General features: G+C 35.6%; 3 protein-coding genes across 8 annotated transcripts in view; 1 reads left to right on the plus strand and 2 right to left on the minus strand.

Annotated features, from left to right (window-relative positions):
- Positions 1–3,921, minus strand: part of LOC136221025 (uncharacterized) — a 10,841-nt gene extending 6,920 nt beyond the window's left edge. For 4 of the 6 annotated variants that reach the window (XM_066008868.1, XM_066008866.1, XM_066008867.1 and 1 more), the window contains exons 1-5: positions 3,470–3,921; positions 3,290–3,352; positions 3,030–3,174; positions 2,779–2,924; positions 1–2,378 (exon numbers count right to left, since the gene is read on the minus strand). The exon at positions 1–2,378 is cut by the window's left edge. In XM_066008868.1, the coding sequence (XP_065864940.1) occupies positions 1–2,138 (2,138 nt within the window). In that variant the 5' untranslated portion in view covers positions 2,139–2,378; positions 2,779–2,924; positions 3,030–3,174; positions 3,290–3,352; positions 3,470–3,921. The remainder of the gene's footprint in view (positions 2,379–2,778; positions 2,925–3,029; positions 3,175–3,289; positions 3,353–3,469) is intronic. The other 2 variants (XM_066008863.1, XM_066008865.1) reach the window with 2 other exon arrangements.
- Positions 3,922–23,591: 19,670 nt separating this feature from the next.
- On the minus strand, positions 23,592–33,804 carry LOC136221092 (uncharacterized). The gene is made up of 9 exons (XM_066008870.1): positions 33,540–33,804; positions 29,171–32,103; positions 29,008–29,088; positions 27,854–28,006; positions 27,446–27,609; positions 26,594–26,741; positions 26,385–26,507; positions 25,377–25,464; positions 23,592–24,107 (listed from the first exon to the last, which is right to left on the minus strand). The coding sequence occupies exons 2-9, from the start codon at positions 31,853–31,855 to the stop codon at positions 23,917–23,919; spliced, it is 3,633 nt and encodes a 1,210-aa protein (XP_065864942.1). The 5' UTR covers positions 31,856–32,103; positions 33,540–33,804; the 3' UTR covers positions 23,592–23,916.
- Positions 33,805–46,814: 13,010 nt separating this feature from the next.
- LOC136216782 (UDP-glycosyltransferase 92A1-like) lies at positions 46,815–48,311 on the plus strand. Its single transcript, XM_066003345.1, has one exon. It carries the CDS (start codon positions 46,815–46,817, stop codon positions 48,309–48,311), a length of 1,497 nt encoding a protein of 498 aa, XP_065859417.1.
- The last annotated feature ends 23,778 nt before the right edge of the window (positions 48,312–72,089 follow it).

Genomic DNA, 72,089 nt, shown 5'->3' on the forward strand with positions numbered 1-72,089 from the left:
GGATCCATATGGTGCATGTGAAAAGGCGCTTGGGATACAGCAGAATTTCCAGAACTAGTTTCACCCATTTCTTCCATCTGGAGTTTCTTATGGCCACCCGTATTGTAATCATGCCCAGCCTTAAGAACAGCATCTCGGCTTGCAGAGCTATTGGAACCATTTGGAACTGCAAGCTTGAATCCACTCTGCAGAACATCTTGAGAATCAGGAAGTGTCTTATTCATCTGAGAAACTACATCTGCGAAATCTTTATTCTTCTGGATGATGGGTTGAGGGTCTACATGCAATGGTTTTGCAGTTTGCACTGCATGTTCAGTATTAGGTGCAAGATTAGTTTGACTAACTTTTACAACTGATTCTGTAATTGACTTCTGTTCAGAAACATCAGAGTGCGAATGAGAAATAAGAAACTGGACACCATGCGAATCATCAGACTTTGATGACCTATTCATCAGCTCTACTTGATCCCTAGGTATTCTTTCGGAGTAATAAATTCTCTGAGGTACAGATGGTTCAAGATAGCTCAGGTCTATCAAATTAGAAACAGAATCACCAGAATCCAGGTCCAATGTACTGCTTGAAATGGAAAATTTATCATCTTCACAACATTTTGGAACCTGTAACAGATTAATAGCATCTACAGAGGAAGAGACATCTTCTGATTCCTGGCACTTCTCCCCGTTTTTTGAGGGCAGGGAATGAAGATCTTCATGAGCAGCAGTTGCAATGGGTACTTCATCAACTGAAATATCATAAGCCTTATCCAAGGGATGAGATTTCACAAAGTGAATCTCATGCTGAAATGAACCATCAGGCTTTGGTTTCAACTCATTTATCAATATCTGCTTATTCTGCACTTGAATACCTGACTGTTCCTTTAGACCTCCTTTTTGATGCCCATTAAGAGAGGTTGGGTAAGGAATTTCTTCAGATGGGGAATAATTAGAAGAATCATGGTGATACTGTGGCTGAAATTGCTGATTTCCCATATCCTCCATCATCTGCCCATGATAAAGCTGTGAATTGGAAGAATTTGGAGCAATTGGCTGAGCAGTTTGAAAAGTGCTAGTCAAAGGTGAAGAACTGACTCCAACAGATAAAGTTGCTGGCCTACTTGTCTCCCTGTCAATATTTGGTCCATCTAGCTCATTTAAATTGTTTGCAGAAGAGGTTGCCAGAGCATGTAGCATCGAGTTTCTTCTGGATCCGAAGTCCATGCCATTAACAGCAACAACATACTGAATGTTGGAATCAGATTCCATGCTTCCCATGTTAAATTGAGCATCCTCCAGGTCATCCATGGAGGACAGAAACATTCTAAGTTTTTTTGATCCTCTACTATCATCCTCTTCATTCCATTCCTCCATCATATTCCGCAGATCCTCATCACATGAAACAGAAACCAAGGCATCGAGATCTTCTCCAGGAAGCTGATATTTTATTACATGAGGTTGCCTATAAATTGCTAATGTTCTCTGCTTAAGCTCATTCCATAGAATGTCCCTTGATATACGTATAATGTGGGTCTCACCTCCAACATATCTGAGTTTCCCATCACCAGGACGATGTAGTATTGTGCCACCAAAGCTACAGAGAACCTTCATCTTCGACGACGAGCTACCTGATGCCACTGAGGACATAGAACCACGAACAACTTCTGGATTTTCATGTTGTGTTGAAATTGGTGGTGCTGAATGAACTAAATTGTAATTGCTTGTCTGTTCATACGGAAATAAATTTGTTCTCTCAGCACCTTTTGGATTTTTCGCTGGCTCACCTGCAGACCCAGTACGGACAGCATCCAATGCACCTTTTAGTTCCATATAAACACCAGCTTGAATGGGATCACCTAGAGCATTTGGGATGAGAGGCTTCTTATTACTAACTCGATCACGCATAAATTCAAAAGCAAACTCCTCGCCTGTCTGTATGGAGTAATTATGGACAGGTTTAACTTGTGGTACATTTACGTCAGGAGGTCTCGTATTAGTGTTTCTGCTACTTGTATGGTCCAGAAAAACTGCATGAGGAGCAGGCTGGAATGCTTCACGTCCAGGTTCAGGTTCCCTGGCATTATATTCAAATTGTTTACGCACATCTGACTGTTCCTTTCTAAAACTGTTTGGATTTCTCTCCATTTAACAATTTCTGATTGAGATTAACTCCAACACCAGATATTTACACGAAAAGGACTCACACGGTTGCCAATCCAAGACAGTTCAACTACAAACTCCATCCATATAAAAAGTCAATGACAACAATGAGATATGGAAAAGATGAACTCTCACACCAAGAAGTGAAACAGGAAATGAGATTCAGATGCTTCCCCAATCCCCAGTACAGTTGCTGTTAACTACATCTCCAATATGTTCCAAAACCTAAATTTGTCAAGGGATAACCAGAATCAGAAAACAAAGAATTCAAAATCTTAAAAGAATAATTTGCTGCACACATATCAAAGACGATCAAGAGCACAGAAATATAAGTAAAAAAAACGATCAATTTAAAATGATACAGCAATCTGAATTCATCATATCTCAGGAAAGAAATAAAAAAGGAAGGCTATATCGGAAATATGAGGATTACAATCCCCCACCAACCAAACAACCAAAATCAAGCAAGCAAAGTAGCAAATTATCAAACCAATAAGCTACAACTCCAAACACCATAGTAAAATAAGTGATCATATGGCATATCAAAATTAACTTGTACCAGATTGATACATGGCGACAGAAAACTGAAATTCAACATACATATGATAAGAAATCAATTACATACCACCAAAAGAGAAACGATACTCTTGAACATGGAGACATGGAACATCTGGAAAATCAGTAGCATGAAACTTCACCGGTGCCAAACACATCACTTAACTTATAAGTTACTAAATCTTACAGCGCCATAGTTCGCCCAAATTCGATTTTCTGCACCAAACATGGCAAGGCAAAGTCGAAAATCAGACGCGATCACTCCAAGAAGCAAAGAACTAATCGAATTTCAACGCATACATGAAAAGGACAAACTCAAACCTGAAGAAAGCTGCAAAATCAAATGCGTTGAAGACGGATTCGGCTAGCCGCCAGAAGCAACTACTGCATCTCCGGTGCCAAACACATCACTTAACTTATAAGTTACTAAATCTTACAGCGCCATAGTTCGCCCAATTTCGATTTTCTGCATCAAACATGGCACGGCAAAGACAAAATCAGACGCGATCACTCCAAGAAGCAAAGAACTAATCGAATTTCAACGCATACATCCAATTATCTACAAAAGGACAAACTCAAACCTGAAGAAAGCTGCAAAATCAAATGCGTTGAAGACGGATTCCGTTAGCCGCCAGCAGCAACTACTGCACCAAACATGGCAACGCAAAGACAAAAAATCAGACGCGATCACTCCAAGAAGCAAAGAACCAATCGAATTTCAACGCATACATCCAATTATCTACAAAACGACAAACACAAACCTGAAAAAGCTGCAAAATCAAATGCGTTGAAGACGGATTCGGCTAGCCGCCAGAAGCAACTACTGCATCTCTCAAGCAAAGCCAAGAAGAATTCATTTCTCTACTACTTTCTCTCTTAATTTCTATCATTTTCCCTCACTTTCTATCTAGTTCACAGATTTTGATTCTTCCATGCTTGTTTTCGTCTGTTTGCTGCTTATTTTATTTCAGAATAATAAATTAAAAATAACTGTTGCTCTCCTCACCATTACCGGAGCAGACAATCATCATCATCTGCTACTGCTACTGCTGCTGCCGGCTCTGCTCTGCTACCAATCAAGTGAGAAGGAAACTTCGGCTGCAGATTACGAAATTGTCTACCTTTTTTCAAATCTTATATATTTTTTTTTCCCAATAAGTTAGTAATCATTTTAAGGTAGATTCATACACACTTGCTTCATAAATATCTTGTTTGTCTGCTAATAATAATTTAAGTTTTGTCTAATCAATTTTTTTAGAAGCTCTGTTTATTTTTGTGTATAAATGACAAAAATTCTCGTAGTACATTATTAATATATATATATATTGATAACTTGTGAAAAAAAAAAAAAAAAATATATATATATATATATATATATATATATATTAATATAAAAATTTTTATATTATTTATTTATTTTTAAATTTGTTCTTATTTTATTATTATTTAATATGATATTTTTAAATTAGTATTTTTTTATGAAATTTTTAAATTAGTATTAAACGATTATGAATCTTGAAAGTATTGAAAATAGTTTTTTTTTTCATTTTATTCATATAATTGATTAGATATGGGTGTTGTTATCCCCAGTGTCACATTCCCACCCCTAGCCCCGTGAAATGACGAAAATACCCTTTCAGAGATTGGGATGGGAAAATGCTATTTTTTTTTACCTTCCGGACACGCGGGCGTGTGGCTATCACGCCTCACCGTGTGGTCGGACGTGATAGCCACACGCCTCACCGTGTGGTCACGCGTGACAACCACACGCCTGACCACAAGGTGAGGCGTGTGGCTATCACGCCCGACCACACGGTGAGGCGTGATAGCCACACGCCCGACCACACGGTGAGGCGTGATAGCCACACGCCCGCGTGTCGGGGAGGCAAAAAAAAATAGGCATGTTATTCAATTAAACCCGTAAATACCTGTAAACACTACACAATTTTAATTAAAACCTGTAAATACCATACAATTTTAATTAAAACCCGTAACAATAATATAAGTTCATGAATAAATATTAACTAAAATTAACAAAATAAAAATTTAGTTAAACTAAATTAAACAAAATAAAATTTACAACAACTAAACTTAACTAAAATTTACAACATAAAAATTTATTTAAACTAAATTAAAAATAACAAAAATTTAATTAAATTAAAAAAAAAATAATAATTGTCCTTACACCACACGGGCGTATGGGCATCGCGCCGTCACCATTATGAGGGCGTGAGGATATCACGCCGCACCACAGGTGACGACGTATGAATATCACGTCGTCGCCTGTGGTGAGGCGTGAGGCTATCACGCCGTCACTTGTGGTGCAGCGTGATGTTCATACGCCGCACCAGAGTGACGGCGTGATCTCCACACGCCCCATGTCCCGATTCCGATTTTGAATAACAGCAAAATCCGATGAAAAAACGTCCAAAAAACATCAAAATCAAACGAAAATACATATCATAGGTCCCTTTCCTTTGCCGCCCCTCTGCCGATCCATGTTTTCGTTGATAAATTAGTCCGGATTAGATTAAAGAGAGTTTAGGTTGCTTGAGAGGATTTGAGAATTCTGAAAATTGTCTAAAGGATATTTCGGTCTTTTCACGGGGCTAGGGGTGGGAATTCAAGGCTGGATATAGTAATTCACTTCGATATAAAAGTTGAAACAATTTTATATAATTTTATGCTTAATTTCATAATTTTTGAAATATTTTTCATTCACTTAAACAAGTTGTACACTGTTAGATTAAATTTTGATAATTTTATAAAAATTAATAATCAATTAATATATATTAGAGATATTAATAATATCGAGAAAAAAAGAAAAAAAAATAAATATTTATTATAAAATAGGAGAAAGAATAATTTTATCATTTCAAATTTAATTTGACTATTGATTTTACAAAAATACTAAAAAGTTATAGAAAATAAAATTTTTGAAACAATATAATTATTTTTAAAAATACGATGATTAGTAAATTATTTATTCTAAATATTATAATAAAAATTTAATATTAATAAGTTAATTCAATTTCAAACGTCATTAAAAAAAAATCGAATGTTAATTTTTTTTATAAAAGCATTTATAAAGGAAAAAATACAGTAAGAATAAAATCTCATCCAAATTCAGGCTAGAATCAGTATAAAATTCATAAAGGAAAGATAATTAACAAACCATAAAGGGAAAAAAATCCATGAAAATCAAATCTAAAAGAAAACAAATCACGAATTGAATGAAATACCAATAATTCGCATAAATCCAAATCTACTAAAAGACAACTGCAATTCAAATTTCACTGTTGAAATCCTTAAAAATAAATAGATTTGTATTAATCATACTGAAATCACATAAATCTAACAATTTGTATGGACTTTAAGTTATCGAGATAAAACGGTTATATTTGTGCTAAACTCGAAAAAAAATATAAGTGACAAATGCAAACCAAACAGAATAAAAAAAATCCACTGATATATGAATTTCGGACAAGGTGGAAAGCACAAGAATACAAAAATAAATAAATAGTATTAAGGTAAAATAATAGATGAGAGAACGAAGAAAAAATACAAACTTCTTTATTCCTTTTTAAAATAAAAAGCGGTTAAAATTTTGTAAAGAAATAAATTTTGAACATATAATAAAGATGTTTATATGTTTGAGAAGAAAACTACTATATTTCTACGGTTTTAAAATAAATTTAGAAATGGTCAACCTTAAAAAAAAATATTTGGCCCTAATATGTGGTTCTCTGTTCCCATGCAGTGTCTTCGACGCAGCTAGGGTTTAGGCCGATTGTGGCGCCTCTTTTCTCCGGCGTTAGTCTGGAGCAGTTTTTTCTCTTTTCTTTTGTGTGTGGGTGTATCGATCTCTGATTGCGATGGAAGGATTGGAGAAGAAATGGGGGAAGATGAAATTAACGGATGTAGAGGAGGCTGATTTCGTGGTTGATACTGCAGAGATTAACAACGTGACTGATAATTCCAGGAAGATTGTGGGGCGAATGCTTTCGTCTAAACCCCCGAATATCAAGGCGATGGCTAACGCGTTCAACGTAGTGTGGAAAACGAACAAAGGATTCAAGATCAATGATGGTGGTGATGGTCTTTTTGTTGTTGAATTTCAATCCATTAAGGATAAAGAGAAGGTGCTTGAAGAATCTCCGTGGCACTATGCTCGAAATCTGGTCATTATGGCGGATCTTGAAGGTATTTCTCAATTCTCTCAGCTTAACATGAATCTTTGTGATTTCTGGGTTCGGTTAATTGATGTGCCGCTAAATTGGCGTACAAGTGGGCTAATAAGAAGATTGGTAGGCAGATTGGGTGAAGTTTTAGATGTGGATGAATTTACTTTGGATATTTCATCTAAATATATTAGGGTTCGTACTCGGATTGATGTTACAAAGCCCTTGGTCCGTGGATTGAAAACTAGGTGTGGGACTAGTGATATTGTCTGGATTGCTGCCAAATATGAAAGATTACCAAACTTTTGTTACAATTGTGGAATCATAGGACATGTTCATGAAGACTGTGAAAAAGAGAAGGTGGTGGAAGAGGACTCTTGGCCATATAAACCAAATTTGCGGGCTACCCCAACAAGGATTCAGGTTTATAATTGTGGTTTTCAGGAGCGGAAATATCATCAAAGTTTGCATAGCAATGAAGAGTTATCTAGTATTCGAAGAACTAACCCTGTGAGAAAACTTTTCAATGAGATGCCGGAGGTAGTTAAGACTTTGAGTGCGGCAACGGGTAAGATTGTGGTTGCAAAAATGAGGGAGGAGGCGGAAGCGGCTCGGTTAGCAGCAGAACAAGGGCTGGGTATGAAGCAGATTGTGGATTTGACTGCAGTTGAAGAATTACAACCACAGCTTCAGGTAACTAATATGGATCATGACGGGGACGATGTTGAAGCTGATAGTAGTACTAGGGATGAGCAGGGGGTTAATTTGGAAATTCGTAGCTCTAACAACCTGCCTACGGTTTTGAATGAGCTGCAGTTTGCTATGGGGGCAGGTGGACAGCAGGTCGTGAAGGCAAAAGGAAGGAAAGTTACCATGAAACAGGCGGCTAGGGGGATCTCCAAAAATAAAGAAGGGCGTGGAGGAGGAAAGGAGATGTCTCCGGAGAAAAGGAAAAGAGATGTGGTGGAAAAGGATGGGGAAGAGGTGAGTTCAGTCATTGTGAAGAAATGTAAGAACATTCATACAGACCAAAGGGTGGGCACCGGAGATCGGGCCCATCCTTCGCAATGAAAATATTAAGTTGGAACGTCCAAGGGCTGGGCAATACTTGGACGTTTCGTACTCTTAGGAACCTCATTAAGGACAATTGCCCAGATGTTTTCTTTCTCATGGAAACTCGACTGAGAAAGTGTGATTGTAAGTATTTTTCTTATATGCTTGGGATTTTAATTTATTTTTCATTGATGCTGTAGGTAAGAGTGGGGGCTTAATTATGGGCTGGAATAAATGCATTGATCTTCACATTAATAGATATTCAAAGCATTGTGTCTATTTTTTCGTGTTGGCTGATGGGGTGGTGGACTGGAGGGGTTTAGCTATGTATGGGTGGCCTGAGTCTTCTTTGAAAAAGCTTACTTGGGAACTTATTGAGGGAATTTCTGATTTCGATTCTTATCCGATGCTATGTTTTGGGGACTTTAACGAAATTCTGTATAGCTCTGAGAAGAAAGGGGGCCGTGCCCGAAGTGTGCAGGAGATGGCTTTATTTCATTATTGTATTCTGAAGTGTGATTTGTATGAAGTGGATGCTGGTAGCGTGGAGTTTACGTGGCATAACAATCGTGCTGGAGCTGATGCTATTTGGGAAAAGCTGGATCGCTTTTTAGCAACTACTTCTTGGTTGAATAAGTTTGGGCAGGCTACAGTTACTGGTCTTCCCCGTTTCTCTTCTGATCACTGTCCGATTTTTCTGGACACCCTGGGAACTTCAGTGGCGCGTAGTAGGGGGCGAAAATTCAGATTTGAGCAAATGTGGTTGAAGCATGAAGCGTGTAAAGAGGTAATTTCAGCAGCTTGGAATCACAGAAGGAGGGATAGTTCGAATGTTCAGGACAGTATCTCGAGGGTTAGTGAAAAGCTTATGGAATGGAACAAAGTTAATTTGGGCGATGTTCCGTGTCGGCTTCACAGGAAGAGAAAGGAACTTGATGCTCTCCAACGCCGGACTGATCCTGCTTACAAACCAGAGGTGGATAGGCTGGGTTCTGAGATTAGAGGACTGGAAGATAAAGAAGAGCTAATATGGAAGCAGCGAGCTAAAGCCGACTGGATGAGGTCAGGAGACAGGAATACCACATTTTTCCACGCAAAGGCTAATCAGAGAAGGAGAAATAACACCATCCGGAAATTGAAGAATGACAGTGGGGCTTGGGTTTCTACAGCTGACGATATTGAATGTGTTGTCTCTCAGTATTTCAGTCACCTGTTTCTGACTTCTCACCCACCTAGCTCTTCAATGTTTGTTGAAGCAATTGATTCTATCCTTAGTCCGGACCAACAGGAGTTGTTGTCGGCTCCTTTCAGACGTGAAGATGTTTTCTCTGCCCTTCAGCAGATGCATCCGAATAAGGCCCCTGGGCCTGATGGTATGACTCCTCTCTTTTTCCAGTCTTGTTGGAATATTGTTGGTGATGATGTGGTTTCTCTTATCTTGAATTGTTTAAACTCTGGAATTATGCCTGATAAGTTGAATCATACATATATTGCTCTTATTCCCAAATGCAAAGACCCTTGTGATATGAAACAACTGAGGCCTATAGCTCTTTGCAATGTGCTCTACAAGTTAATTTCTAAAGTGCTGGCCAATAGGTTAAAAACTGTACTCTCTGATCTAATTTGTGATACTCAATCAGCTTTTGTACCTGGTCGCCTCATTACTGATAATGCTATCATTGCTTTTGAAGCTTTCCATAGTATGAAAACCCGTCTGAAAGGTGTCAGGGGTAATTTTGCTCTAAAATTAGATATGAGTAAAGCTTATGATCGCATTGAATGGTGTTTCCTTCGAAGAGTGTTGGAAAAGATGAGATTCCCAGCTCATTTCATTAATTTGATAATGATGTGTGTTTCTACTGTTTCTATGTCCTTCTTAATCAATGGTCAACCTAAAGGGTTCATCCAGCCCTCTAGAGGTCTAAGACAAGGAGATCCTATATCTCCCTATTTGTTCCTTCTTTGTGCTGAAGCCTTATCAGCCCGGATTAGAAGAGCAGAATCAGTAGGCTCTTTACATGGTGTGAAAGTTAGTACCAATGCTCCTAGAGTGTCTCACCTCTTCTTTGCTGATGATTCGCTGATCTTTGGTAGAGCAAATAGAGCTGAAATTGACGTCATTAAATCCTTATTATTTGAGTATGAGCAGGCTTCAGGTCAAATAATCAATTTCACGAAATCTGAGATCTTCTTTAGCAAAGGGGTCCCTGATCAGAGAAAGGCTGAGCTCGCATCCTACTTGGGTGTTGTTGAGACGGGAGCCTTCCCAAAATATCTAGGTCTTCCCACTATCATTGGCAGATCGAAGAAGATGGTCTTTGCCTCAGTCATTGATCGCATCAGGCGTAAGCTTCATGGGTACGGGGAAAGGTTCTTATCTAGTGCTGGTAAGGAGATCCTAATCAAATCAGTTATCCAGGCTATTCCTCAGTACTTTATGTCATGTTTTCTCTTCACTGAGTCGGATTGTGCAGAGATTCATAGTCTGATTAGCAGATACTGGTGGGGAGGATCTGAGAAGAAGCGCCCTATATATTGGTTAGCTTGGGACAAAATGTGTGGGGCAAAGGAGGCGGGGGGCATGGGGTTCAGATGGCTCAGAGATTTTAATTTGGCTCTACTAGCCAAGCAGGGGTGGAGATTGATACAGAATCCTAATTCTTTGACTACCAGAATTCTGAAAGCTAAATACTTCCCGGAATCTGACTTCCACGAGGCTGGTAAGGGGCGAGCTCCTAGTTACTTTTGGAAGGGCGTTTGTGACGCGATGGCGTATCTCAAATTAGGGTTGATATGGAGAGTTGGGAATGGGGAAAAAATTAATATTTGGAGAGACAATTGGATCCCGTCCTTGAACTCAAAAAAGCCTCTTGTCTCTCTTATAGATCCTAAACCAATGATGGTGGCTGATCTTATTAATGATGATGATAGTTCATGGAATAAGCCTCTACTTGATGTCGTTTTTTTCCCAGCCGATGTCCTTGAGATCCTTAAACTGAAATTGCCTAGGGAGGGTGGGGCAGATGAAGTATACTGGAGTGAGACACGGAGAGGGGTCTTCTCGGTAAAGACCTGTTATTTTCTAATTCAGGGTGTTCGTTTTGCAGGTACAATGACGGCATCTTCCTCCACACCTTCCTCCGCACCTTTCAAATCCCTCTGGAAACTTAAAGCCCCACCAAAAGTGCTGCATTTCACTTGGAAATGCCTGAAGAATCTGCTGCCCACTACTGCCGAGCTTCATAACCGTGGCGTCGCTGCTGACCCACGATGTCCCTGCTGCTGGTCGGCCCCGGAGGATTTCCTGCACTGCCTGTTTCGTTGTCCGAGTGTACAGCAGGTCTGGCAACGTGCAGCTCTTCCTTTGCGCCTTGACAAGCTGTGTGCTCGGTCTTTCCTTGATCTATTTGAACTGTTGTTGTCGCGACTTAGTGAAGCTGAAATGGTTCAAGTGCTTGTTATTACTTGGTTCGTTTGGTTTCAGAGAAACACTTGGATTCACGATACACAACGGATGGATCCCACGGTTTTACTGGTTAAGGCTCATATTTTTTTCATGGAATTTCAACATGCTAATGGTCTTAACTCTACTACTTGTCCTTTGTTTGCTCCTAATATTTCTATCCTTGATCCTAAAAAAGTTTGGTGTCCCCCCTCCGTCGGTGTTGTGAAAATCAATTGCGATGCCACATGGAGGGATAATGGCCAGATTTGCAGGGTCGGACTGATTATTAGGGACTCGGAGTGTCAGGTATTAGCGTCTGCAGGTATTCCTATTAATCCTTGTCTCTCTGTGGAAGAAGCGGAGGTTCATGCCATTATACAAGCCTTAGGGTTTGCAATTGATTGCTCTTTCTACTCTGTTATTCTGGAATCAGATTCGAAGATTGCAATTGATACGATTAACTCCAATAGCTTTCCTATATCATCCCTTTTTACTTCTTATCAGGAAGTACGCCGTCTTAGCTCTAATTTCAGTTCGTGTATTTTCAATTTCGTTTCTAGAATTGGTAACAGAGTAGCTCATTCTTTAGCTTCTTGGGCCTTGGATTTAGTAGCCCCAATCTTTCTCATGGAAGATTGCCCTGCAGTTGTTTGGCCTTTAGTTTGTATTGACAACTCTACTCTTTAATCTATTATCCCTTTTCCGATCAAAAAAAAAAAAAAATTTAGAAATGAAATCATTCTAAACTCGATAAAATATTTACACGTATAATAAAAATGCGAACAAAATAGAACTCACACAATATTGTACGTGTATATTTATAAGAAAATTTTCATTAATAATATCTAAAATTAGTTCATTTTATCAACATTAAACTTTTAATTATACTTTTTTTGGACCAACTTTTAATTATACTTAATCTAAAGGCCTGATGCTTCCCCAACCCCCTTAATTTGTTCAAATTGGTCATTTTACCCCCTCAACTCATCGAATGTCCTATTTACCCCCTTAACTCCATAAAAGTGGTATTTCTCACCCCCTCAACTTGTCCATTTATCCCCTCAACTCATAAAATGTTCTATTTACTCCATTAGCTCTATAAAATTGGTATTTTTCACCCCTTACAATCCGTTATCGAAGCCTAAATTGATAACTTTTTTTAAACGTTAAACCTATATTTATGCTATTTTGTAAGTGGAACCTAAATTGATACTTCCCCAAAAATCATAGGCCTATTTTGGTACATTATCCCTACATATAATGTATTTAACTTGTTTATATTAATGTTCTTGTTATTTGTATTTTTTGTTCGTTCTTTCTCTTTTCAACTTTTTTGACTACTATAAAGGGATAAGAAATACCATTTTTATGGAGTTAAAAGGGTAAATAGGATCATAAGTGGTTAGAAATACCACTTTTATGGAGTTAAGGGGGTAAATAGGATATTCGATGAGTTGAGAAGAGGTAAAATAACAAATTTGGATAAGTTAAGGGGGTGAGAAATACCATTTTTATGGAATTAAGGGGGTAAATAGGACATTTGATGAGTTGGAGGGGTAAAATGATCAATTTAGACAAGTTAAGGGGCTGAAGAAGCATTAAGCCTAATCTAAAATTTAACCACTCAGCTCCTTTTCATAAATCAATTGGTTAATCTAACGTAACGTCCTAATTGGGAGAGCTGGTTAAGAAGTAGCTGCCATGCTTGTCTCAGTTTCAACAATATACAACTAAAAAGGTAAATATCACTAACAGTCACTGGACCTCAAAGTCTATTTCATTTCACTTCATTTTTCTAATAAAATTACTAAATTTTATATGTCCTACCAATAAAAAAAATATATATTAAAAAGAAAAATTACAAAATTGGATCAAAAGGGAGACTCATTTATATATTTAGACCAATTACCCAATACATTACCTATCTAGACTATTTTTTTGTTACTTTCCCAAAATACCCTTTATATATATATAACACTTAAAAATTTCTTACTCTTTCTTCTTTCTCTCTTTCGTTTGACTTCGCATTTTTCGCAATTTGCGAAACCTGCGAAGATAATACTATTTAAGAACACGAAAACTCATTTTGCAAAGTAATTTTTAGAAAAAGGTAAAGATGAACAGGTAGACATCTACCTTATTTCCGTCTTTTGCCACTGAAATCGACAATAAACATATGATAAATACAGAAAAACGTCGAATAATCATACATTTGATTCGCACAAGAAGAAAAAAAACCAAGAGACGAACATGAAACAGGAAGATGAAGAACCATCATTCACAAAAACAGAGAGACAAAGAGCGGAAGAAGAGATCGGATGATGAAGAAAATGGAGGTGATTCGCATAATATAAAGGAAAGAGAAGATGAAAAGATAGACAACAAATCAGAAATGAAACCGATAGAAGGAAAGAAGATGAAAGGTTTTGGGTATTTTAGAAAAGTTTCAAATATATAGTCGAGATATGTAGTAGATTGGATAATTAGTCTAAATATGTAAATGAGTCTTTTATTTGATCCAATTTGCAAAGAGATATATGGGGGGCTCAATTTGCAAACATAGATGGGTAAATTACACCCATGATCCCTGAACTTTACTAATTTTCATGTTATAGTCATTGAATTTTACAAGGGAAAATTACAAAATTGGATAAAATGGGAGACCCATTTACATATTTAGACCATTTTTTCAATCCATTACCTATCTAGACTATATTTTGTAACTTTCCAAAAATACCCTTCATGTATATATGACACTTAGAAAATTTTTAGTCTATTTCATTTTTCATTTTCCATTCCGTCTGACTTCGCATATATGACTTTTACTTCGCAAATTCGCAATATGCTAATTAGCAAAATCGATTTTACTTCGCAAATTCGCAATATGCTAATTAGCAGAATGATTTTACTTCGCAAATTCGCAATATGCTTCGCATATTGCACAATATGCGAAGTGAGATGTAACATTCAGATCATAACAATGGTGAAAGCATTACTGCAACTGCTCCGCTTTCTACTTTCTTTCATTTTCAAACTAGAAGCTTTCTACAAGTTCGAGCCTTACGGAATAGACTCCAAGGAAGTATGTTGTTCCTGGTATTGTTCCTTTTCTCTGTTTCGGATCCACTAATCCCGCCTGAAAAATTATCTGCTGTTTTTGCTGACACTGATGTGCAACCTGCTGCGTATAGGAGCGAAATGGGTATCGAGCCGATACTGGCAAAACCGAGATTGAATCGTTAACGGGTCTGGTAGGGGAAGAGAAATCGTGGATTTGGAAGATGAAGGGGAAGGGGAAAATGAAAGATTGGGGTATTTTAGGAAAGTTACAAAATATAGTCTAGATAGGTAATGGATTGGAAAAATGGTCTAAATATGTAAATGGGTCTCACATTTTACCCAATTTTGCAATTTTCCCATTTTACAATAATATAAAACGATTAAAATTTACATTTTGTTACACTCGTAGCTACTCAACACTTTAAAATGAACATTAATAATCTCAAAATGAAATTATTCAAGATTAAAGTTGTTTAGAACGACGTTTACCCTGAAACCACAATTTTTATTTTCCAAAATCGGTATTTTTGGAGCTTTTTCTTTCTAAAAATTAACTCTCTTAACCAAACAATACATGAATAACTTCAAAATGAAATTTTTTAAGAATTAAAGTTGCTTAGAATATCATTAATTCTTAGAATTTTTTATTTTGAGGCGTTGAGTGACCACATGTGTAACAAAATGTAAAGTTCAGTAGCTTTTATGTTACATTTTGAAATTCAGTGGTTATGTATGTAATTTAGCCAACATAGATCAATAGTTTAAAAAGTTAAAAATAGAAATTTGTGGTATGTTTTATTTATAAAATAAAATATTTTAAATTACACTTTTTAGTTTTGATTACAATCGGACGCATTTTTTACTTAAAAAAATTATATTTACATATCGATAAAACACAATCCTCCAAAATAGATCTTTTAAATTGAAACTATAAATTATATGATGAATATTTTATTTTTTTTACTAGTATGATAATTTATGAACTAAATTGATGTTTAAATTTATTTTACACTGTTGCAATTCAATTTAGTACTTATATTTTACCAATATGTAAATATAATTCTTTAAAAAAATAAAAATGTTCTTAATTGTAAGCAGAAGAAACGATAAAATACTTTGTTTTAAATATAAAAAATACGATATATCTTTATTTGTAAACTTTTAAACCATAGATATATATTTGCAAATGGAGCAAAACATATACATTTTATTTTAGTTTTCCCAAAAAAAAAAAAAAAACCAATAGAATGTTGGCATCAGAGCTGGACTAGGCATAAGTTAAGAGTACGGCCGCCTAGAACCCAAAGTCAATAAGAACAATTTGTTTTACTATATACATAGTATTTTTTTTATTATAAATGTAGTTATAATGTTTTATTCCGGCTTAAAAGAGATAAAATAATATAATATATTTTATACATTTTAATCCAAATTTCTATTTTAAATTTTTAAAAAGCCTTTATCTTTTAGTGTGTCCATGACTCATAAAATGTCAAAACCGGCCTTAGTTGCCATGAAACGGAAATACTTCCTCCACCGCCCCCACAAATATGTGCGAAATAACTATTTCACACGTCTCATAAAATATACATGACTCCTCTTTCGTAAATAAAATCACCACTTTTAACTTCTTGAACTTTTTAGTTTTAGAGAGCATATTCTCTTCTCATTCATTCTCCTATAACTGCTTCCTCAACTCGCCTCCACCTGCTGTTGTTGCTGCCATGTCATCTCATTGTTCCTTTCTTTCGGTTTTTATTTTCTTATTCACATTTTCTTATTGGTTTGAAATATGTATTCTTTATTGAAATTCTTTTTTCCGCCAGACCTGCATATGTTAGCTATACTTCTTCTTTTTTATACTTTTTTCGGTCTTAGCAAGAGCAGAAAAAATTCATCTTATCTGTAGATCTATAGATCTGCGTGGTTGCAAACAAAGAAAATATTCAGATCCGAATGTCTGGAAAAAACATACATGATAAAGAATGGATGCAACGGTTTTTCAATGGGATTCAACTTATGAGAATGATATGGTTTATATTCTGTTGTTTTATTTATATATTTTATGGTTTTTATTGCTCTATGTAGTCTTTTTTTCTTGATTGTTGCTTGTATGAGTGCGAGGTTTTATTCCTCATATTTTTCTCGATTTATTTGCACTGTTTCATCTAATGAAATGATAGATGTTATTTTTCTATCAAAAAAAGAAAAGAAATGATAGATGTTATTTTATAACAAAAAAAAAAAATACTAAATATAAATGGAGAAAGTAAACAATTATAGCCCCACAAGAAAAGATGTAATTTAAAAAAATGATTAATCCATATATATGTCTTTGTATTTGTCAGTGTTGTCATATATGTACATATATCAAATAAACAACTAAATATATTCTCATATTTTTCAAATGACACAAAAAATGCTTCCACCTCACTTGTCACCCTACATATATCAAATAAACAACAAATATATCATCGTAATTGTTAACGATGGACAAATATATCATTAGTGGTGTAATGGCTAGACTAACAGAATTATGCCAAATAAGATTACCGTTCAAATAAATGTATATTTATTTGTCGTTAACAATTATGAGAGCATATTTAACTGTTTATTTAATATATGAGCATATGTAATAAAGAAACAAATAGACTTTGGGTTGCTTGGGATTAGACCTGACCACGGGCTCAGGTACCTGCCCGCCCCGCCCAGGCCTGTGTCCCTTGGACCGGGCTTAGACAATGAAAATTGAGCTTAGGTCCAGCCCGGCCCAGACCCACTAAAGCCCACCTATTTTTTTGGGTGGGCTTGGAATTAATAGAAATAGCTCGGACCGACCTAGCCTATTAATATTAATTAATAAATTTATATATTTATATATTTACATATTTATATATTAAATACTTATTTTTTATAATTAAAAAATTATGTATATATATTGAGGTGGGTTTACATGGACTGGGCTTGGGTTTTGATTTTTAAGCCCAAGCCGCCTAAATTAATAGCGGACTGGGCTGAGCTTGGACTGAGGACTTTTATAGAAAAGCTCGTCTGGCCTGGTCCATCCCGGCCCATGGCCAGGTCTACTTGGGATAAAGGGTGCAGACAGGTGGTGGTTGAGTTAGATTCTAGAGTTGTGGTCCAGTTGGTTCGGAAGGGCACTGAGAACCGTCATCATTGTTACTGGCTTGTGAATGAGTGTCGAAGGTTGTGTGCAAATGATTGTGAGATTCGACTAGTGCATGTGTACCGGGAAGATAATTGCGCTGCGGATTGAATGGCTAACTTCGCAGGACGTCTATCTTTGGATTTTCATGAGTGTAAGAAGCCTCCTGCAGGCATTCATCCAAGATATTCTTTTTTTTTTATTATTATTGTGGGATGGATCGTCCGTAGATAATTCAATCCTAGTTTTCTATTTTCTAGGTTTATAGCCATCCAACCCAAAAAAGAAATAACAAAGAAACAAATACAACCAGTATTTTTCACATGGACCATGATGACCACGTGAATTTGATCATTCACTGTTAAATCTATGCTGATTAAATCTAAGCCTTAAGATGCTTTAAATCTCCACCTTAAGATTTTAATCAACCTAGATCTACCTGTAAATGACCAAATTTATCGTGGTCATTAGGGTCCATGTGAATACTACTACAAATACAACAGCATATATATATATATATATATATAAACCCATACAAAAATAGTTTAGAATAAATCATGTGATACAGTGACATTCTAGTTCTAGTGAACTTTTAGACAAATTAATCACCGACTTTATTAAAATAAAATATTTAGACAAATTTAATCACCGACTTTATTAAAATCAAATATAAAATTCATTCATTAATTTTATTAAAAGAAAAGTAAAAGACAAATAAACCTTATATTTTACTGATTACAAAAATAATCATGTATTTTACAAGTTTATAAATAGGAGTTCTATATTTATAGTTAAATGATGTATGAGTTAATTTTTCGATCAAACATAAGGTTGTAAATGAGCTGAACCGCTCATAAACGGCTCGATGTTCAGCTAGATAAAAGCTTGAATGTGTTCGGTTCGATTTGTAAACAAGTTGAGCTCGGCTCGAAAGCTTGCGAACAAACTCAATTGTAGGTTCATGAACAAGCGCATGAGTAAACTCGATTATAATGTTCATGAACATGCTCGTGAGCATACTTGGTTCGATTATTTTTTAAATAATAATATTGCTATAAAAGGGAAAATGTAAAACAACGTAGTTTTGTAGATTTCAAAACTATATAGTTTTGTGTTAAAAAAAATTCGAATCAATATAATTAATTGAACATAATTAATGAGTTATTCACGATAGAAGTTCATAAACTGAACTAAGGGGCTGTTCACAAGCAAAACTCGTGAACAAACTCACGAATAGCTCACGAACAAAATTTTGAGCTCGAACTTGTCAATTTTTTGAAGAGTCAAGCCTGAACAGGTCAAAGCTCTCGACTCAGATCGATTACAGCTCTAATCAAACAATACTTATGATCTAATTAATTTACAAAATCCAACCTTATATTTTGATAATTTACAAAGTCAATCGTTTACTCGCTCCAAATCGCTCCGTTTTAGAACAATTAATCACAATTATATTTTTTTTTATGGAATGACTGAATTTATAAACTATAAAGCACATAACCCATGTTCACAAAATTTTAAACTACGAACACTGATTTTGCAAATTGATCAAAATATGCTATTTATTTTTGTAATTCTCTTTTATTTTTTTTTTTTTGGTAGAAAAGGAAAAGAAAAACGAATAACAACAAACTACCCAGGAATTAGCCTAGGGAAGCTAACCCCAATCCTATCTTCTAAGAGAAGATGAGAGATGAAACTAGGGGAAACAGGAAGGGTAGTAACGCCTAACGTCCCTTCATGGCCCGCCGCCGCCAAGCGATCAGCAACACGATTCTGCTCTCGAAAAATGTGTCTGAACTCTACGAACTCAAAGGAGGAGCAAAGCCTTATAATAGCTTTGATGAGGTTGCGACTGTTAAGACCCATAGAATGATTCTCAGAAATCATTTTGATTGCTTCCAAATTATCAGACTCCACAGAGAGCCTCTTAACACCCAGCCTTTTAGCAAGATTGATTCCAGTAAGAATAGCCCAGAGCTCCGCAGAAAAGGAAGAACCCAACCCTAAATTCTGGGAGAACCCAGAAAGCCAGACGCCCCCTACATCTCTAAGCACATCTCCAGCCGCAATCTTACCGTTACTGAGGCAGGAACCATCAGTATTCAGCTTCACAACCCCCTCTCTTGACCTGCTCCATCCCACGAGATGGACATCACAACACTGAGAGGCTCTGGCAAGGGACTCTCCTTTGAAACTATCGATAATAGAGAAAAGTTTTTTCGAGAAGAAATCAGCTAAGTTTGTCATAAAAACAGTTTTATCTCCAAAAATCTCCTCGTTTCTCCATTTCCAAACTTGGTGACAGATAATAGCAAAGAAAATGTCACCATGCTCCATGTATGGAAGCAACTTTCCTCTAACACCATCAGAGAACCAGTCGACCTCAGAATGTGCCATGAAGGAAGAGAAAATATGGTGTGGGAGAATTTTCCTCCAAACCTCTTTACTATTAGAGCAATCTCTAAGAGCATGGCACAAAGTCTCAATATGGCCTCTGCATCTACTGCAAGCTCCAGAATCAGCCAAGTGCCTTCTGTGCCTATCCGAATTAGTAAGAAGCCTGTCCTTAACGCCCAGCCACAGGAAACTCCTAATACGGAAAGGAACTTTAAGGGTCCAAATCGACTTCCACACATCCGAGGGAGGATCAGATCTAAAGAGAGAGAAAGCTTCAAAGGCCGATTTGCAAGAATAAACTCCATTGTTAGTCAGCGCCCAACAGTGCCTATCCAAGTCTTCCTCTTGATTACTCACCTTCACTCCCCGCATTCTAAGGAGAGTCTCAAGGCTAAAGAAAGTATCAAACTTTGACCAGATCCAGTCCCCTTCCGAGTCAACCACATCGGCAATCCTCCAGTTGCGTATATCACTAGGCGGGGGGGAAGAACACACCTCAATTAACGGTTTATCCCCAATCCAGTTATCAAACCAGAAACTAATGGACTTACCATTCCCCACCTCCAGGCCAACTCCCAAGCAGAACTCATCAAACACAGCACTAAGTCCTTTCCAGAGGAAGGAACAATTAGCAACTCTCTCTTTCGGGCCCCCGAAGATTTTGTCTTTCCGATACTTACCACAAAGGAGGCGAACCCAAAGAGAGGAGGGGTTTTGCCACATACGCCAAAGGAGTTTCATTAATAAAACTTTATTATTGTCCTTTGCTTTCTTAATACCCAGTAATTCTCTTTTATTAATTATTAAAAGAAAAACCTTTGTAATTAAAAAAAAAAAAACTTTTAACAAAATAACCCAAAAAGAAGTAAAATCACTCTTTTTTTATTACTTCACGTTTCACAATCAACAATGACAACCTAGCAGCAGCAAGGACCCGTTATTAATTACAAATAGATATAATGTGCTTCTACGGGTTTTTAGATGAGTATCTGTGGTATTTTTCGTTACAAATGTAATCTTATAGTTTACAAAATTTTCATTTTTTTGTTGACTTTGCCAAATTTGGCCGATAACGACCTCAAAATGAAAATTTTCAAGAGTTATATGATATTTTAAGCAACTTTAATTCTTCACCTTTTTAGGTTTGAGGTCATTTATGTGTTGTTTTTTTATGAGAGAGAAAGTTAATATTTAGAGAGAGAAAACTCAAAAAATAATGATTTTGAAATATAAAAAATGTAGTTCCATGATAAATATGATATTAAACAACTTTAATTCTTGAAAACTTTCATTTTGAGGTCGTTATCGGCCAAATTTGGCAAGGTCAATAAAAAATAAAAATTTTACAAATCACAAGGTTGCGTTTGTAACGAAAAATATTATAGGTATCTTATCTGCAAATCTGTGAAACCACAATGTATCTATTTGTAATTTATCCTAAAACTATAACCCATTACAAAAATACGAAATTTAAAAAAAAAAAAAAAAATCTTGAAACCTAGTATAATTAGTATAAAAGACCCCAAATAATTAATTATATTCTTACAGTGGCCATTCTAAAAACCATAAACCCCTAATACAAGGGGAGAATAAGAAACAATTAAAGTTTTCTAATTTCTTTTTATCCCATGATCGGCACCGCATTCAGCTCGTTAAAAGTTCGACCATATTTGACCCCAACTTATAAATGAGCAAAGCGCATTCAAAAACTCACGAGCAGGTACGGTTATAAGTTTATGAAGAAATTAATGAACAAACATGATTATAATACTCATGAACACATTCGTGAAAAAACTAGGCTCAAAAGATAGTGAGTAGACTCAGTTATAAATTCATAAACAAGCTCGATTATAACGTTTATCAACATACATGTGAGCAAGCTTGGCTCGATTAAAATTTTATGTGAAATTTTTAATTTTGTAGGTTTCAAAACTATGTAATTATTTAAATAAATTTCAAATGGACATAGTTAATGTGTTGTTCGCGAACAAAATTCATGAACATAATTAATGAGATGCTCCCCAACAAAGCTCGTAAACAAATAAACGAACTGCTCACGAGTACTTCACAGACAAAATATTGAACTCGAACTCGAGCTTGTCAATTTTCTAACAAACCGCACATGAGCAGACCAAAGCTCGATTCAATTTAGACATGGGCCGAGCTGGACCGGACCTAATGGGCTTTTAAGTAAAAATATTCATCCCAAATCCAACCCAGCCCACTATTAATTTAAGTGGATTCAGACCGGACTGAACTCGAACTTAAAAATCAAATCCCAAACTCATATAAACGTGCCTAAAACATATATATATATATATATATATATATATTTATTTTATAATAATGCTAATATTTCATTAAATAAGAAGAAGATTGATAGTACAGCAAGAAAGCAGTAAGGTACAACGCCTCACATAAGTATAGGCAACGCCTAATACATGATCCACTAAGGTAATAACATGACTACAAAAAGCAGAAAAAACCATAAAATGTACCACTAGCATAAATAACAACAGATAAGTCATATATTTCTCAAAACTCCAAGTTCGCAGAAAAGCATTTGTAGTCCATTCTCCAACATTAGAACCATTCTGAACTTTCGGATCTGAGTTCCTTCTTTCGCAATCCCGTAGATCTAGTGGTCTACGGATAAGATCTACCTTTTCCGCTCTTGCTAAAACAGAAAATGTTACAAATGAAAAGATTACGAACAACGGATGCAGTTCAAACGGGGTTAGAGATCTGAAAAAATATATGAAATCCAACTAAATAAAACTATCACAATAAAATAAAATTAGGAAAGCATAAAAAAAGGGGAGGGGGAAGAAGGAAGACAACGGTTTAAGGTACAGGTGAAGGAAGAGCAAAAGATTTGCAAAGAAAGGGGATGAAAAGGAAAAAGAAAAACAGAAAGGGCAGGAAAGGAGGGGGGCGGCGCAAAGAAGGGGTGAAAAGGAAAAAAAGAAGAAAGGAGAAGGCAGGAAAGGAGGGGGGCAAAATATATATAATTTTTAATTATAAAAGATAAAATTTATACTTAGAAATAAATATTTAATTATAAATATATAGATTTATTAATTAATTTAGTCCGGCCGTGCTAGTTTTATCAATGCCAAAGGCAGGCTTTAACGAGCTAAACCGAGCTGGACCAATGATCAATTTTCATTGTCCAACCTTGGCCCAAAGAATACGAGCCTAAACGGGTACCTAAACCCATCGACGGGTCTAGTTCAATTAGGGGTCAATTACATGAATATCATAATTAACTACAAAATTACAATTAAATTATATCACCAAACTTAATTATTAATATGTCATTATTCTCTATATATTATGATTTTACACCACAATTTAAAAATTCTAGACTCCAATTCATAAATTATAAATTCTAAACTTCAAATTTATAAATTCTAATCTTTAAAATATATTAAAAGTACTGATTTTACTAGTTTGACATAATCCAAAATTATGACTTGACATATAGTTGTAAATAGTTTCTAAAAGATGAATTTCTGTGTAATTTTCCCTTCAATTAGAGACCTAACCATGGATGCATTTTTAGTTGAGCAAATAGATGTAAAAATCACCTTTTCTATTATTATTTCACAATCAACAATGACAATCTAGCAACAAGAACCCATTAGGATTCTTCATAGAGGCATATAAAAATAACCCATTACAAAAATATGAAATTAAAAAAAAAATCTTGAAACCTAGTAGTATAATTGGTATAAAAGACACCCAAATAATTAATTATATTCTTACAATTCCCATTTTAAAAACCATAAACCCCTAAATACAAAGGGGGAAACAAGAACCAATTTAAGTTTTTTTCAATTTCTTTTATCCCAAGTTATAGTGTCCTATAATATAATTATCATCTCACTAGCCATCATCACATTACTTGGGTGTTTTGTTCTGTCCTTTGGTTTGGCCAGCAGCCGTAGACATCACCCGCAATCGCCCAGCGATTTCGGTGAAGGATGGCCTGACCGCGGGATTAGGAGCCCAGCACTGCTCCATCAGCTTTTTCCATTCCGCGTCGCAGTAGCTCGGAATTGTTGGTCTCAATGTGTTATTTACAATTCCTCCTACACAAACAGAAACAGTTTTGAACTTAAGTATGCAGTTTCAAGAAATACAAGCCGAACCACGGGATTGAGACGAGGGCTGCAAATGAGCCGTCATGATCGGCTCGGAGTTCGGCTTGTATTCGGCTCGATCTTGATTTATAAACGAGCAAGGCGAAACTCAGCTCGAAAGCAGGCTCAGTTATAAGTATGGACAAGCATGATTCTAGTGTTCATAAATACGCTCGTGAACAAACCATAGTATTATTGAGACCGACTTTGGAAAGATGTGTTTTCATTTGTTTTAGAGGTTTCAAAATCATGCTTGAAATACGGGTAAAAAACATTTATGGCTTTTAAGGTAAAAAACATTTATGGCTCTTAAACTATAGTGCTACTAATGTTATAGGGGTAAATTACACTCATGGACACTGAAATTTACTCATTTTTACAGTATGCCACTAAACTTCAAAATGTAACAAAAAGTCATTCAACTTTACACTTTACCCTTTATAACATTATGACCACCACCAAACTTCAATTAATGCCTCATGACGACCTCAAAATGGAAATGTTAAAGAATTAAAATTGTTTAGAACTATATTTACTATGAAATCGCATTTTATATTTTACAAAATTACCATTTATGGAGCTTTCTCTTTTTAAACATTCACTATCGCTTTCCTAACCAAACAATACATAAGTGACCTCAAAACGAAAAAGTTGAAGAATTAAAGTTTCTTATAATATCATCAATTTTTGGAAATTTTATTTTGAGGTCATCAACGGTCATTCTGATGCGTTAATTGAAGTTTAGTGGCCATAAGTGTAAAGTTGAGTGATTGTTATGTTACATTTTGAAAGTTTAGTGGCCATTCAGCGAAAATGAGTTAAGTTCAGTGGCCATGGGTGTAATTTTACCCATTAGTATAGCCTTTAAACTTCATCCGGTGAGATAAAAATCTTTGAACTTTACATTGTGTAGCATTAAAGTCCAAATCAGCAAAAACCCCTAAAATTAACGAAATGATGACTAGGACAGGTTTAACTACATCATCAACTCCTTTTTATCCGTATCACCAAAAATTATGGTCAAATGCCTATTTTACCCTCGTCATTCCGTTAATTTTTTAATGGGCTTTTGTTGATTTGGATTTCATGTTACAGAATGTAAATTTAAGGGCTGTATTATTAATAGCGCTATAATTTAGGGCCATGGATGTAATTTACCCCTTGAAATACGGGCAGAAATCCAGAAAAAGTATCAAAAGAAGAGTATTCCTATCATACCTATGATGGCACCATAGTGCATGTTGGCATATGGCTCATCTCCTGTGAGGATCTCCCACAATACGATTCCGAATGAGAAAACGTCAACCTGTGGAAGCAAAAATAGAAAACGTCAACCTGTGAAAGCAATAACAGAAAACGTCAACCTGTGAAAGCAAAAATAGAAATATAAGTTATGTAACATGGAAACGGAAAACGAGAAATGATATTTGTAAAAAATATAGAAAACAGTAACGTGAGAGAAATGTGTAAGTAATAAAAATACTAAAGTATAGGTAAAGGCTATGCTTACTTTGTTTTTAACAAAGTAAGCCTTACTTTGTGTGTTTTCACCATTGGATTAATTTTATACTACATCATCCAATGGTGAAAACACACAAGTAATGGTACTTGGTCAAAAACAAAGTAACCATAGAAGGCACCCTAAAGTATATCTATAGATTTTTAAAATTAAAAGGATGTATGTTCAATTTTTTTTAATATCTACATTAAAAAAAAATTACATACAGGTCATATAATAGAGGGGGAAAAATTCTTTCATTTTCAAAACTTGTATAAGACAATTTAGAAGATATTAGGGATTTACTGAGCATTTAGCATTGATCTACCTCTAACAACACACTACATCCTAGGAAATGAGTTTCGAGTTTCGGTTTCGGGAACGTGAAGCGAACTTTAAAATCAAAGTCTTCGTGCAGCATAGGCTAGAAGTTATGTAAAATAAGAGAAATGTCCTATAGTGTTAAAGGCTGAGGTTACATTCAGATGATCAACTTGTGCATAAGAGTATACTAATTGTTTTATATATATCAATCGCGTTACAGACAAACTTGTAACTTTCATTCACTTGATAAATTAGTACGGACAAGAAAAGAATAGACGGTGAGATAAAACCTCGTAAGAGACAATATATTACACTCCCATCATTGCAGTTGCTAACTTCCCATTGAATATATGGTACAACTGATTTTGTAAAAAAATTCCGAAATGAAAAAGGAGACAATATACCTTTTCTGAGACTTTATTGCTGCTACCATTTAGCAGTTCTGGTGCCATCCACGGTAAAGTTCCCCGCACTCCCCCAGAAACTAAGGTGTTTCTTTTAATTTTTGACAAGCCAAAATCACCAACCTGGAGCACATTGAATTCAGAAGGTTTATAAAAACTACAAAAGAATTATGAGGATTGGATTTCTACTTCCTATTCAAAATCATCACCTTGCAGATAGGTCGTTGGGGATCTTTCAAATTAACAAGAAGGTTGTCACATTTCAAATCAAAATGCACAATATTTTTTGAGTGCAAATACTCCATTCCGAATGCAGCATCCATAGCTATTAGAAGCCGCTTGCGACGATCTAGATACCTGCAATTCAAGGTTGGAACTTCAAAGTGAATGCAGAGGAATATGTATTTTTCTCTGAAAAAATGTCAGCCATATGATTCAAACACTTTAGGATAAGGGTCAAATTTGACCCTAAGGTTTTCAGTGAAGTGCACATTTAGACCTAACGTACAAATTGGTTAAAATTTAACACTAACGTTTCCAAACAAGATCAATTTTAGCAATAGGTTACCGAAAATTTGAAAATGTTGGTTTGACTGTTATTTAACTTGTCACATCGAACATTCCAAACATCAATTATGTTTAAGATATTTAATGGGCTACTATCATAGTTGCAAAAAAAACCGTTAAAATGCTAACAATTAAGTCTACCACATATAAGTTAATCACAATTTTTTTTTTTGTCAAAATGTCTAAACTGTTACTGCATTACTAATGTAGTTACAAATAGCCAACAAAAAATGTAGGAAATTGCTTTAGTTTATCGAAAAAATTGTTTGGAAGGTCTGATGTACAGTTAAATAACAATCAAACCGGCTTTTTCAAATTTTTGGTACTGTATAGCTAAATTTGATCTTGGTTGGAAACCTTAGGGTGAAATTTGCACTTCTTCAAAAACGTTAGGGTCAAATTTGATCCTTATCCCAACATTTTATATTACAGAATTCATTAATTAATCAGCAGATGCAAACTGAAATCCAGAATAAATAAATGCTTGATTGTACCTGTCCTTCTTAAGTAAAACATGCCTCAGAGAACCATCAACCATGTACTCTGTCACAGTAGCTAATGTCCCACCAGGTCCATCTTGCACCACACCATAAAATGCTACCACGTTTGGATGGTGAAGCTTAGAAAGTATTTCAGCTTCACGCCAAAACTCTAATGTCTGAGGATTGAAAATGAATTTAGATTACATTAAGACAATAAAAACTACGGGAAGAGAAAACGGGAGTTGATGTTAACCAATATGCTTCAACTAAAGCCAAATAAGAGTAATGAAGTTATATCTTCAGTTGGCTTTTAGTTGATGATACAATAAAATTGTCATATTTAGCAGAAGTAGAACACAACTTTTATTGATGGAAAAAATGTTAAAAGTATAAGTATCTCAAGAGTTGAGGAGAAATTACCAATCTCTCTTCTTCTGATGAGCGACCAGTGAAACAGATCTTCTTTAGCCTCTTAATGGCAACATCCGATCCCCTCCATTTTCCATGATACACAGTACCAAAAGTACCAGACCCGAGTTCTCTCAGTTCTTCCAGATCTCCATTTCTTATCACCTGATATGGACATCCAAGTAAAAGAATTGAGCTGTAAATAACTGGTGAGAAAACTAGGTTTACTTCTTTTTGTAATATTTACATAAAAAACCAAGGGTTATCCTGCACTGGAAAATGAACTTAACTGACCCAATACTGCTCAAAATTTTAATCAACATCTAATAAGCTATATTTGTGTCCAGATGTTTAACAAGCCCAAAGCATATTAACAATCATCATGCTTAAAAATAAACTCTCAGACATGAATGCAACAGAAGAGCCTGTTAGAGCCCTTGTAACAGCAGATACAGACAAGTAATACGAGACTAAATACTCATTATACAAAAATGAGCAGTTTAGCGAATCAATTTTATTAACTGCGTCAAGCAGTTAATTAACAAAACATGAAAAACTATTACAAACCCTTGTTTGTTTTCTTTTTCATAGTTGTGTACTCAATTGTTCACTGTAAACTGTCACACACACACACACACACACATATATATATATATATAATATGAAACAAAATGAAGGCCCACAGCTCAATTTACTCTTGGTCTCAGAACTTCTTTATGAAACAAGAAGCTAAAACAGCTAATTTGGCGCCAAAGTGCAAGTAAGGAACAAGGGAAGCTTGCTAAAATATCCATTTGAATAGTATTGCTGCTATAAATTCCAGTTTCATCCTATCAGTAGTTGAGGTATAATATTCCATAAATGCAGTCTTCAAATATTGACAAGGAAAAAAAATCTCAAGCTTCAGAAAGTGCCATTTGCTTTCTGAATAGAATCAAGTGCAAATTCCTTTTTTCTTTTCGATTTTGACAATTCTTATATTTTACAAGAGTTAAGTATCTGCTCCTATGGAGACTAGAACCCTAGATCTCCCATAAAGGGAGAGATTGCCATTTCCTTTAACAGCTATAAAAGTTGAAACTTCTATGGAAGTGATATATGGAATGCATCTATAGTGGTGGGAAACAGCACAAAAATATGCATCTTAACATAAACAGGAACTCTACCTGCAAAGTATTGATGTCAATATCTACCAGAGATGGATCAAGAGGAGGTAGGCCAGCATTCCTACTTTCTGACTTCACAACCTACAAGCATCAGCATAAAGTGAACACAAATTACCAAGATACAAAAGAGGTTTCAAATGAAACAAACATTGAATGAAAGTACCTTATAACCTGACTCTGGTGATTTTAAGTTCTCATCAAATTTTATACTTTCGCTGTCCTTCACCTGAGAAAGGCCAAAATCTGAAATCTCTGTAGACTCAGCTCCAACCACTCCTGGAGGATTTTTGTCATTGTCTTCTCTGAAATTGAGTTGAGAGTACTCAGGGTTCATTGAGATTCCATCCGTTGCAACATAATAAGTCATCTGATCTCCTTCTTCAATTTTTGCAAGTGCAGGAGTACTCAGACGATCCTGGTCAGTAAGAGAAACATCTTCCTGAACATAACCTTCATGTGCTAACTTCTGGAAGTATGACCAGTGCTTGGGCTCATGATTTTCCATATTGACACTCACACCAGCTCCATCATTATGTATTGGGCGAACAGCAGATATATCATCTTGAGAGATCCCTTTGGTGAATATTTCAGAAAGGAAATCTCGGGGGAATCTATCATTAATATCTATACTGATATCTGATTGCTTTGTTCTAGGAATACCAGCAACTTTTGCTCCTTGAGAAACATCTTTAGATGAGTTCTCTGTCCCAGAAACTGGATGAGAAAAATCCTTGCCCATTATGTCAACACCTTTAGGATCCACAACAGGCTCTGTAAATCCAGATTCTCTCATTTCTTGAGCCGGGAGTTTCTCATAATTACTAGAGTGCTCCATAAGGAAGTCAGCCTTGAGAGCACTATCCCTGCTAACAGAATCATCCAACACATCTTGAGTGTCAGAAGGCTGATTATTCATCTGAGAAACCGAATCAGCAAACTCCTTGTACTTTTGAAGTTGCACAAGTCCATCATTGATAGTCTGAGTGTCTGTATACGGTGGTCTGGAAGATGATATGGAGTTTTCTGTAGAAGGAGCCAGATTACTTTGGTACTTTTCAACAGATTCTGCAATTGAATTAAGCAACTGAGAACCAAGTGAGTCATCTGATTTTGTTAGTCGATTCAGCAACTCCGCCTGCTCCCGTGGTATTCTTTCCGAATAATAAACTCTCTGAGGAGGCACTGATGGTTCAAGGTAGCTCAAATCAATCAGATTGGAAACAGAATCAGTATCACTTGGAGCAAATGCTCTGTAAGATGTAGAACATTGATCATCTTGAAAAGATTTAGAAACTGGGGGCAGACCTGCAGCATCAACAGAGGAAGAGACCATCTCTGGTTCTTGACACATTCCCTCCTTTTTTGAGGGCAAAGAATGAAGATCTCTTCGCACTGCAGCTGCAGTTGGTGCTTCATCTAATGGAACAGGGTGAGCTTTTTCCAAAGGGTGAGTCTTTTCAGGATCAGTCTCTTGTTGAAGTGAAGGTTCAGGTTTCAGCTTCTCCTGTGAATTATGCACCTCATAGCTAGCACCTGGCTGCCCTTCATTCAGACCTTGCTGTTGATTCATAATCCCCTGGAGAGGCATTGAGTGGACAGGCATTGAGTGGACAGTTTCGTCAAGAGGAGAGTAATTAGATGAATTGGAGAGGTTGTGAGGCAGAAACTGCTGAGTTTCTCTGTGATCCATCAACTGGCCATGGTAAAATTGTGGATAGGTTTCATTCACATTGGAAGAGCTTTGAAGAGATGGTTGAGCAGCCGACACTGAAGTACTAACTCCAACAGAGACAGTTGCAATCCTGCTTGTCTCCCTGTCAATACCCAGTCTATCTAACTCATCTAAATTATTTCCTGAAGAGCTAGCTAAGCCATGCATGATCGAGTTTCTTCTGGATCCCAAGTCCATGCCATTAACAGCAACAACATATTGAACCTCAGAATCACCCTCCATACTGCCCAGGCTGAAATTAGCATCATATAAATCACTCATAGAGAACAAAAACATTCTAAGTTTTTGTGATCCTTCTCTATCTTCAACTTCATTCCATTCCTCCATCATATTCAAAAAATCCTCATCACAGGAAACAGAAACCAGTGCGTCAAGATCCTCTCCAGGAAGCTGATACTTTATCACATGAGTTTGGTCATAAATTGCTAAAATTTTCTGTTTAAGCTCCCTCCATGAGATGTCCCTTTTAACACGTATAATGTGTGTTTCACCTCCAACGTACCGGAGCTTCCCATCACTAGGACGGGGTAAAATTTTACCACCAAAGCTACAAAGAACTTTTATCTTTGGAGACAAGCTACCAGAGGTTCCCGAAGAATTATAACCAAGTATAGGCCCTCGACTTCCATAACTTGATGAAGCTCGAGGAACAGACTGAACTGACCTATAATTGCTCCTCTCCTCATGCAAACTCAAGTTTGTTCTTTCAAATTCTTTTGGACCTTTCTCTACTATGGTGAGCATTGATATATCTGACCCACTTTCGGACCCTGTATGACTAATGCCCAAAATTCCTTTTAATTCCATGTAACCAGGGGCATAATTAGGATCGCCAGAAGTATTTGCGACTAGAGGGTTCTTATGATTAACTCGATCTCGCATAAATTCAAAAGCAAATTCCTCACCTGTCTGTATGGAATAATTACGTACAGGTTTAACCTCTGATACATTTAGGTTAGGAAGTCTCATATTTGCATTTCTGCTGCTTGCAGGATCTAGTATAAATGCTTGAGCTACTGGCAGGAATCCCTCATGTCCAGGTTCCCTAGAACTATACTGATATTGTTGATGCAGGTCTGCTTGCTCCATTGCAAAAGCATTTTGGCTCCTCTCCATTTAAAGCAGCTTGATTGGGATTAACCCCCAATCGCTTGAATATTAAATGAAACATGCATATGAAGAACTCATATGATACATACTAGTTAATCAAATTTCAAGCAGGCAAAGTCAAAGTACACGATGAAAGCATCAAAGATTAATTCCCCTAAAACACTGAAACAGGAAACAGATCGTATCACTTTCCAGTTACCCTTTACCAGTTCTTCAATAGCTTCATCAGCAATGCTCAATATGGTAAGATGTGACTGCAATCAAAATCCAAAGAAGTCAATAACATTTGAAGCATAAAATGCTGCACATATGATATTATTCGGGAAGCATTTTTCATAGGAGTATGCAATGAACAAGTGAATCATTTAAAAAATCCGACAATTTAGCTCAATCACAGACGTCATACAAAATATACCAAAATATGAGATTTAAAAAATTGAGAACTAATAAAGTCGTTGTTAACAAGCTGTTAGAGATCCAAGAATCAAAGAGTTCTCACTTCCCATGACAACTACTGCCTAATGATGTCACAAATTGTCATCTACTTTTATCAAATGTCTTGATGGTAGAAGCATGATTAAATACTCAAAACATGTTCTAAAATTTACAAATATATATAAATAAACAAATAAAAAGATATTAAAAAAAGTATGGTTAGAATCCTTCTTCGATACTATACAAATTCAGGCCCCTGAGCACCTTAACTCTAAAGGGATACAGAATCATATCATGAAAGATCTAGAAAATTCGCTTCATTTTCACTAATTACCAACAAAGAAGCTAACTGCTAACACTGACAAGATTACAGGTATATAAACTGAATCTAAGCAGAATAAAATAGAGTATGGACCGCCCATTTGATGACTAGGGAAAACAAATACAGGCAGAGCTTACAAAAGCAACAAAATGAAGCTTTATAAGAACTTATCCTCTGCAGTTGAGCCAAGCAGCACGGTTTATCATACACTAATAGATCCTATGGCTCACAATTTTTCGTGCACATGCCATTTTACCGTAATAAGTAATTTACACAAAAGAACAGGTGCAGCAGTCAAAGAAGCTAACTGCTAACACTGACAAAATTACAGGTATATAAACTGAATCTAAGCAGAATAAAATAGAGTATGGACCGACCTATTTGATGACTAGGGAAAACAAATACAGGCAGAGCTTACAAAAGCAACAAAATGAAGCTTCATAAGAACTTATCTTCTGCAGTTGAGCCAAGCAGCACGGTTTATCATACACTAATAGATCTTACGGCTCACAATTTTTCGTGCACATGCCATTTTACCATAATAAGTAATTTACACAAAAGAACAGGTGCGGCACTCAAAGTGCGGCCACAACCTAAAAAACCACGGAACCGCATATACTGACAACTGATGTTAATTCAAATAGCAAAAGCTCGGACTCCTACACCTAACCCAGGGATAATCTAAATCAACTACTACCGCTATTCTATTCTGGCGAAACAATTCAATCAAAATTGTAAGCAAGAGAGTAAAATACACGCATATGCATCCTATGTTTGACTTGCTAGAACTACACAAAATCCTAATCAATTAAACCTGTTAATCAAGTAAAATACATGTTTCGCACAGATCAATTGCAGCAAATCAACAAAAACATCCACAATACGAACATGGAAAACAAATTAAAAACAAAAATGCAAAGAAACAATATATACCTGAAACAATAAACAAGCTATAGTAAGGAAGATTGCTTGAACCACCGCAGGAATCACTGTGTGAACTCAAATCACTGTGTAAACTCAAATCACAACAACATCAAATCTACCTACTCCACTTTCCCTCTCTGCCTCCCTCTTTCAGTATTGATTTTCTCTTTCTCTAATCTCACTTTCTCTGATATGAGCTTCAAAGCTTCTTGTACTAAGAAATAGATTTCCCAATTTTTCCCTCTTTCTCTATCTCTCTATGCTCTTTTCTCACACCATCTGCCAATAAATTCTGGTAATAGTCAAGCGGGGGCGACGATATGTTCTGAAATGACGATATTATCCTTCAGCTAATTCCTTATTTACTTAGAATGCCACAATGGCTTCGGTTTGACTAACTACTTGTATTTTCTTCTGAAAAATAGGCGGGATCTGGTGTTTCTCGTGGAAGATGGATCCGTATATTCTGTCGCGATGTGTACCGTTATATTAAATCCAACGGGTGTTATTGTTCGGTGTTGTAAAGATGATCGGGCCAAAAACTTTGGAGCCCAACAAAGTAACCGACGTTAGTAGTTGGTAACATTTTTTTTAAAAATAGTGTAAATTTATTTCAAACATATAACGCTAATGAACTAAGTCGTTCATGAACGACTCGACATTCGATTTAATAAAGAATTAATTGTGTTCGATTCGATTTATAAAAGAATCAAGTTTCAGTATGATTTTGAAGATCAGTTCATAAACGAGTCGGATTTAAGCACGGCGAAACTCGATTCAAAAACTTGTGAGTAAGTTCGGTTATAGATTCGTGAACAAGCTCATTTAGAAGCTCGATTATAATAGTTATGAATATGCTACTCAGTTATAGGTTCATGAATAAGCTCGTTAAGAAGCTCGATTATAATAGTTATGAATATGTTACTGAATAAGCTCCGTTCGGTTTTTTTAATGATAATATTTTATAAATAGGAAAATATGAAATTATGTAGCTTTAGTTTTGTATATTTCAAAACAATATAGCTTATAAACATAATTAATGAGTTATCTGCGAGCAAAATTCTGAACAGAATTATCGAGCTATTTGTGAGCAATTCGGGAACAAATAATCAGTCTGTTTGCAAGTAGCTCATAATCAAATAATCAAATAATATTCTTAATGAACCCAGTTTGAACAGGATATTGAGCTCGTGTTCATCCATCTTCTATCAAGCCGAGCATGAATAGGCCAATGTTCGGCTCGGCTCGATTAGAATCATACTAATGTATGATATGTTAAAATTTTAGGATAAGGTGCAAATTTAACCATGTGGTTATTGAGAGAGAACAAATTTAACTTTCAAGTAGAAAATAATGTAATCTTATATTTGCGAGTTGGTGCAATTTCAAGTCTAACTGATAAAAAAATAAGTTTTTTCATTAACAGGAGATGTGCAGTTTTAAATTTTAGTAGGTGGTGAGAACGTTATAAGTTTAAGTGTGACCATAACATCAAATTACACATGAAAAAATAATAATTTTTCATCTATTACGCTTGAAATTATATTAAGTTTAAAATTGCAATATTTTGTACATAAGTGCTAAATTTGTTCCCCAATAACTATAGATCTAAATTTGTACTTTATCCCTAAAGTTTTAGTTTTAGCGTTTGAAAACAAGATTATTTTACCTCTATCTAATCGGAAGTTTGAGTAGAGTGGTTTAAAGTTATTTGCAGGTTATATAAATATCACATAGACTTTCCAAACATCAATTATCTACTATAGTAAACAATCTACCAAAATATCAATAACTAAATTTACTACATATAAGTTAATCATAAAAAAAATGATTTAAAACATTTCCAGTGTTATTAATATAGTTACAAAAAAATCTTCCAAATAGGCTTAAACCACTATTTAGCCACCGATTTATTCAAAATTTTATCATTTGGCTCCTGACATATTATTTGATCACATTTTGCCATTGACCTATCTCAATTGGTAAAATTTCACTCAATTTAGATAGAGACTTGGTATATCCGTTATCTCATTAACATATAGCGATATTTTGACATTTTGACTTAATATATTTTAATTTAGGATTTGTTTTTTTACCCTTTTCTTTCTTTAAATCCAATTAATTAATGATAACAATCCAAATTATTCTAGAGTAAGGAATAAGAGAAAATTAATAGAAATAATGGCAAAGCATTATTCCTTCTAAAAGAGAGTTTTATGCATGATTAATGTGGAATTAATGATAATTAATGCAGGATTAATGCAGTGGTGAATATACAATAATGAAGAAAAAGGAAGGAGTCTCTAGCATTATGCCACATCATGTGAACCATGACGAGACACGCCACAACAAGATACGTCCGATGAGAGCGAGTAATAGAGACCCGCTGTTATTCTCAAAGAGAGCGTACACACACCTCAATGGTTCTAAGAATACTAAAATGCACCTTTATAACTATCCATGAATGGGAATAAATACAATTAAATGACAATTAATAGCCATTAAGGGGAATAAAGACTTGACTGTTCGAATACCCCAACTCTGAGGCATTCAAGGATGAATGCTGGGATTAATAGAGAATTGATAGTAATTAAAGATGAGTAACGGCATGACTGTTCATCTACATCTCCATAACATCCAAATATCATACATGAGGAAAAAGCATAATTAGACAAAGGATGAAGGATCCGCCATCCATACTCTTATGGATAAGGATCCGCCGACGAATCTCCAGGGCAGATACAAAGATGTCAAAAGGACAAAACGACACTAACATCTGTAATTATGAGAACCGTTACACAACGGTTAATAACCATCAAGAAGTCATTTATTAAACATGACTCTTCACCTGCTTCTCCATTAATGTTGAAGGTTACAAAAACCTATATAAATACCCTAAGCTTCCTGTGATCAAAGGTACATTTACTGATTCCCTAGTTTTATGCTAGTTTATTCTCAGAAATATTACCGACTTTGGTATTGGAGTATTCTCGTCCGATCCCAGTGGCGCCTCACGGGGAAGTGCTCCGACCAAGGATTTTTTCACGAGTTATCAATTAATTATTTCCACATAAAAATACCTATGTAGAAAAAAAAAACTTTTTATGGACTTAAGCAAGCTAGTCGCAAGTTGAACTTCAAATTAATAGAAGCACTTCTCAGTTTAAACTCTATGCAATCTAAGCTGATACTTCCTTGTTTTTTAAAAAAAAGACAAGCAAAGTTTTATAGCATTAGTTGTATATGTTGATGATGCGATTCTTTTCAATGACAAGTGAATGTTTTTTATATTAAATTCAAAATAAAAGATCTTTTTTTTTAATGAAAAAATGTCTTTCATATATCAATATAAATCAATAGCCATAAGGTTTACAATAGACGGAGGGATGATATCCGTTGTGACAATAGATGAATTTAACAATCCGAATTTGGCTAAACCATTCGCGACCCTATTTGCGTTCCATTTAGCAAAGCGGAATGAACAATGAGGAATCACGGCTTGTAAAGACCTGTAATCTTCAATTACCAAACCCAAATTGGAGCGGTCTTCCTCGTCTTCCTGACACAACGCCTTAATTACCACTTGAGCATCCCCCTCCATGCAAATGTATTCGTCTCCTCTCTCTTTTATCCAGTTGAGCACCTCTCGGTATGAAATCGCTTATGCTAATGCTGGTGACAGTGGGCCTTGAATCGATCCATATCTTGCTGCAATGAACGAGCATTGGTCGTCTCGAATTACCACTCCTATACCCATTCTGTTTTTGCTGGGAACTGAAGACTCGTGAAAATTGATTTTGAATCCTCTGTCCGATGGTATCCATCTGACTGGAGCATCCGTACTCCCCCGTTCCCTTTCCAGATTCTCCATTTGCTGAGCGTTCCTCCAAGCTTGCAAAAATTGGTCTACTCGCGACGCCATCAGCTCCGGTGATATAGTCTTCCTTTCCCATATTCACGGATTCCGCCAGAACTAGATATACCATAATATTGTGGCACACTATCCAGCCACCTCGATCGACACAGAGTTCAACAGCTTACACCACCATTGGTCGAAATTGCATCTTCCTCGGGGCCTGTAATCTGCTAGCTGTGATGCATTCCAAACAAGGGCAGTTATTGGACATTGTAGGAATAAATGAGTAACAAATTCCTCTTGCTGACAACACAGGGGACATAGAATGTCAGTTTCTACCCGACGGATGTGAAGATTTTATCGTGTTGGGAGTATATTCCAGGCAGCTCATCATAGGAAGTTTTTAATCTTCGGAGGACCATTTATCTGCCATAGCTAATTTCAGGGGGAACTACGTACCTCCTCACGAGGACTCGGTTGTGCCTCTATCAAAGCGTAAAATTCAAGATAAAAGATCTAGGAGTGTTAAAGTTTTTACTTGGTTTTGAAGTAGCTAAAAACATAAATGTTATTATGTTATTTAGAGGAAGTGTGCACTTGACCTCCTTGCAAGCCACATGGTTCTTAGATATAGTAAATCAACTGCAACTCAAAAAAGGAAGCATGTGGACTGAGATTTTTATTTCATACGATAAAACTTGCAACAAGATGTTGTGAAGCTATTTCATGTTCCTTCTAAGAGTCAATTACCAGACTTCTTTAGAAAGCCTCTTCATCAACCAACTTTCAAGTCCTTTCTTGCTAATCTCGGTGTTCTAGATGTATGCATCCAAATTAGGAGAGTACTAAATAAATATAAAGTTTATGAGTCAATTCGTAATTATCCTACATTGTTAGTTAGTTATATTGTTTTTTACATAAGCAATTGTACCAACTCTTCTTGTTTACTTCTGTTTCTACTCTCGTCTCTTACGTTTCTTTTTCATTTTTGTATTTTTTAAGAGGATGAATTCGAACCATAATCTCTCATCTCTGATTTCAATGATATACTATCTTCTTTGTTTTTTTTAATTCAATTCTTTATTAATAAAAAGTTTCTTTTCTTTTTTTGAAAACAAAGAATACTAATATTAAAGAGGCATAAATATCATCATCGGTTACAGATTCAAGCCAATTTGGTAAGACATAAAACGACGAACTACTAACAATGACCCACTCTATTCGCTAGCCTAGAAACAAAAGTCACCTTATACGAATGACGTGACATAATATTCTTATAGCTCTCAATTAAATCACCAAAACAATTTAGATTTATAAGAGTAAAGTTAACTCCATCGACCACAATTTATGCATCTGTCTCAAACGTTACCCTCTCCAGCCCTGATCTTGTGCCCACCAAAGTGTCTCCCCTAATGCATAAGCTTCACCCATCCTTGCTTCTAAGACCCCAATCTTTACTTCGCTCACCCCAGCCAGAAAATGACCATCCTCATTACGCATCACAACTCCCCACTCACTACAGTTTTGGCTCTGAAAAATCGCTCCGTCCATATTTATCTTCCATCGCCGAATAACCAGGCTCCTAGGGTTTCTTTTCTTTATGAAGATTTTTCTTTTTTTCCAATGGATCAGATAAGGACATTTTTTTTAAAAGAAATAAGGACATCTTAGAAGCATGGCTTCCATAATTTTTTGGATTTCTTCCATTATTACTTTCCTATTATATTTTATTATTTTATGAATCTAAAGTCTCTCTTGTTCATTTAAAAATCATAAATCTTCCTGGATCCAACTATTTCATTAAATTTAAATGGTCAACCTTTTAATTTTTATAAATAAACATTCAATAAACAATCAAATTCCAATCCCTATATTTAAAATTAAATAATTGATATTATTTCAACAAGACTTATTATATTCAAATAAATATAAAAGATTTAATATTTTATAATTTATAATACACATTTTGTATGTATTTTTCTAAGGCAAAAAGCATCCTGAGGCCCTTAATCTTTCATTGTTTGGTACATTAAACCCTTGATCTTTTATTTAGACACATTAAGCCCTTGATCTTTCATCATTTGGTGCATTAAGCCCTCGATCTTTCATTTAGACACATTGAGCCCTTGATCTTTCATATATGGGTGTATTAGGCCCTTCCGTAAATCAATTAATATATAGGTTTATTAAGGGCATGTTTGGTTATGTTTATATCACTACATCGTTTCACATTTTCTCTGGACACTACAACATTTTGGAGCTTTTCACGAAAAGCTCTTTTCATGAACAGTTGTTTGTAGTTGTTTGTTATTGATAAAATTACCCTTCTTATTTCCACAAAATGCGCTTCAATTTTAACATTGTTTTTATTTTTAGAACATAATTTCGAAAAACAAGGTTTTATTGTGTTCAATAAATTTTTTATTTTTTATTTAAATTATTTTTATTAATTTGTATAATATATTTTTTATTTTAGAATTTGTTATTTTTAGAACATCATTTGTTGTCACACCAAACATGCCCTTAATAAACCTATATATTAATTGATTTAGGGAAGGATCTAATACATCCATATATGAAAGATCAAGAGTTTAATGTGTCTAAATGAAAGATCGAGGGCTTAATGCACCAAATGGTGAAAGATCAGGGGCTCAATGTGTCTAAATAAAAGATCGAGGGCTTAATGCACCAAACAATGAAAGATCAGGGGCCTCAGGATGCTTTTTGCTTTTTTCTAATAAGCAAATCACATCATGCCACGTTGACCTAATATAATAATTATCCTCATTCTTTTTTTTTTAATTCAAAATTTTATATTTTAATGGTTGAAATCTGTTGCATGATATAACATTTTCTTGAATCTCAATTAACATAAACTTTAGTATTAGCCACAAATCATATCATATAGCTAAAATTAAGATAATCTTTTCATTATTCCTTCTAAGAAAAGGAAAAAGATTAAAAAATAGTTTCCTTCTATGTGTTCATATGTATTATTTTGACCTTCAAATTTAGAAACACCTTATCCACTAGGGAATATATTGTTAAATCTTTATCATAAAAATCTTATGCTTCTAGATAAATAGATAGATAGGGTCACCATTTCCGACACGAAAACACGGTTTATAGAGTAATCCGAATGATATGATACGATTGATATGAAAATCATCTTTTAAATATTTTATCATATGTGATATCGGAATATCCAATCTGTCTTGCTTGATGGCTTCAGGGGACCTGAAAACACATAATACTGTCGGATAGGAGCCGGAGTTCGACGAACCCTATCTGATGCTTAAGTCAGTGAAGGTATTCTAAGGAGAATACTAACTTGAAAGCAATATATTAGAAATGAAATAGTATTAGATCACATACCTATTGTTTCCATCTCTGTGCTATTTATAGATCATCTTTTACTTTTGAGTTTGTGCATTTGTACACGTGTCAACGTATTATAGGTTTCAGACCCTATAATTCTGCAATGAGCAGAGTTAAGCGTGTCTTTGAAGTCTGAAGCTTTCCTTCAACTTTCGTTTTCCGAAAAGAACTCTTTCAATGGGTTGGCCCAATGTTTAAGTAACAAATGGGCCTGGACTTGAGTTCGCTAAGCCCATAATCCATTAATTACCATATCAATATGTAACCATATGAAATTTATATATGAGATAACACGATTTTGACAGGAAACCCGAAATCGTCACCTCTATTTATAGATAATTAGAAATCGGAGATTCATAAATTTTATTATTTTTGAAAAGCAATATGGTATACAAATATCTCTATTGCTAATTAAGATTATTTTATTTTTAGCGTAGGATATAAATAAAGGCTTAACATTAGTTGATGTCTAGATTTCCAAACTTGGCTTCTTAATCATACTAATCACCTGAAATAGGATAGAAAAGCAGTCAGAGAAGGGGTCGGAGACCATTGACTCCACTCCAATGCTTAAGTGAGTGAAGGATAGTACTGAGTGAGAAATAGGTTTTAGAGTATTTGAAAAAGAGATTATTGAGTATTGTACCTTATATTCACAGCACCTTTTGGGGGTAAATTTCACACATGGTATACAACCTTTGCTCTAAATCACACTTTGGTGTACAACCTTCAAAATGTCACACTAATATACACGAACTTAGAGGTGACCTCACACTGTGGTGTACAGCCGGTGAGAATGACTGGTCAACGCCAGTCAACCCGCCACGTCACCCAAATCCCACTAATTCGAATTAAAAAGGTGGGCCCCCTAGATGTGTAATGTCTAAAATACCCTCATTTGGTTTTCCCTCCTAATTAATCACATACCCATTCCCAATATATGCTTCAAAGGTGGATAGAAAGGACCCATTGAATCGGACCATGCAGGTGAAGAGTGGTCACTTCCAACACGAGTGCTGTAAAATACATAAAAATTTTCACATGACGTATAAATATGAGGAAGTTAATGAATTGAATATCTAGGGGGTATGTGATTAATTAGGAGGGAAAACCAAATGAGGGTATTTTAGACATTACACATCTAGGGGGCCCACCTTTTTAATTCGAATTAGTGGGATTTGGGTGACGTGGCGGGTTGACTGGCGTTGACCGGTCATTCTCACCGGCTGTACACCACAGTGTGAGGTCACCCCTAAGTTCGTGTATATTAGTGTGACATTTTGAAGGTTGTACACCAAAGTGTGATTTAGAGCAAAAGTTGTATACCATGTGTGAAATTTACCCCACCTTTTGGAGTACCCTAGATTTTAATAGGTTTTCACATGGCATTACCTCACTAGGTATATCGATTTCAGTTATATGTTCGGGGTGCCTGCCAGTGGCGGAGCCAGAGCTCAAAGTCCGGAGGGGCTCCATTGCATGAAGATTTTTTTTCTTAATAACGACTTAAGGCGATTCATAGTAGTCAAATCAAAATTTTTAAATTTTTGATAATATAAGGGTAAATTTGATCATAATTGGAAACATTAAGGTACAAAACAAGTGAGATTCAATATAAAGTAAGGATAAAGTGCAAAAATACTCTAATATTTACACCTAAGATCAATTTTACCCCTAACGTCTAAAATGGTGCAATAATGAGGTTTAAGGGAAAAAATTAAAATGAGATAAAAAGTGAAGAGAATGAGATTCAAACATAAGACCAATTGGACGTAGAGATTTCTTTAATTATCACTACAACCAACTATGCAAACTTAGTTTTATGTCATATAATCACATTCTACGTTATAAGTACTAATTTTAACTATTTTGGGGGGCTGCTCGGGACTGAACCACTATTCGTCAAAGGTGTTCCGGAGGGTCGTAGGGTCGGGAGACCCTCCCCTACCCCCCTAGCTCCGCCCCTGGTGCCTGCTATCTCCGTTTATTCTAGTGGGGAATAAGAGGTAGGGTGCGTGTGTCACTTAAGATCTTTGTTTGATTGAGCCACATGTCTAACGGTTTTATTTTTGGGCAAAGTAACCTCATTGGTTCACGTGTGCTCCTTTTACGATAGTATGACATCATTATTAAATTGACTTTTATATATATAAAAAATCTTAAATTGGCCCAATTTCAAATAGCATTAACGAGCAGGGGGCGGAGACAAGGGGGTTCCAGCTGCCGAAACCACCATGACCACGAGTAGTTTCGGCCCAATTGTCTTCAAAAAATTTGAGGCTGTGGTGGTTCCGGAATAATAATAATAATAATAATGGCATAGTGTATATAACTTTGTAGTTTAACAGTAGTTCATAAATTGACATTATAGGAAATATTTTAAATAATAAGGTCGGCTCCTATCACTCTCTTTATGTTTAAATTGGATTAATTGATTTGTGGTTTAAATGCAAAGCCAACTTATCCTTCAAGATAGCTGCTACTTCCAACATAGTTTTAACATTTAATATTTATTTTATAGTTAATTTTAAATTATTTATTACTTTTTCAAAATTAAGCAATGTATTCTTAAAAAAAATTCAGTGATTTTCAGTTGGTCAGTGACTGACTAAGGGGGTGTTTGTTTACCTACTTTTCACCTCCTATTTGTCTTTTTATTTTAAAAGGCAGAGTTTTAGGTGTTTGGTTAAGCTTCTCCTGTTTGCCTTTTACAGTTGAAAAGCAGCATTAAGTGTTTGGTTAGTGACCTCCTGTTTGTTTTTTACACCTGAAAAGCAGCCTTTTACAAAAGCAGGGAATCTCTGCTTTTTGGAAAAGTAGCTTTTTCCAAAAGAACCAGCAAACAGCAAACCGTAACAGCAAACAACAACAACAAACAGTAGATAAAACAAACGGGCCCTAAGTGAATTTAGTCCGTCACTGTTAAATCTACGCGTAGATTAAAATCTTGTGATTGAGATTAAAATCATTGTAAGGAGATTAAAATCATTATAAAGCTTAGATTTATAGATCTAACAGTGTCTAACCAAATTCAGTTGATCAGTCACTGACCAGATAAAAAACACTATTTACCAGTTATTTTCAGCTGGATTTGGTCAGTCACCGTTAAATTTACGTTTATTAAAATCTTGTGATGGAGATTAAAATCATTGTAAGGCTTAGATTTAGGAGGTGTTTGGTTGCTCATTTTCATACTCCTGTTCGCCTTTCCACTTCAAAAGGGAGAGTTTTAGGTGTTTGGTTAGTGACCTCCTGTTTATCTTTTACCCCTGAAAAGCAGTCTTTTACAAAAGCAAGGAATCACTGCTTTTTGGAAAAACAGTTTTTTCCAACAGCAAACAACAAATTTGAACAACAACAATAAACAGTAGATGAAACAAACGGGCCTTTATACTTTTTAGATCTAACAGTGTCGAATCAAATTTGATCTGTCACTGACCAGATGAAACCCATTGTTATATACTAATAGTTAATTTTCAACAATTTTTAGTTTGTAATTGTAAATTGTAATTTGTATATACGCATTACTAGAATTTCAATTTCACTTTTACATATATTTTATTTTGCAATTTTTTTACAATTTACATTATTTTCAATAGGACTCAATTAATATATTAATAAAAAATATTATTATTAATGAATTAAATATTTTAATGAATTAACTATTTTAATAAATTACCCAAAACATTAAATTAATTGGATTAATTATATTTAAATAAATTACATATATGAAAACCACAAATATATACATTTGGTTTACCTGCTGTTTACTGCTTGCTGTTGCTAAAAGCGGGGATTCCATACTTTTGTAAAAAAACTAATTTTCATATATAAAAACATGAGAACTCTAACCAAACACCTAAAACTCTCAATTTTAAAGTAAAAATACAAATATGAGAAAAAAAAAGAGTAAACAAACACCTATTTAGTGTCCATTTGTTTCCCATTTCGGAACCACTTTTTGCCTTTTAATTATAAATAGGAGATAAATGTGTTTGGTAAAATTTCGAAACTGCAGCTTTTAGCAGAAAAAATTAACTAACATCTATTACCTGTCAGAAACGGCAAACAACTAAAAGAAACAACAAACAACAAACATAAACAGGTGAACCAAACGACCTTTAGGACCCGTTTGATTTACCTGCTATTTGTTGTTGCTGTTACGGTTTGTTGTTTGCTGCTTTTCTAAAAAACATGATTTCTCGTGCTTTTGTAAAAAACTACTTTTCAGCTACAAAAGGTAAACAAAAAGTGTCTAACCAAATACCTAAAATTCTCTCTTTTAAAGTGTAAAGGCAAAGAGGAGAAAAAAATGGAGTAACCAAATACACCTTAATCAAGCTTGTTATAAAATGATGATTATATTACAAAATTGGGTTGCAATTTGTGTTTCTATACTGGTAAATAATTTATTAGTCCCCGTCTTTTTACCTAACACACTGTTTAGTCCTCCTATTTTGAAACACATATTATAAGATCTCTATCTTTTGTCAATATTAACCATTTAGTCATTCTATTTAGTTTTTTTAGTTTTTTAACCGAACATATCTTAACTTCCAGGACATCCATAGTAGATACAAAATGATCTATTTTTTGTCTGTCTGTTTATGCCAAATACAACGGTTAAAAATCTAAAAAGAAATAGACAAAAGGGTCAAATGGTTAATATTGATAAAAAATAGGGATCTTATATTACGTTTTCCAAAATAGAGGGACTTAAGAGTGTGTTAAGGAAAAGAAGAGACTACTAAACTATTTACCCAAAGTTTTTTTTTTTTTTGATGTCAAACATAATGATAAAATATAATATCATCATTTCATTCTTATTATTCTTATTATATACTTTATTATATTCTGTTATTAATGAGTTATAAAAATCTTCTAAGGACCAATAAAATGTCTAAAGATACTAATCGGAACGGTTCTCGATTTTAAACGCCTAAAGCGAAGTCTGAACGTTCCAACCGACCCTTGTTTTGAACAAGATATTTTTATATTATATTCATGGAATAATAAACTCGATCAATTAAAAAACATGGTGCATCCTATTTTATGGGAAATGGTGTTAAATGATTGGCATCAACGTAAAAATAGAAATAATTAATTTTTTATAAAAAAATAGCATTAATTTATAGAATAAGGTCTAAATTTGTTTTACTTTTTTTAACGAGAAAAGCTCAATTATATCCTAATCTAACAGAAAATCTTTATATTTACTGTTTTTTAATCGTTATTTAATTCTTAGATCGATGCGACTTTTCAAGCATCAATTATTTGTAAAATATTTCTTTTGTTACAAATGCAGTGACAAATAACCCGACAAAGTGCCAGTATTTAAGTCTGCAAGAAGTTAGTCAGAAAAAAAAACTGTTTAAAATATTTACCATGTTATTAAAATACATCATTTGTTCCATGAACTTGTCCAAAAAGTTTGATTGGTCCCTAAACTTTCAAAGTGTCCCGATAGCTCCCTCAACTTGCATAAAAAGTCCAGTTAGCCCCATGAACTTGCATAAAATGTAATCAACTGATCACTCGGTTGTAAAAAAGTAAGTTAAATGTGAAAGATGTACTCCACGTGTGTTAGAATGTTATTACATAATTCAAGAATAGAGTAAAAATGAAGTTATTGCTTGCTCAATTATAAACCTTGTATCCTCTAATATTACAACTGCAATACTTCGATCTTGATTGTTTTACTTTTTTAAAGACGCGTGTAATACATTTTCCGCATTTAACTTACTATTTTTTTTTTGCAACAGAGTGATGAATTGATTATATTTTAAGCAAGTTCAGAGGGCTAACTGAACATTTTATGCAAGTTCAGGGGGCTATCGGAATACTTTGAAAGTTCAGGATCCAGTCAAACTTTTTGAACAAGTTCAGAATGTATTAAGCCAAACACTAAAATGCATGAAATAGTATCAATTTATTGATAAACTTGTTTAGAAAATCTGATGTAACAGTCAAATAACAGTCAAATCAGTCTGTAAAATTTCTGTATATAAGGGCATAAGCTCATGGTCAAGAGATTCCATTGCAAAACTAAAATGGGTTCTACTAAACATCACATTGTGATGTTACCATACATGGCTCTTGGCCATCTGATACCATTTCTAGCTTTAGCAAAGAAAATCCATCACACAACAGGCTTCACTATCACCATTGCCAACACTCCTCTCAACATCAAATACCTCCGTTCAACCTTCAATTCAATTGATCTTCTCTCCGGCGACATCCATCTCGTCGAGCTTCCTTTCTCTCCGGCGGCCGAGTTTGGACTTCCACCCAACACTGAAAGCACCGAGAACGTGCCTGACTATCTAATTGGGCATTTTTTCGCATCTTCAATAGCTCTTAAAACACCAGTTCATGATCTTCTCTCTGGTATTGCAGAAAAAGAAGGAAAATCTCCTCTTTGTTTGATTTCAGATCTTGCTCTTGGATTTTGGGCGAATGATGTAGCAAAGAGTTTAGGAATTGTTAATCTCACTTTCAGTACTTGTGGTGCATATGGTATTTTGGGTGTAATCTCATTATGGCAGAATCTTCCTCACCGGAAAGTTATTAATTCCGATTCTGATTCCAATTCCGATGAATTTCATGTTCCAGGGTTTCCTGAGAATTGCCGGTTTCATATCACTCAATTGAATCCATTTTTAAGAAATTCAGATGGTACTGATGTTTGGTTCAAGCTTATACAGCAACAATTTTCAAATTCGTTGCAATCTGCTGGATGGTTATGTAATACAATTGAAGAAATTGAGCCTCTAGGGTTGGAATTATTGAGGAATTATCTAAAAATTCCTGTTTGGAGCGTCGGTCCGCTCCTTCCGGCGGAAATGCTCGCCGATTCAACTGAAAAACCATCAAAACATGTCGGAAAACAACCCGGTATTCCGGCGGAGATATGCGTGGCATGGCTTGACTTACAACAACCTTGTTCAGTGGTATACATTTCATTCGGATCAGAGAACAGCATTAATCCTGCACAGATGATGGAGTTAGCTACAGGTTTAGAGAAGAGCAGAAAGCCTTTCATTTGGGTGATTAGGCCGCCTACCGGTTTCGACAGGAAATCCGAGTTCAGATCGGAATGGTTACCGAAAGGATTCGAAGAGCGAATTACGAGTACCAAACAAGGTTTACTAGTGAGAAATTGGGGATCCCAGTTGGAGATTTTGTCACATAAATCAATGGGAGCGTTTCTCAGTCATTGCGGTTGGAATTCAGTAATGGAAAGCTTGAGTCAAGGCGTGCCGATCATTGGATGGCCGTTGGCGTCGGAACAGCCTTATAATAGTAAGATGTTGGTGGAGGAAATGGGTGTGAGTGTGGAGTTGGGAAGAGGGTTAGAGAGTAACATTTCGTCGGAAGACGTGAAGAATATTATAGAGGAGGTAATGGACGAGAATAGAAAAGGCCGAGAAATGAGGAAGAAAGCTATGGAAGCACGAAAGCTCATTATTGAATCTGTCAAGGAGAATGGTTCATCTCCTCGAGTATTAAATGACCTTATAGCGATGCTTCTACGTACTAAATGTTAAATTACTAGTTTCTTTCTATTTTTCGGAACTGCTTTTTACATGTTCATTAGAATTTTTTATGAAAGATTTCCTTTATATTCAAACTGATGTTTCGTTTGTTTTTATTCAAATAAAAGCGAGCCTTAATTCATTTATGTTGTAACAATGATGCGGTAGAAGAACTGGCTTGCAAATTCAGGCGAAATTTAATAAATTTTAATGTAGTGGTTGTTTTGTAATTTCTTCCAAATTATAAAGTTTCGATTTTTTGCATTTTTAGATCCTATTTTGGATGGAAACATGCCAACAAGCAAAACTCATCACTTCCCTGTGATGCTTTTGCTTTTCGGCCAAATTCATTCGTTTCGACCTTCAAAATTACAATCTATTTTTTTTTTGTGGGGGGGGGGGGGGGGGGTGGGGGGGGGACTTTTGTGTAATTTTTCTTTTTAATATTTTGCTATTCAGTTTAGGGTTCAGTTTTAGGGTTTGTTTATGTTATTTAAGAAACAATTTCGGTTTGTAATAGTTAGTTTTTTTATATTCATTAAGCAAATTTTGTTTTTCAGAAGTTCTCTTGAATTTTGAGGGTGATATTCATGCGTGAATAAACTATTTATAATGTGTTCTTGTGATATTCTGCTACGTCGAATAAAGAATTTCTTAATGTTTTACTTATAGATAAAAATTGTAAGAAGTTAGTCTTACATCATCTAAGTCTACTATAGGTATCTACGTCTTGTTGGGATTTCACCAAAGGGAAACCGTTAATGATCCAACTATTTTGGGTTGGGACCCATTTAAGAATTGACGCACGGCTGGTGATGGAGATAAGAGTCGCCACTCAGATACGGGGTAGGAAATGTCATTTATAGTTCCCTTGTTGTGACTGTATTCATATATTGTCTTCCATTTGAATATTTTGTGTGATAATAAGATTAATAGTCATAATGTAATGTCGTCGTGGAATATACCATTTATTGGAAATATTTTATATGGATCAAATATAATCTGCCCATAGCGGAAGTCGACCGAATATAGGTTAAATGAGTAATTAGGGTTAAGGGCCAGTTGATAGCTATAAATAGATAACTACATCCTATAACATTACCCTAATTCAGGAAGTGCTTGGTTGCTCCTTTTCGTGCTCATGTTTACCTTTTCACTTCAAAATGAAGAGTTTTAGGTGTTTGCTTAGTGACTTTCCTGTTTGCCTTTTACACCTAAAAAGCAGCATTAGGTGTTTGGTTACTGACCTCCAGTTTGCTTTTTACACTTGAAAAGCAGCTTTTTACAAAAGCAGAGAATCTCTGATTTTTGGAAAAACAGTTTTTTCCAACAGCAAACAACAAACCGTAATAGCAAACAGGAAACCGTAACAGCAAACAACAAACACTATGTAAAACAAACGAGCCCTCACATGACTAGGAAGACAACTCAGTAGCATCCTTCTTCCCCTCCTGCACCGTTCTTCTTCTCAGTCTCAACGGTTGCTCTTTGTTCATTAATCTATCGTGTCACCTCCCAATTAACCTCGGCATAGTTGATTCGTGACCAGTAATACAAAGATTGTGGTTTTCGTTCTTTTGTTGTTCTTCTACTGTAATCAACTCAATAAGTTTCTACAGTACAAGAGGGAATCCAATAACCCGTATTTATATTTTTTTATATGTGTGATATAAACCTTCACTAATTTTTTTTTTTATGATAATTCTTACTCATCATAAGTAATGGTATAGAAATAGTGATTAATTAAATTATGTCATGATTATTATTATGATCATTAATATGTTGTCATATATATTAATTCCGTGAAAAAAATATTCATGGACGTGATAATTGTATTTAAATATGACAATTTATTTTCCTGAAAAAAAAATATGATAATTTTATAATGTATATTAAGTACCCGGTCTTCCATGTCACTCGGAAGACCCTCAATTCACATTTGGATATACGTGTAGTGTGACTCCACGTAATAATTAAAATAGTCGGATCTCGTATAATATATATGGGTCTGTATTACACGTGTCAAAATATCTATGGGAGGTCCTTCATTTGACATAGAGAACCAGATGCTTCTAATAATTTGTCTTCTTTTTATGGTGTTATATATATAGATCAATTTAACTTTTGCTAAATATTAAATATTTTCATATATAATATAATTTTGATATTCAATATTTAAAAAAAAATTGTATACAAAAATTAATAATTATTTATATTAATAGGTAGAGGCTATGTTTACTTTGTGTTTGACAAAGTAAGCCTTACTTTATGTGTTTTCACCATTTGATCAATTTTACACTCCATCATCTAATGGTGAAAAACAAAGTAAGCATATAAGACATCTAATTAATAATATTTTCTAAATAAAGTTAAACTAATTCATATATTCCAGGTTTGTCACCATTGAATCTTATCAAACCTAATTAAATACCAATTAAGGTTGATTTAACTGGTTAAAGGACTTAATTCGCTTAAGTTATAGATATCGAGTTTGAATTTTACTATACGCATAAAATTTTAGTTGGCAGCAAATCCACCTAAAAGGTGTTTAACAAATCTCAAACTGGATAATTAGGGATGCAGTCGATAGGGGCCTATGGCACTTGATTCGGTTGTCTAGAGGGGGGGCCGACACTCTCTCATATTTTCTTTGCGGATGATATTATTCTAATGTCTGAAGCCTCAGTTGATCAAGCTTATTTGATTAGGGACATCCTCTATGACTTCTCAGATTGCTCTAGGTAGAAGGTGAGTGGGTATTGTTTTCTGCTAATGTGTTTGATAATACTAGTCAGGGTATTTGCGAGATTCTGGTGTATCTGGGGATGTTGGTGGTGCATACCAGGGTCACGAAGGATATGTACGGATATGTGGTTGATAGAGTGAATGCCAAAATGTTTGAACTTTGCAGGTAGACTGGCTCTTGTTAAATTTGTAATGGCTAATATTCCTAATTATGTGATGCAAACGGTTCTTCTCCCAAAAAAGTGTTTGCGATAGGTTGGACATATATAATCGAGGGTTCCTTTGGAGTTTTTGTGGCTCTGCACGGAAAATCCAACTAGTAAATTGGAATTCGGTTGGTAAACCAAAGAAGTAGGGGGGCCTCGGGACCCGAAGGATGTGTAATTTCAACTAGGCCATGTTAGCAAGGCTCAGCTGGGCTATGACAAATGGGGATTCGCTTTGGGTAAAGGTTTTGAAGGCTAAGTATAGGGGTAATAGGACCGGTCTGGAGATTTTTAAAGCACAATCTGCTCAATCTTGCATATGGCGGGGCATTCTGGTCGGTGGTGAAGTGATGGCTGTTAAGTTAATTTTCAATGTTAAAGTGCTTTTTTTGGGTTATTTTGAATGGGGGTTTATTATGTAACTCGAATCGGGTCTGATGGCACCTAACGGATGAGCTAACTTGTGGCTGCTGCCCGGCGGTAGAAATCAGACTACATACTCTTAGAGACTGTTCTGTAGCTCATTCATTCTGGAATCCTTTCCTCCCTGTTCGTTTTCAGATGGCATTCTTCGTTGCGAGTCTATCGGGCTAGATATAGATGAATCTCGACAACAAAGGAAATTATAAGTTGAGTTTGATTTGGTTTGGTTTGATTTATCATGATTTTTTAATAAAAATATGTGTTTTAAAATAATATTTGAAATTGACACAACTTATCAACGTTATGGGTAAAAATTACTTTTAGCTAGCAACGTTAGGGGTAAAATTGCATTAATTTAGATGTTAAGAGTAAAATTGCTCATTCTTGTAAACGTTAAGGGTATTTTTACACCTTAACCCAAAATAATTTAGAGGTTATGATTAGACATTACACAAAATGAAAAATAGTAATATTTTTTTTGTTCAAAAAATACAGATTATATTTTTAATTAACAAGATAAAGTTCTACCCAAAAAAAATAAATAACAGAGAAAGATTATTCCCTCAGGCTGCGCTACAATTTCTTTATGAAGATGTTGGTAATTTTAGCTCGGGTTTTGCAATGTGTAGTTTTAGTTTTAATCATCGTGAGGGGAATGTTCTGGCTCATAAACTTGCTGCATGGGCCAGGGATATTAGTTCTCCGTTAATCTTTATAGAAGATTGTCCTTCTTGTATCTGGGAGGACATTTGTAATGATGCTTTAAGGCGTAATTAATATCAAGTCCAGATTTTCATAAAAAAAAACAGACAAAGATTATTAAATATATATTTTTTTTGAATTATTATTAAATATATATTTAGTATAATGCTTTAATTGCTTTCATATAATATTTGGGGACAATTAATTAACTCGAGATCTGTGTCCAAATCTCATACAATTTTTTCTTTAGTCAATGCCAATAATGTATCAACAGTTAGAATTTTTTTTTTTTTTTAATCAAATCAACAGTTAGACTTAATAATGTTTTTTTTTTTATAAAAAAAAAAATAAGTTAGACTTAATAATGTTGAGTCCTGTAAATATGAGGCGATCACCATATTTTATATATATATATAGAGAGAGGATAAGGTGCAAATAGATTTACAGTCGCGAGTAATTTTATCCGTAACGTCTAAAATGATGTAATTTTATTGCTAAACTTAGTAGCTAAGAGCAATTTTACTTCTAAAGTTCACAAGTTGTGTCAATTTCGGACATTATTATAAAACACATATATTTCTTTTTTTTTGAAACGGTAAAACACATATTTTGTTTATTATTCTGTACCAATTGCATATTAGTTGGTTCTAAAAAAATATTTCATATTTTCTGTGATTTAATAATAGTATTGGAGATTAATATTTATAAATTTTTTAAAATATTTGAATTTTTTTTCCAACTCATACAAAAAAAAAGATGGTATGTTTTTTAATTTTAATTTTTTTTTCAAAACGTCTACTCATATGTTTGTGATCTGTTATTAATGAGTGATAGAATGACGAACATGTGAAACGTAGATGACAAGATTCATGACTGGGAATATATTTTGATGAATAATTTCTCAAATTAACCCAGTTTGTCAATATTATGGGTAAAATTACTTTTAGCTGCCATGATAAGAGTCACTATATATATATATATATATAAAAGTATAATTTATTGTTTCTTTGATTTGGCGACGGATCTTCAGTTAATTAATTGTTCCTTTGAAAGCAATTAAATATTACTTTCCTCGTAAGAATTAAGAAATGTAATTAATGTTAACTAAAATTTTTATTACTCTTGTATTAATTGCATCAATTAATTAATTTGTACTATCTATTTCTAAAATAAAAGATAACTTAAATAGGGTATATTTGGTAAAATATCAATTAATGTACATGGATTGAATCAAAACGTCAAACATTATGGAATAAAAAAAATTCTAAAAAGACAAATATTATGAAACGGACGGAGTATATATTAGTATTAAATATATTTGAAAAAGTATAAAAATAAATTTTGTGATTTGACCAATATATATATAAAAGATCTATATAATTTGAAAGTTTGTGAACATACATTTGTACTTTGCGAATTTTGAAGTTAGCAGATATATGAGTCAATTTTTTTAATTGTTCAAAATCGCTATTTTTTGGGGTAATAGGCACGACAGTAATTTATAAAAATGACTGAGTTTATAACCTACAGGGGGATTTGTTTCGGTTTTTCGGAGGAGCGTTTAGCGTCTCACTCCAAATCGCAAGAAATATAGCGTTTGATGGGTTTATATAATCGCAAGAGTTAACATTTTTTCTGAAAACGGCAGCATTTGGAGCTTTTCACGAAAAGTTGTTTGTAGTTATTTGTTATTGACAAAATTATCATTCTTATTTTTACAAAAATATGTTTCTTCTTTAAATTATTTCTATTTCTGTAACATATATAATTACCGAAAGAACAAATGTTCCATTGCGTGCAATAATTTTTTTTTTTAGTTTTATTAATTTATGTAATACATTTTTTATTTTATAATTTATTTGTTAATTAATTTAAAATATGTCTATATTAAACATTTTAAATACTAACAATAACAATTTAATATAATTTTATCAAATACTAATAATTAAACAGCTAACAGCAACAACAACAACATTAGCTAACAGACCATACAAAAAGCAGAGACCTCTATTTATTAAATGTTAAACTATAAGAATTATTTTTACAAATTGGTCAAACCAATATTTAGTAATTTTTATCTTGTTTTTTTTGGTAGAACTTTATCTTGTTAAATTAAAAATAAGTATTTTCTTTCCACTATTCCCCCATTCCACAATACATCTCTATTAAAATTAATGCATAATAATTAAAAAAATGTAATTATTTTAACTAAAAAAACTTTTCTACCTTTGTATTAATTTGCATTAACTAATAATTTTTTTTATCTATTTGCAAAATAAAAAGACAATTTAAATAATAATATATTGGTAAAAAGGTAATTAATGTGCATAATTGAATCAAAACGTTATGTATAATGAAACAAAAAGTATTTCTAGAAATCTTTACTTTCTTTTCCCTACAAAAAAAAAAGTATTTCTAGAAAGATATTTGCTAGAAGTTCAGACTGCTTTCAAGGAGATGAAAAGTTTAACAAATGAGTACTGGATGCCATGAAATCACAATTCAAGATCTACAAATATATAATAAAGATCCTATGTAAACACTACCGAATATATTATGCAACAACTATAAAATATTTACAAATTGCTAATTCAAAAAAGGAAAAAGTCAAATTCAGACATTTCGGCTAGCCAGCTCGACTAGCTGGTAAAAGTTGACCAGAGGAGAATTTTTTGGCCCCCAACGCGTGCAGGCTTAGTCGTGTCTTGTGGCCAACTCGGCGAGTTGGTCAATACTGATGCTCTTTGCTGGATCTCTAAATAATCTCATAAGATCCAATTAAATAATTAAAATTAATTATTTAACTTACCAAAAATCATTTTTAATTACCAAATCAAGATTGATTAATTTTTGGTAAATCAATTTCATGAATTTGGTATAATAAAACCTCTAATTCAAATGTGACAAGTTTTTTTTATTAAAAATAATACAAAACTTGACAGAAATTAAATAAATGCTACAAATGTAAATAAATACTAAAAGTTAATAAAACAAAGATCAAAACTAATTAAATTGCACAAAATGATAACAAATAAAACAAAATAATCCTGAAAACTGTACTAAAAGATAGAGATAAAGCATCCCTATCAGTAACCATATCAACAAGCTCATTAGTAGTCATGGTTGAAGACTCCTCGAAACCCTGATGATTCGTTTGTTTATGAGCAGTTTGTTGGTCCCGTGTAATTAGTTCCAAGGGGGGGGGGGTTAGGAACTAATATACATTTTTCGTTAATTATATATGCTGACTTATATGTTTTGGACAAATTTCGTCAACTCAGTTCTTGGTCAGCTTGGGCGAGTTAAGTGCGAAACAGCTTTAGTCAGATATTGACTAAGGCTATCAAGCTTGTGAGTTAAGAATTGACGCTTTAAGGAGTCCACTTCTAACTCAGCAGCTTAACCTTAATTTACTCAAGGTCAGTTTAAGCAATTTATATGCTGAGTAAATATGTCAAACAACACATGCAATATATATATATATATAGAGAGAGAGTTTAGAGATTACTCAGTATCACTTATCCTGGTTCGGCCTCTCTGCCTACGTCCAGTCCCCAGAGTCCTCCGGGCTTTTAGAATCCAATACTGAGCTCTTTAAAGGTAGAGCACAAACCGATTACAAGGCAGTTGAATATGCAAGAGTACCTTCCTCTATTCGTCTACTCAACTCCTACTAAGTGCTACAACCCAGCACCTAGATTTCTCTACCACTGAATGTTTACAACCAAACACTCAGCAAAACACTCTCAATGTTACAATTGATAAACACTTGTTCCTTTTCAAATAAAGAACACTTTAGAAGATTACAAGTAATCACTCTAGCATTTACACAAGGAATAGAAGATGGGTGTAAGATCTCTTTTTGTATCTAAGTGCTTTTGTATCTTTTCTCTCTTGTACTTTTCTTTTTGTGAATCGACAATGATCCAAGAAGTTTGATTGTCCTTATATAAGAAAAATCTGTGTTGGATCATTTTGAAATGATTTAGCCGTTGATGTGAAAACGGCTCTTTTAGGGGACAGATTCTGGTCAGCTTCAGACTGTTCCGGCCATTCCCTTCCTATGTTTTCCTTCAGACGTCAGGCTTGTCTTCTTGTGTCTGGCTTGTCTTTTTATGCCAGTTGTCTTTTACCAATAATCCATTGACCCATACATCTCGGAATGTGTCTTCTGGGTATTTCCATGGGTTCAATTATTGGTACAGAGGGGCGGTAATCATTGTCTTTTAGCGAACGACTCTTTCATGCTGTCCTGAGGGATCACTCAGCTTCTACTGCGTAAGTCTTTGTCTTCGGCAATTTCTAAGCTGAGTATATTTTTAGTCAGCTCAGCTTCGTAAGACAGTTGTTGTTGCGGCTTCTTATGCTGAGCTTTATTTCGCTTTTCTTTGTTGGGCGTTTATGTCTTTGTCTTTTGATGCTAAGTTTGATTCCACTCAGCTTGATTTGTTCATCTCATGCTGACTTCATCCCGTCTTGCTTTTTATATTTATCTTTATTTATATTTATACTCAACATTGAACAAACGGATTAGTACAATTAAAATAAAGCACTTAAATTTAATTGTCTCTTAATCATGGATGATTTTGTCAAATCAAAATCTTGTGGAAAGGTGTTTCAACAAACTCCCCCATTTTGATGTTGGCAAAATGCATAATTATGGAACTCAGTTTTGAAATTCCCCATGATTGATTTATTTTTCATATTTCTGAAATTGCTCCCCCGTAAGGGTTGCATCTGTTAGTTTACCTCTTAAACCATCCAAGATTTATTTGAGACAGACTAAGAATGTGTGTACTGACTAGATTCAGTTCTAATCTATTTTGAGTCTATGTCCGCTTTCAGAAATGCTTGAATACTCAGTTTGATTTATTCATTATTATGTATACTGAGTATTTGTTTGTTCAATTTGCTTATGTTAATGTGTACTGATAAGCATGGCATTTGGACAGAATGAAAGACAAAGTTCATTGGATAGAAAATGAAACATACAAGATTTAAACCCACAAAATTTAAACATGGAAGTTTACTTAAACTATTTCTTCTTCTTCAGCTTCTCTTGTGCTTCATGCACAGCCTGAGACTTGCCTTTTTCTTTGGCATTGCTTCCTGAGGTACCTGCCTTTTGTTGAGTTCCATCTTGAGTTCTCTCCCCCGTTTTGCCAGCATCGGGGTTATAGACAAAGGTGTCATTTCTCGCAGCAGTGGATAGGACATTTGAATAGCGTTGTAATCTCTTTGTGCTTTCACTCAAGCCATCAATCACAGGAACACAATCATCTCGAACATTTCGAGGAACTGGGATGGACCCAGTGATCAGGTTGATAATGCACTCATGGGACTTACTAAGCCAAGTAAGAGAGCTGGTAATCTGAGCAAAGGATTGATGATACATCTTTAGTAGGGCAGAGTCATAGAAGATGCGCATGGCCGTCAGAATACCTTGTGAAAGAGTTGATAGATTATCGTTGGTGATGGGGTCAACATCCATCTGAGCTTTGTTGACATTGAGAAGACTCACGGCCTCACTCAGTTGATCAATTGTACATTGAGAAGTGGAGGAAACTAACTCACGTGTACAAGTGAGATCAGCGGTCAGCTTGGCGAAGCATTCATGCAACTCAGCAGATGTGACATACTTAGGATTGACCGTTGTCCCAAGGTTAGGCAGTTCTGTTCTCAGTTTGGCAAAGTGTTGATCTAACTCAGTTGAAGTTGCATATCCTGGATTTGGTGCAGAGAGATTGTTGAGTTTACCTTCAAGGGTGTTCATGTGGTTTACCATCAGAAGTAACAGCTCAGTCAGTTTGGCAATGTGATCTTGCTTAGGTTGCTGTGTTTGGACGGATGTCATAACACTGATAAGATCCTTGAGTCCTTTAATTTCAGTAAGAAGTGGAGTGATGGCAGAGACATGTGGTGACTCAGGATGAGCAGACCCAGCAGCATCAGAAGTGGTGAACTCCTGGAGAAGAGATTGAGCCGTTTCTATGATTCAACGCCCAGACTGAGTTGCATTAAGATATGCAAGTTGACCAGTGGAATTTGGCTCAGACGTAGGAATGGAGGTGGAGCTGGATGGTGGTGGAGTTTGCGTCTTATTAGCTTGAGTAATTGGTTCTTGAGGAGGTACAGTACCAGGAGCTGAGTGTTCTTCATGATGTTGAGGTTGAATAGGTGGATCCATAGTTTTCTCCCCATGTTGAGTGGCTGGATCTTCGAGCTCTTGCTCGGTAGGATTTGGATTCTGTGGAGTCTTGGCATGTTCCTCAGTGCGAGTAACAGAGGCTTGATTTTGCTCTGGTTCCTTAGGAGGAGACTCAACATGGTGGGAAAAATAATTGAACTGGATATTGGATGGATCCGTAATTTGCTCCAAAGATGGAGAATCTGCCAAGAGATCAATGAGAGGAGTTTTAACAGCTTTCTTTTTCAGTCTTTTGAGGGACTTAGTTTTTGGAGGTGAAGGGTCAGTTTGAACATTTATATCCTCAACCTCGGCTTCAACATCTAGATCCTTTCTTTGATTATTTTCTTCTTGTTGTTCAACATGTGCCTCCTGATGTTGCTCAACATTATCATGCTCAGTATGATCTTTTTCTATAGCATTAGGCTGAGTATCATCCTGTCTTTGTTCTTCCCCTTCATCAGCTTGCTCAACTGGAGTTTTCTCAAGATCAATCCCAATGTTCTGAGTGCAGTGAGATTTGGGTGTCACAACCCAATCAATGGGATCAGCTTCAACAATTGTCAATCCAGAACTTCGACTTTTCTTCCTTAAAGGTTGTTCTGGGGATTCTTCACTTTCTTCTTCGGGCTCAGCTTGCCCTTTCCTTTTCTCTGCTGACTTAGGTGTAACCTGAGGTTGGTCAGCATCAACGTTCTTTCCTCTGTTCATAGCCCGCTTCTTCCTGGGCACAGTTTCAATATCCTTTGCACATGTTGCAAGTGTTTTTCTTTTCTTCTTTGCCTTAGGGGACTCAGCAGGAACCTCCTTCCCTTTCTCAGGCTCATCTTCTGGCTCAGTATCACCTGCTTCTTGCACACCTTCTACTTCTTGAACAGTTTCGACTCCTTGTTCAGCATCGTTTTCTTCCTCATCGTCCTCAGCATCTTCAACTCCCTTTAAAGTTTGGTTGAATAACAATCCAAATAACAGAGCCGCAGTTATTTCTGATCCCAAACTCTTAGTCTCAAAGATTGTCTCGATCTTGTGATCTTCAAGGATTTTGGTGATTAGAGAACCTAGTCGAAGTTTCTTACCTCCACGTTGAAGTGCACCAACCAGAAACACAGGCATATTGAGTGGGCAATAGGTTAACATGTGCCATATAAAGCACTGCTCGAAGTTGGAGGCAGACGAGACTGAGTTGAGTTTAGGGAAGATGAAGTTGGTGAATATGTAGTGCGCCATCTTCTGGTTCTGCCCCATACTAGTGCTGGGTATTTCTCCTTTATGATTTTTGGGTTTGCAGAATCCCTTCATCTGGTCAAGCTGTTCCGTTGATACCTTTTCCTTTGTTGTTCTAAACTCGGTTCCTTTGTTAGGCAAGTCGAGTAAGGTTGCCAAGTAGGACGGAGTGATTACGATCTTGTGACCCTTAACGTGCGTCTCCAGATAGTCAGCATCGTCCTTATCAATATGGAGACCGGAGTAGAATTCCCTAACCATCCGAGGGTAGGTGGTTCCGGGGAGAGAGAAGAGGCTTGTCCACTCGTTCTTCTCAATCCATTCACAGAATGGCTTTTCGGCGGTGATGAAGCTGGGAGAGAACCAGCGACATTTTAGTACTTCCAGGTTGCTGACTTTCGTGTGAACCTTTACCATGGTTCTAGCCTTGGGTTTCTTTTGTTTTGAGGATCTTGCTGGGTCAGCTTGACGGCGTTTGCTCGGAGTTAGGTTAGATTGAGGAATAGATCTAGGGCTTTCATCGGTGATTAATTTGTCGAAATTTTCACCGGAGATGTTCTGAGTGTTAGACATTTTCAGAGATTTTTGTGGAAGTTTTGAGAGAGAGAGAGATTCTGAATACTAAAGGATTTACACGTGAGGAGATTTGAGGAGTAATTCTTCCATCATTTATATAGATCTAAAAATGGCCCTATTTATTGAACTAGTCGTTTTTCTTTGGGGCGTTCAACCGATAGAGATTCTGTCATTTATGACATTTCCGGTGCATGGGTTGTCTCATAATTGTTTGCCTTTTCCAGGTGCTATTTATTACACGTGTTGGCATTTAATGGTGCAAGTGGGTTTTAGCGCAGTTTTCCTAGAAAGTGAACCGTTTGTGATACTGAGGACCTAGTTCTATCAAGGTGAATTTCCTATCTCTAAGCAACTTAGTATATGATAATTGCTCAGTATATGTACCTACTCAGGATAATCACACAATATGTATGTCAACTCAGTATAGGGTGATTGTTCTACATTTCAAGCTCAGTAAGTAGTAGTTACTTAATTTACTCAGCATAGCATTTGCACAACTTTCAAATTTTCACTCAACATGGCAATCACTCAACATTCACTAGAGAGTTATTGAAGGGGATTAGATATACCGATGGCTTCCCTTAGTATGTTGAATTATTCACGTGCCAGGGGCTTGGTGAAGATATCTGCAAGCTGTTCATTTATTGGCACGTAGGTCAGCTTGATCTCATCTTTTAGTACGTGATCTCTGATGAAGTGATGCCTTATGCTGACATGCTTCATCCTGCTATATTGGATTGGATTTTTGGACAGATCAATGGCACTCTTGTTGTCACATTTGATCTCTATTGTTTCAGTCTTCACTCCATAATCCTCAAGCTGTTGCTTTATCCATAGAACTTGAGCAACACAGCTTCCAGCAGCCACGTACTCAGCTTCAGTTGTAGACAGGGCTACAGATGATTGCTTCTTACTGAACCAAGATACTAGACAGCTTCCAAGGAAATGACATCCTCCCGAAGTGCTCTTACGTTCTAGCTTATCTCGTCCATAGTCAGCATCAGTATATCCAATGAGTGTGAAGTCATTTGAAGTTGGATACCATAGACCTGCATCAACTGAGCTCTGCAAATATCTAAAAATTCTTTTTACAGCAGTTAGATGAGATTCTCTGGGGTCAGCTTGATATCTCGCACAATAACATACTGAGTACTGTATATCAGGTCTACTAGCTGTGAGATAAAGTAACGAACCTATCATACCTCGATAGAGTTTAGTGTCTATTGACTTACTTTTCTCATCTTTGCATAGGACAGTATCAGTACTCATAGGGGTTGATATGGGTTTGCAGTCCATCATATCGAATTTCTTCAACATTTCTTTGGTGTACTTGGACTGACTTATGAAGATGCCATTCTTACCTTGCTTGATTTGGAGTCCAAGGAAGAAGTTGAGTTCCCCCATCATGGACATCTCGAACTCAGTTTGCATCAGTTTGCTAAATTCTTTGCACAAAGATTCGTCAGTAGCACCAAATATTATATCATCTACATATATTTTTGCAAGTAGGGTATGTTTCCCCTTTTTCTTAATGAATAAGGTTGTGTCAGCTTTTCCCCTGACATAGTTCCTGGTTAGCAGGAAGTTGGTCAACCTCTCATACCAAGCTCTTGGAGCTTGTTTTAGGCCGTACAGGGCCTTTTTGAGTTTATAAACGTGGTTTGGAAATTTTGGATCTTCAAACCCAGGAGGTTGGTTAACATATACCTCTTCGTTTATGAAACCATTAAGAAATGCACTTTTAACATCCATTTGGTATAGCTTAAAGTTCATGAAACTAGCATAGGCACACAATATACGTATTGCTTCTAACCTAGCAACATGTGCAAATGTCTCCCCATAGTCAATACCCTCTTGCTGACTATAGCCTTGGGCTACAAGTCGAGCTTTGTTTCTTATTACATTTCCATGCTCATCTAGTTTGTTTCTAAAGACCCACTTAGTTCCTATAGGCTTTTGATTCCTAGGTTTAGGCACTAAATCCCATACCTCTTTTCTGGTGAATTGGTCAAGCTCTTCTTGCATGGCATTGATCCAATATTCATCGTGCTCAGCATCAGCAAAGTTCTTTGGTTCATGTATTGAGACGAATGCAACATTGCTGAGGTATTTCCTAAGCTGATCTCTGGTCATCAGCTTGTTGTCAGCAACATCAAGAATGGACTTTTCTGAATGTCCTCTTGGGATTTTTATTTCTTTGGGCAATGTTGAGTCATTTGGAATAGGTGTTTCTACAATCTCTACAGGAATAGATTGGTCAGTAAAAGTTATTTCAACTTCTTGCTTACCTTTGGTCAGCCCTTGTATTGATGATTCAGAGGCTCCATTTTGATCAGCGGAAGCTGAGCTTGGTTCATCTTCAGTGAGCTGAGTTGACTTTCCTGTAGGGTCAGCTTCATCGAACTCAACATGGACAGACTCTTCTACAACTTGAGTTCGTTTATTATAGACTCTATATGCTTTGCTGTTTGTTGAGTACCCTAAGAAGATCGCTTCGTCAGCTTTAACATCAAATTTTGCAAGATTGTCCTTTATATTGAGTATAAAGCATTTACACCCAAAAGCACGAAGGTACCCAATGTTGGGCTTTCGTCCTTTCCAAAGTTCATATGGGGTTTTCTTAAGTATAGGTCTTACTAGAGCCCTATTCAGTATATAGCATGCTGTGTGGACAGCTTCACCCTAGAAGTACTTTGGAAGCCTATTTTCACTCAGCATGGTTCTAGCAATTTCGACAATAGTTCTATTCTTCCTTTCAACAACACCATTCTGTTGAGGTGTTCTAGGAGCAGAGAAATTGTGGTCAATACCACTGGTTTCACAAAATTCGTCAAACTGTTGGTTTTTGAATTCTCCACCATTGTCACTTCTAATATGAGCTACTTTTAGGTCTTTGTCAATTTCAAGCTTTTTAATCAATGTGGTGAACATCTCAAATGTTTCATCCTTGCTACTCAGCAAGATGATCCAAGTGTACCGAGAGAAATCGTCTACAATGACTAAGGAAAATTTCTTACCTCCCAAGCTGAGTGGCTGGATAGGTCCGAAAAGATCCAAGTGTAGTAATTCCAATGGTCTCTTGGTTGAAACAATATTTTTACTATGAAATGACTTTTTAGTTTGTTTGCCTTGCTGACAAGCTTTACACAGTTGATCTTTTTCAAATTTTAATTTGGGTAATCCCTCAACTAATTGCTTTCTAGCTAATTTAGTAAGAAGGTCCATGCTGACATGCCCAAGTCTTCTATGCCATAGCCAGGAGTTATCCTCTTTAGACACCAAGCATATGTTTTTAGAAAATTGTTTTTCTAAATTTAGCATGTACACATTTTCTACACGAGGGGCAGTTAAAATTAATTCATTTGTATTTCCCTCGAGTATTTGACACTTGATATTATCAAATACAACCTTCCTACCACTTTTGCAAAGCTGAGCTACACTCAGTAGATTGTATTTTAGACCTTTGACTAAGGAGACAGACTCAATAGTTGGGTTACCTCCGATAGTACCTGAGCCGACTATCTTACCCTTCTTATTATCTCCGAAGCTTACACTTCCACCTCGTTTAAGCTCTAGTGTGATGAATTGAGTTTCATCACCACTCATGTGTCTTGAGCATGCGCTGTCTATATACCACAGCTTTGATTTCTCCACGCATGTCAAGCCGACCTGCATTTTAAACTATTCATTTTTAGGTACCCAATTCTTTTTAGGTCCTTTCTTCTTAGTGTAAACAGGTGCAAAATCATACTTTAACATGTGACGACATACTTTTATAGTGTGGCCTGATTTACCACAGAAGTCACAGAAAGCTACCCTTTGAGGGTGATACTGAGTGTGGTCAGCATTGTTATGATGAGCATGCCAACATACCTTAGTGGTATGTCCTTTTCTTCCGCAGAAGTCACATTGGACAATCCGCTTGTTGAACCAACACACCTCTTTTGTGTGCCCCCTTTTTCCACAACATTCACATTGAGTGAACTGCATATGCTGACTAGTACTTGCGTACTCAGCATGGGGTTTATTTCTTTTTGAGCCTTTTATTTGACTTTGTAAGATTGTAACATCCTTCCTAAGTTTCTTTGACTCAGATTGAACCTCCGTGACAAGCTTATGCATTATTTGCATGTTGGTATGTAAATCTGAGTTATCCTGGAGGAGATATCGGAGGTCACTCAGCTTGACCTCTTCAATCTCGTCACACCGCCTGCTGAGTGATTTGATTTTCTTGTTACACTTTTTGGTTAGTGTATATAAATCACTCAAGGCATTTACCATTTCGTTTCTAAGCACAAGTAGGGATGTTACCTCATTGTTGTGTTCCTCCTGGTCAGTTTCATCAGAGAGGTCAGCTTGCGCATATTGAGATTGGTCAGCTCCATCATCTGCCATGAAACATATATTGGCAGTTTCATTTTGCTCAGCTTCTGATGAGGTTGACTCATCACTATCACTCCATGTTGCCACCATTGCCTTTTTGCTTCCTTTCTTTTCTTTCTTTAAATTAGGACAGCTTGACTTGATATGCCCAGTTTGGTGACACTCGAAGCAAGTGACAGACTTGGAGCTATCTTTCTTATATCTGTTGTCACTTGGCTCAGCTTTATACCTATCACCTCTTTTGTATGGCCTTTTGTTGTTCCTGTCATTTCTTCTGAACAGCTTCTTCATCTTTCTAGTGAACATAGCTATTTCCTCATCATCAGTTGACTCAGCTTCTGTGGAGTCAGCTTTCATCACCAGAGATTTCTGTTTCTTATCTTCAGATTTTTCTTTTTCCTCAAAATTTTTCATAGAGATCTCGTGGGTCAGCAGGGATCCGATCAGCTCATCATATTTGTAAGTAGTCAAGTCCTGAGCTTCTTCTATAGCTGTTTTCTTTGCTTGCCAACTCTTAGGTAAGCTTCTCAAGATCTTCTTCACTTGTTCTTCTTCAATGAAGTTCTTTCCAAGCCTTTTAAGCTCATTTATAATATTTGTGAATCTTGAGTTCATTTCAGAGATGTCCTCGTTCTCGAACAGCTTGTAGAGTCTCATATGCTGATTGACTTTGGACTCCTTAACTTTACTAGTGCCTTCATAGGTCACTTCAAGCTTTTTCCAAATCTCCTGTGCTGACTCACAACCTGAAATCTTATTGTATTCTACAACATCTAACGCACAGTGAAGCATATTTATAGCCGAAGCGTTATTTTGTAATTTCTTAAGATCATCCTCTGTCCACTCAGCCTCACTCTTAATAACTTTCTCATTGTCAACAGTTTTGTATGGCACATGTGGACCTTGAACAATTGCAAGCCATGCACTCATGTTTGTGGCTTGCATAAAGTTCTTCATTCTATTCTTCCAGAATGTATAATTAGACCCAAAGAATAAAGGAGGTCTAGTGATTGATAATCCCTCAGGGAGTATCTGTGTTGTTTGGTTTCCTGGAAGGAAACGAGTGTTATTCTCACCCATTTTTCGGGATCAGCTCAAGATTGTTAGATCTTTGAGTAGTGAGCTTTGGCTGTGATACCACTTGTTGGTCCCGTGTAATTAGTTCCAAGGGGGGGTTAGGAACTAATATACCTTTTTCGTTAATTATTTATGCTGACTTATATGTTTTGGATAAATTTCGTCAACTCAGTTCTTGGTCAGCTTGGGCGAGCTAAGTGCAAAACAGCTTTAGTCAGATATTGACTAAGGCTATCAAGCTTGTGAGTTAAGAATTGACGCTTTAAGGAGTCAACTTCTAACTCAGCAGTTTAACCTTAATTTACTCAGGGTCAGTTTAAGCAATTTATATACTGAGTAAATATGTCAAACAACACATGCAATATATACGTATATATATATATAGAGAGAGAGTTTAGAGATTACTCAGTATCACTTATCCTGGTTCGGCCTCTCTGCCTACGTCCAGTCCCCCAGAGTCCTCCGGCCTTTTAGAATCCAATACTGAGCTCTTTAAAGGTAGAGCACAAACCGATTACAAGGCAGTTGAATATGCAAGAGTACCTTCCTCTATTCGTCTACTCAACTCCTACTAAGTGCTACAACCCAGCACCTAGATTTCTCTACCACTGAATGTTTACAACCAAACACTCAGCACAACACTCTCAATGTTACAATTGATAAACACTTGTTCCTTTTCAAATAAAGAACACTTTAGAAGATTACAAGTAATCACTCTAGCATTTACACAAGGAATAGAAGATGGGTGTTGTTAGACGAGGTGTCGCGGCCTAATCTCCCGGGCGGACCGGGGGGTGGACACCTCATGGCGACGTAAGCGGTGATTGGCGTCGAAAGCAACCAATCGTGGAATCAAGCTGCTCGGCAGGACCGGAGCTCGGAGTATGGAAGAGTCGCCACCCACGAATGGGAAAATGAACACCGATCCCTTGCGGGAGACCGGTGAGGGTTCGGGAAACTTAGGTACGAGCTGAGAAGGCTAGCTCCTTTCCGGAGAAAGGCTACTAGGCACCCCGACATCGCCCGGTTATGAACCACCGGCCTCCTACTCAGCGTGTTAGGCGATAACGGACTAATCGCATATTTCTTTAAGTTTAAAATTCATTTGAAACCTTTTCTTTCTCGTTTTGAAAACCGTTTTGAGCATATATTATTGAAAGCCATTTTGGTAAAGAATCACCCATTTACATCAGTTCAAGATACATAAGAGAGAGAGGGGGGAGAAGAAAGAATCGATTTGTTTACAATGTGATTTATGCTTCGTATTATACACTAACTCTAAACTAAACTCACTTCCCAAAAACGAGTTTATTTACATGGTTCGTATCTTAATCGCCGTTGGAACGATTTAGGTACGTTTCAAAACCCCGTTTAATGACGTTCACTCGAATCGCCGTTGGAACGACTCGAGCGTTCGAAAATGTTGAGATAAAAGTTTTAACAAGAAAACGTGATTAAGCATACAAGTCGATTTATTTTGTTCAAAAACCATTTAGGAAAAACAACTCAAAAACTCTATTATTTACAATTAAAAGCAATTTTAATTAGAAGGTTCGCTTAATCCGTCGTTGGAACGAATTAAGGTTTTAAAACGTGATGTTTTAAGAAATGGTTTAAAAATGTCAAGAAAACATTATTTATACTTTAAGAACATCTAGAAAAGCTTTAATTTAAACAAACAAATTAAACTCTCTTTTTTGTAATTTATTTTCCCCTTTACACTCAATTAATCCTTACTTGAATATAATTACAACAATAAATGAACTAGACCAAAATTCATCAATTGAAAACTAATTTAAAACATATATCCCCAAATGCCAAAAGAATAAGGAAATGAACATATACATATATATATACTTATATATTAAAAAATAATGACATACATATAACTTTGAAAACCAAGTAAAGGATACCACCTAATATAGCTAAGTATATGTATAATGATGAAAATAACACTAAGTATGATATACTATAATCAAAACTCATGAAAATAATGAATAAAGTTTACAAATAAGAAAATAGCTTTCGGTTCAAAAATAGAACTTATATCATAACCCCAAAAATCAATTAATCATCCAAAAGCCCAAAAAACTATACATACATACTTATATATAATTTATAAAATCAAATCAATATAAATCAAATTCTTAATATAGAATAAATAGATATATAATGTGTAAATAATAATTATATAAATCCAAAGTACATTTATCAAATATTTTACATAATTAAATAGAGGTATATTTAAGAAGAAATGTTAAAAGAAGTAATAAAAAGGCTCAAAAATGGGTATTTAGAGTTCCAGCAGATTTACCGACGGAAAATCCGTCGGTAAACAGCAATCAGTGACAGAAAAAGAAGAATTACAGAAACAGTCCACAACTTTCCAGATTTATTCAAAAGCTTTAGATTAGATCTATTCTATCGTTTTGGAACTCCGAACTACTAAAAATGGATCATAGTCTATAACGGAGGTTCTTAAACGATGTTTTTTATTTAAAACGTTAGTTAGAAATTTTTTCTAAAAACTTATAATTACAACGTTTTTAATACCCGAACTACCTTTGAATCGGATCACGGTTCGTATTGGGATATTAAAACGAGGTTTTTATTTTAAAAACAAAACCGAACGTTTATCTAATACGAGACGAAAATTAAATAAATACGAAAAATTAAATAAAACGTGATAAATAAATGACTAAATAAATAAAATTATAACATAAAAATAAATAAATAAAAGAAATAAATAAAATAAAATAAAACGAGTCTAGTCCTCGGATAATACCTCAAGTTCGGTATCTGACAGTCGAAGTCGGTCGATTCCACGAGTTGTGATTTTCCGGTGTTTTTTTATGTTTTTGATAAAATATTTAACTTTTTGGAGATTTTCAATTTTTAGGAAAAAAAATGTTTTCTCCCAAAAAAATCAACTTTCTCTCTCTAGAAAATGTTCTAGTGTGAGAAGCTCTCCAAAATCCCCCTCCCAAATGCATTGGGATCCGTGCCTTAAATAGGCACCGGATCCCGGAAGCTTTGGGCGACGCCCAAATAAAATTGGGCGTCGCCCAAAGCCGGTTGGGCGAACGCCCAACTTTCGTTGGGCGGACGCCCAACATTAGTTGGGCGAACGCCCAACTATCGTTGGGCGTACGCCCAACTTCAGTTGGGCGCGCGCCCAACTAACGTTGGGCGTTCGCCCAACGACCGTTGGGCGTCCGCCCAACGTCGCTGGGCGCTCGCCCAGCGGCTGCCGGGCGCGCTCGCCCAGCGGCCATCAGGCGTGCGCGCCCCACGGTCGTCGAGCGCGCGCTCCGTACTGCCGGGCCTGTGCGCCCAACGGACATCGAGCGTGCGCCCCGCGCTGCCGGGCGTGCGTCCAACTGTCGTCGGACACGCGTCAGTTGCCGCTAGGCGCTCGCACCACGTCGCTGAGCACTCGCGAGCCGTCCACTTGACGACCGCGACTCACATTAACTTTTCTTTTCTTATTATATATTTTTGTTTTAAAACTTCCGGAATCAACCGCTTCAACCGTCTTGTTTACAGGTTTTCGTCACAGGTCCTCCGACTCGGTGTCTACACGTGTAAGATCTCTTTTTGTATCTAAGTGCTTTTGTATCTTTTCTCTCTTGTACTTTTCTTTTTGTGAATCGGCAATGATCCAAGAAGTTTGATTGTCCTTATATAGGGAAAATCTGTGTTGGATCATTTTGAAATGATTTAGCCGTTGATTTTAAAACGGCTCTTTTAGGGGACAGATTCTGGTCAGCTTCAGACTGTTCCGGCCATTCCCTTCCTCTGTTTTCCTTCAGACGTGAGGCTTGTCTTCTTGCGTCTGGCTTGTCTTTTTGTGCCAGTTGTCTTTTACCAATAATCCATTGACCCATACATCTCGGAATGTGTCTTCTGCGTATTTCCAAGGATTCAATTATTGGTACAGAGGGGCGGTAATCATTGTCTTTTAGCGAACGACTCTTTCATGCTGTCCTGAGGGATCACTCAGCTTCTACTGCGTAAGTCTTTGTCTTCGGTAATTTCTAAGCTGAGTATATTTTTAGTCAGCTCAGCTTCGTAAGACAGTTGTTGTTGCGGCTTCTTATGCTGAGCTTTATTTCGCTTTTCTTTGTTGGGCGTTTATGTTTTTGTCTTTTGATGCTAAGTTTGATTCCACTCAGCTTGATTTGTTCATCTCATGCTGACTTCGTCCCGTCTTGATTTTTATATTTATCTTTATTTATATTTATACTCAACATTGAACAAACGGATTAGTACAATTAAAATAAAGCACTTAAATTTAATTGTCTCTTAATCATGGATGATTTTGTCAAATCAAAATCTTGTGGAAAGGTGTTTCAACACAGTTGTCTACTTATAAGCGTCCATTTTGGATTTTGATTTTCTAGGGGTCATAATTATTTTACGGATGTTAACAAAGGGAGTGCATTCTTCAAAATTCTCTGAAATTAGGGATTTTTTGGATTTTCCCCTCACAATGGTTCCATACAATAAAGGAAAACAAAGAAAAAAGAAAAGAAAACAAGAGGAAACAAGTACTTACTAAGTTCTAAGGAAAAGGTTTAAAGAAAGATCGAAAAAGCAGATAAAAAAATCCTTCAGGTCCAACTTTCTCTTTTTATAAGCTTCAGAAAGAAGATGTTGGGGTGGTGCAATTAAGAGAGTAGTTCATTATCATCACATCATTTCGAAGAAACCAAACATATCTGAAATAAACCCAGTAATGGCATCAGTTGAAGAAAAAAAGGCATATTGATTTTACACTTTCTAGGGATAAGAGAAATAGATGTCAAATTTAGTAGGGTGGCATTACGAACAATCTTACATAGTGTGTCGGCATTAGCTCCCTTCCTCCACACCTCTATTATTCATTTCACCTACTTCCAATAAGAAGTAAAAAGTATGCACATTCACAATCATAATAGTAACAAAAGCAACTTAACATATTGCATCTTATACATCTCCCAAACTAGACCTTCACTCAAGCATCAACCAAACCTAAACAAGGGTTGTTCTCCTTTGGTCATTCAAAAAAATGAATTCCTAAAGCATTTCGGTCAATCGACCTTCGGGGGTGGGGGATGGGCATATCATGATATAATAATCACATTACATGTCTCTTAATCAGATAACATCTTCCAAAGATGTAACAGACAGTGCCACATGGACCAATTAAGGATAACAATGACATCATACACTTGCAACCCCTGTTTTGCGAATTGCATTATGAACACTGGTTAAGGCTGGTATAACTGTTTCATGTTGACACAAACTTGTTCCAATAAGCAGATGCCACATGGAATCCAGCTCATTTAAGGCACACAATCTTGTTATCCTATAAATATAAATGTATACCTAAGAAATCGTGCTCCCAAAACAGGCTGGTGATAGTAGGATGTAATGCACCTCTCTCCTATCCGTTCACTACACCAAAACGTAGCATTCTCATTGCATAGTTAAATTATATACTTTTCAGTATCCATTTCTTCTGTAGCTTTGTTAACTTAAGTATCAAAGTTTGAGATCGTGGGTCATCAGTCCCTCCTTGATTACTTTTGTGTCTGATCTCATGCATTGGAAGGACCTCAAGAGATTCAGCTCAGTTCATCCCACATTTGCAGCTAAATCTGTCTTAAAAAGACTAACTTGATCAGGTCTCAAAATCTTCGTTTTCGTTTATCTGAAAAGTTTGTTTTATTTCATTATTCTGTAATTTTTCATTACTTAATCTACAATTATATTGATTGTTATATTGCTTGTAATTCAAGTAAAATATTAATTTGTTTGTGGAATTCTGTTTCTTTATCTTTTTAGATTAAAATTGTTAATAAAAAGTTATAAATAAATATTGTTGTTATTATTTTTGTTATCTAGCTGGAGTGACAAAAAAAAAATTGAAACCAAATTTGATTAATGAGCCACAATTGGGCAAACAGTACACATTACAGATTAAATAAAACTCGATAAAGTGTTAAAATAAACAGGACAAGATGAAAAACGAGAAGACTATCCAAGCGCGTGAACAATCTCATTAGCTTGTCGTCGAACTAAGCAGACTGAGTACATGCCATTGCTTTGTAGTATGAACTGATATTTGCGAATAATGTCCCCACACTCTGATTATCCATGATCGAAGTGTGAATTGCATCAACTACTAATTTGGCATCCACTTCAAATATTACTTCTTTCAAACCCATGCCCAACACCCATATTAGTGCTTCCAATAATGTTGTAGCTTCTCCTTCCTTTACA

The sequence above is a fragment of the Euphorbia lathyris genome, chromosome 1 (assembly GCF_963576675.1).
Source record: "Euphorbia lathyris chromosome 1, ddEupLath1.1, whole genome shotgun sequence".
NCBI lineage: Eukaryota > Viridiplantae > Streptophyta > Magnoliopsida > Malpighiales > Euphorbiaceae > Euphorbia > Euphorbia lathyris.

Excerpts from the sequence above, each read along its gene's own strand:
- LOC136221092 (XM_066008870.1), bottom strand. The coding sequence starts at position 31,855 with ATGGAGAGGAGCCAAAATGCTTTTGCAATGGAGCAAGCAGACCTGCAT. Across the intron at positions 29,089-29,170 it reads CACCAGAGTCAGGTTATAAG|GTTGTGAAGTCAGAAAGTAG; the intron begins GTACTTTCATTC and ends TGATGCTTGTAG. Across the intron at positions 25,465-26,384 it reads GCAATAAAGTCTCAGAAAAG|GTTGACGTTTTCTCATTCGG; the intron begins GTATATTGTCTC and ends TTGCTTCCACAG.
- LOC136216782 (XM_066003345.1), top strand. The coding sequence starts at position 46,815 with ATGGGTTCTACTAAACATCACATTGTGATGTTACCATACATGGCTCTT.